Here is a 59000-nt window from a genome sequence, read left to right on the forward strand (position 1 = left end):
AAAACTCCAGTTTTACCCAAGTTGTTACTCAGATTTTAAGTTTGAAGGCGACCGTCGATACTCGCACAGAGTGCACGAATATCGAGGCGCAACTGGGTGGTTACAAGGGGACATGGTATAACAATTAACAAAGGAAGGATCAAATGTAACAAATTAGGTAGGTCTGCCAATCTGCCTTGCAGACGGGACAACAGATTAAGTGTGATCCTATCAATGCATAATATTTCGCAAGCAATATAATTAAATTTCAAATATAGGCTCAAGATGTTCAAAGGTGGCTTGCCTTGCTCGAGATCCGGAGCTTGATCCTCGAAATCCTCGCACTGCGGGTCTTCGGGCTCCGAAACTACACGCGAAACGGGACAACTCAACAAACGGCAAAAATAAAGCCCTATTAATGACCTCTAAGCGTGCCATTAGATAGATCTCGAGATTTGAGGAATTTTGGAAGTTGAACGGAGTCAATCGGATTTACGGTTGGGAAGATATTGAATTTCTAAGATTATTGGATTTTTGGTCTAAAGGAAAAAGTATTTATTTAAATCCTTTTTGGAAAAGAAAAAGAAAAGAAGGGAGGGAGGGAATATAGACTTTTCTCGGACGGCTAGGGCGCGGCCCAAGAGAAATGGAGCAGTCTGGCCGAGCTAAATGGGCCGGCCGGCCCAAGGCGGCCCAAACTCGCGCGCGCGCGGGAGGGAGGACAGAGAGAGCCGGTGGACCGGGCTCACCACGCGCGGTCCCGGGTGGGACCCGCTTGTCAGCGGCTCGGCTCACCGTGCGGAGGGAGCACGCGACGCACGCGCGCGGGCGGGGAAGGGACGCGGTGCATGCGCGCGGTCCGCGGTGGACGCAGGTGCGGCGGGCCCACGCGCAGCTTCACGGCTCGCGGTGGAACGCGCGCACGGGGAGGGACTGACCGGGGTCGGCTCGATCCGGTCCAGGCTGAGCTGGCGCCGACGTGGCGCCTACGTGGCTGCCACGCGGGCCGGCGGGAGGTAGACGACGACCCGGCCGCGAATGGACGGCGGGCGGCGGTGGCGAGCGGCGGAGCGAACCACGGTGATACGGGCAAAAGCGTGCACACCGGGCGGTTGCACGTGACAAGGGGAGACGAGCCAACGGCTCGGATTCGCCGGAGGTTGCTCGACGGCGGCGGATTGCGGCGGCGGCAACCGGCGGCGGGAGAAGAGGGAAACGGCGACGAGGTCACGAGAGACCGATTCCCGGCGGTGAGAGCATCCACGCGACCACGGGAATCCGATGCTAGCGTCAGATTGGACGGAACTACGCCGAGCGAGGCCGGCGACGAGCGGGTGCTACGGAGCTCGGGCGGCGACGGCGGCGAGCACACGGCGAGCGACGGCAACGGTCGGGGCGGCACCGGCTAGCTACGGGGAGGCTACTCGTGCTACCACCGAAAACTAAGGGGGGGGAGATGGAGCGAGGAGGAAGAACGGAGAGAGGCACTACCGTGCGGGTCGGGGCGCTGTGACGAGAGGCCGACGGCGCGGGAGTAATCTCTCCGGCCTCGGGCCGGGGAAGAGGAAGGAGAGGGCGCGGCCGGAGTCCTCTTCCGCGTCCTTGCTCGTGCCGGCTCCTCCGACACGCGCAACGACGTTCGGCGACGGCGAAACAGAGGGCGGCAATGGCGCGGAGGCGAAAATGAGGGAGTTTGGAGGGGAAGGAGGTGGGGTTTAAAGGGGGCGGCAATGTCGGTTTGGGAACCGACTTAGGGCGGTCAAGGCGCGAGCTGGCGCTCGGCGGTCGCGGCCAAAGCGGTGACAGGGAGGATGACGCCGGCGGGGGAAAAAGGGGAAAAAAGGAGGGGGAGAAAGGGGCTTGCCCTTTTGCCGATTCGGGAAAAAGGAGGAGGGGAGCGGGGGCGACGCGGCAGAGGGAGGAGGGGCGCTGCCTCCGTCCCTTGGCGGCTTGCGCGCGGAGGGGCGGGGGCCGGGCGATGACGACGGCGATGACGGCGGGGCGGTTTGGAGCGGAGCGGCGACACTGGCGACAGGCGCGTGCAGAGGTTGACGGCGGCGGCGACCGGGCGGTCGGCCACCACGGCACGCGCGCGCGGGAAGCAACGGGCGGCGTCCGCGCGGGCGCGCACACGCTGGCTCGCGAGGACGAGCGGCTGCGCGGCTGCAGGCGCGGCAGAGCGAGGGGAAAGGGAGGGGGCGCTCGGCGCGGCGGCTTACGCGCACGCGCGCGCGGCGTGCGGGCGAGGCTGAGCGGGGGAGCGGGGAAAGAGGCGCTCGGGGCGGCTCTCGCACGCGCGAGCAGCGTACGGGCGAGGCCGAGCGGGGGGGGAGAGATGGGAGAGCGCGCGAGAGAGAGAGAGAGAGAGAGAGAGAGCGCCCGGGGAGAGAGGGGGCCGGGGAAGAGGGGAAGATGGGCCGAGCGAGATTCGGCCCATCGACCTCGGGGGAGGCAAAATAGACTTTTGCGGAGGAATTTGATTGGAAGGATTTGGATTCGGAATTGAACTCGACGATAGATCGGGGATTGAGATCTTGAGATGGCACGGACACTAGACAACAAGCAAAGAAACAAATTTCGCAGTTAGGGTTTTTAAGAGATAATTTTCCCGCTAGGCGCCACGACGGAACGGGCGCTACATACTTGAAGGTGACGTGGCACTAGAAGCAAAATATAAAAAATAAAAAATAAAAAATATGGAGCCCACATGTTAGTCAGCCAGAAGATAACAAAAATAGTGGAACCCTCCTCTCTATCTCCACGGACGGCAGTGTGGCGACGCCTCCTTCTCCCCTCTCCCTCCTAGCCATCCCTCCTCCCTCCTCAAGCTCCCTCACCGCCGGGTTGCCGCCTTCCTGCAGTTGTTGTCACCTTCCCGCAGTCACCACTGACGATAAGCACAGAGGCCGACGGGAGCGCTGGAGGCTGGAGCGCTCCTACTCGCTTCTTTTGCCATGGCCGACAATGCCTCATTCCCCTTCTCCTCTCTCCCTCCCGTCTTTCCTTCCTCCCTCCTCGAGCTCCCTCGTTGGACGGCCACCGCTGCTACCATCGCAGACTACCATGGAGACTGAGCACTAGTCGAAATACTCCTTACCTCTTTCACCCTGCCTATCGCCACAAGATGCAGTGGGTAGCACCTCCTTCCCTTTCAACCCTTACCCAACCAGACGTGGCCAACGACGTCTTCTCCCCCCTTCTTTGCTCTCCTTCCACAGATGCAGTGGTGGCCGGCGATATTGGAGGGGTCTAGAGGCCAACAAGACGGAGGCTAATATCCATGGCAGCTACGCACCTCACATGGAGGACGAGCGGCATGGTGAGCTCGCTGGCCTTCCCTCCTCCCTCCTCAACTCCCCGCCGATGCCCACGGCCACCCTGCCTTCATCTTCCTCCACGGCACAACGAGTGGCATGGTGGTGGCGATGGCCACGACAGAAGAAATGAGTGAGGGGAGTTTCCACCAACACTCGCCCTCTATGCCGTTGGTGTGGTGGTGCTTGGCCTCCATGCTCAGCCGCTATGGTCATCAACGGTGGCAACCCACCGGCGAGAGAGCTCGAGGAGGGAGGAGGGATGGTCAGGAGGGAGAAGAGAGAAGGAGGCGCCGCTGTCCGTGGAGATAGAGGGGAGGGTGAGACCCATTGACATATGGATCCCGCTATTTTTTATCTATTGACTAACATGTGGACTCCACGTTTTAATTTTTTTAATATTTATATTTTGCTTCCAGTGCCACGTCACTACCACGTAGGATAAAGTCTAAGTCAAACTAGCCACGTAGGTGTCACATCAACCAAAATCGTCATCCAAACCACCGCCTTGAGGGCTTATTTGCACTAGTTTTAGGAGTTGAGGGACGCGTCATATCTAGTGTTACGGTTCAGGGATGAATTTCAGACTTGGCGACAAAATGAAGGACCTGAAGTGAACTTATTCCTTCTCGGTGCTTCATCCCCATCGATGTATGGCACTTGGGCCTGAAATATCCAGCTGAAAATATCAATCCTTACTGATCTGGATACTGCGTTACTGCTCTTGTCAATAACTCAATACTATACAGGAAACCAGCCCGGAGGGATTACCCAAGAAAAAAAAGCTGAGCGCTTATTTATGGCTGCCAGCATTACATCAAAATTTCATTTTAGCAGTTTCTTTCTTCCCTAGAAAAAGTATAGAAACTACAATTGCAGATGGTGGAGTTGCTTTGCTTCTGGGCTAGGAGTGCCGAATTGTTACTTTGTTAGGGCCAATGGGTGCATCTTCAGAAAACTTTGATTAGTCTGAACTCACAGACCCAAAAGCTCACCTCCTGCTTTCAATTGTTATCGGTAACATCTAAGAAAATACACCTCCGTTCCGTTTCATATTATAAATTATTTAAGTTTTTTCTTAATTAATGTTTTTAAGTTTGATTAAGGTTATAAAAAACATAAAAATATTTTCAACACAAAATAAACATATTATTAAAACATATTCAATGTTTTAATGAAAGTTATTTGGTGTTGTAGATGTAGCTAATTTGTTTTTTATAAATAATTGACTGAAAAAAATTAGAAGAAACTTACAATATGAAACGGGGGAGTACCAAATCTAAGAAGAATACTACACAGGTTCAGGTTCGTTTTTATCGATCCGTTTAGGGACTCTGTTCATCCAGCCAGCTATTCTGTACATTTCGTGTTTAGCATCAGTATTGGAATCGTTCGTGTATACCATCAGTATTGGAAGACATATATAATAGTTTGACATATAATTTTTAGATTATAGGGACTTCATCCATTAAGCAAATGAAAACACACTTTCGATCGAATCCAAACTATGAATGTAATACAAAAATACTAATATATTTGCAATATAATTGTTTGCCTAGTAAAATTATTTTATACGGCAATGAAAAAAAAAAGGAACTCTAGATAGTTAGTGAAACAGGAGCTAGCTAGCTTAGCAGCCGCCAGCCGGACTAAACTAAAGCTCATCGTGGTCATCCTCGTCGTCGACGTTGCCATCTTCCGGTGCGCCGCCGCCGCCGCCGGACCTCTGGTACACCGCCGACATGACGGGGTTGCACACGTCCTCCAGCTCCCGCAGCTTCTCCTCGTACTCCTCCTTGCCGGCGTCCGGGTTGCCGTCCAGCCACTCGTGCGCCTCCCTCACCGCCTCCTCCACCTTCTCCTTCTCCTCCCCCTCCATGGCGTCCGCCATCTTGCCGCCGAGCGTGCTCTTGACGTTGTAGACGTACGCCTCCAGGCTGTTCCGGGCGTCCACCTGCTCCCTGTGCCGGCGGTCCTCGTCGGCGAACTCCTCCGCCTCGCGCACCATCCGGTCGATCTCCTCCTGGCTGATCTTGCGGTCGTCGCCGGAGATGGTGATCTTCTCCGACCTGCCGGTGGCCTTGTCGGCGGCCAGCACGCTGAGGATGCCGTTGGCGTCCACCTCGAACGTCACCGCGATCTGCGGCGCCCCCCTCGGCGCCGGCGCGATGCCGGTGAGGTCGAACTTGCCGAGCAGCCGGTTGTCCCTCGTCATGCTCCGCTCGCCCTCGAACACCTGGATGGTCACCGTCGTCTGCCTGTCCTTGTACGTGGTGAACACCTGCGTCTTCTTCGTCGGCACCACCGTGTTGCGCGGGATCAGCTTGGTCATCACGCCGCCGGCCGTCTCCAGGCCGAGGGTGAGCGGCGCGACGTCGAGGAGGATCATGCTCTCCGTGTTCTCGTCGACGTGGCCGCTGATGATGCTGGCCTGCACGGCGGCGCCGTACGCCACGGCCTCGTCGGGGTTGACGCCGCGGTTGGGCTCCTTGCCACCGAAGTAGTCCTTGAGCAGCTGCTGCACCTTGGGGATCCTGGTGCTGCCGCCGACGAGGACGATCTCGTCGATGTCGCCCTTGCCCAGCCCGGCGTCCGCCATGGCCTTCCTCACCGGCACCATCGTCTTCTTGAAGAGGTCGCCGTTGAGCTCCTCGAACCGCGCCCGGGAGAGCGGCTCCGAGAAGTCGACGCCGTCGAACAGGGACTCGATCTCGACGCGCACCTGGTGCTGGTTGCTGAGCGCGCGCTTGGCGCGCTCGCACTCGCGGCGGAGCTTGCCCAGCGCGCGCGCGTCGCCGGCGATGTCGCGCCCGTGCTTCCGGCGGATGACCTTGACGAAGTGGTCCATGAGGCGTTGGTCGAAGTCCTCGCCGCCGAGGTGGGTGTCGCCGTTGGTGGCAAGGACCTCGAACACGCCGTTGTCGATGGCGAGGATGCTGACGTCGAACGTGCCGCCGCCGAGGTCGAAGACGAGGACGTTCTTCTCCGCGCCCTTCTTGTCGATGCCGTAGGCGATGGCGGCGGCGGTCGGCTCGTTGATGATGCGGTCGACGGTGAGCCCGGCGATGACGCCGGCGTCCTTGGTGGCCTGCCGCTGCGCGTCGTTGAAGTAGGCCGGGACGGTGACGACGGCGCGCGTGACCTTCTCGCCGAGGTAGGCCTCGGCCGTCTCCTTCATCCGGGTGAGCACCATGGCGCTCACCTCCTCCGGGCTGAACACGCGCACGTCGCCGTCCTTCACCTCGACGCGCACGTGCGGCTTGCCGTTCCGGTCGACGACGGCGAACGGCAGCAGCTTCATGTCGCGCTGCACCTCGGCGTCGGAGAACTGCCGGCCGATGAGCCGCTTGGCGTCGTAGATGGTCCGCTCCGGGTTGGCCGCCGCCTGGTTCTTGGCTGCCTCGCCGATGAGCCGCTCGCCGCCGTCGGTGAAGGCGACCCACGAGGGCGTGATCCGGTTCCCCTGGTCGTTGGCGATGATCTCGACACGGTCGTTCCGGTAGACGCCGACGCACGAGTACGTCGTGCCGAGGTCGATCCCGATCACGGTGCCGCCGCCGCCGCCGCTCTTGGCACCACCACCCTTGGCCCCCGCCGGCGGCGGCGGTGCGGCCGCCGCCACAGAGCCGGCCAGCGACGACGTGAAGAGGAGAAGCGCGGCGAGGAGAAGCCCCAGCTGCATTGTCGTTGCCGTCGAAGCGCGCCGCGGCCGCGCCATGATCGTCGTCTTCGCTTTTGGTTTTGTGTCGATATACGAGGCGGGGGAGCGTCGCGATATATATATAGCGTGCGGCGGCCGAGGCCGAGGCCGACTCCGATCTGGTGTGTGCGCTGTGCCGCCCAATCGGAGGCGCTCACGGCAGGGCGTACACGTCAGTGGCGTGATCTGGGCCGTTGGTTGATCCGATCGGACGGTCAGGGTAGGGTGTGAGACGTGGTAATGACGTGTGCCGGTGGCCGTGCGCGCGTAGCGTATCGGTGCCGAATCGGTTTCATCTTCGTACACGGATCGGTACGGACTCAACGGTTTACAGAGTTGGATCGTGTGTCATTGAGGTTTACACTAACAAAATACTACTCCAATTAGTACTAAACGCAGAGTCCCATATGGTGTCTTTTTTTATTAAAAACTAGTCCCATATGGCTTCAACTTTATAGTCCCTCCTCTCGCGAAAAAAAAACTTTATAGTCCCTTCATCTATTTTTGATAGTAATATTTCATCTTGCCACACTGAATAAGGATAAGTAATTCTACTTATCATCCATTTAAACATGCCACTAGTTATTCCTCGTAAACAAGTGGTTCATTAATATTTACATTTCTCAATGCCCATGTAGCCAATGAAAGAATGGAGAGTTACGCATTAAATCCGAGAAAGTCATTAAGATGATAGGTGGTTAGATTGAAATATGTTATTAAAAATAATTTTTTCAGATTTAGATATATATCTATCAAAAATAGATGGAATGAGTACTTACTCAATAGGTGTGGATTGGATCTCGAAATTACGTTTTAAATACTAATAAGAACTAAGATAAAAAGTCTAGTTTGTTACGAACTTGTATTAACCATATCCCACTTAATACATCCTTCATTCAAAAATATTAGGCATCTGTTTTTTTTTTCAAAAGAGATAGTCATATTTTTAGTGTTCAGATTGCTAAATTAATTGTTGACCGAAACTTAAGGAGTCATCTTAATACTTGTATGCGTGCATATACTTCCTTGATTTGTTACATGAGAGATGAGTTAATTCCTTTTTGGTTTTGGGTGATAAAATATGTTACATGAGAGATGAGTTAATTGCTTCTTGTTCTTGGTGACACAAGAAATGTCTTACATCTTTGGATGAAGGGAGTATATCGAAAGACATGTGTAACAACTACTACTATACAAAATCTTGTAGCATCATAGCGAAACAAAGAAAAGTAAATGTCAATGATCAGCTTCTCTGTTGATTGTTAATCCCTCTATTTCATATTATATGCCACTTTGATTATTTTTGAAATCAAACTTTAGATCAAACTAGCTGAGTGGCCCGCGTAATTGCGCGGCTAGCACCCGAACAAAATCATATTTTTTATATGATTTTACTTAAAATTTATTAAATAGCTATCTTATTGTCTTAAGACTTTGAAAGACCAAACCTTATCATCCTCGTGTTTCTAATTATAGAGTTTTTAAAAGTCATACCAGTTGCTACCCCTTATGTCATCTCCTTCTTTATTTGCTTGCTTGATCTACCACTATTTCTTTTCATTTTTCTTGGAACCTTTAAAAACTGGATTTTATAGTTTTTAGAGTTTATTGTCATGTTGGGTTTTATTTTTATAATTTCTAAATGTCCCGTCAAACGTTGACATTATACTCCTCTATGGCCTGTCCACTGTCTCTTCTCTTTATTGACATTGAGATTTTAAAAATCGAACATAATTATTGTCTAGGTTCATTTTTTACTTTCTAGAAGTCCCACCAAACCGTCATTGGCTTTGCCATTGTACTCCTCTACGGCTTGCCCGCTGTCTCCCTTCTTTATTGTCTTTGAGATTTTAAAATCGAACATGATTATCATTATTTTTTTTACTTTTTAGAAATTTTGAACCTTGAAAAATTGGACTTGTAGTTTCATTTTTTATAATTTTTAGAAGTCCCATCAAACAATGCCACTATGCCCCTCTGTAGCCCGTCCGCCGCCTACTCTTTAATTGTCATTGTGATTCTAAATATCGAACATAACTATCGTTGGAATTTATTTTTTATTTTCTAGAAGTCCCGTCAGCCGTCGGCGGCTCTGCAACAATACTCTTATGCACCCCGTCTGCTGCTTCTCCTTTTTATTGTCATTAAGATTTTAACAATCGAATATGATTATCAATGAGGTTTTTTTTTTTACTTTCTAGAAGTCCCGGCAACCACCTTACTCATTTGTTTCACGGCCTGCCTGATGTCCCTCCTTTTAATCGTTATTAGGATTCTATTTTATGTTTTATTAACAATTTTCATATGTCGTATCAACCACTACCGCTCTACTCCTTTATAGGCATGTTACATAATTTATCTCGTCATGTGTTTTAGATGGTCTTTTCTTTCAATAATCTTTATTTGTATAAAAAAATTTAGTTATTTATAAATTGTATTCCTAATTGAAATCTTATTTTTTTTTCTAATTTCAATTTTTTTAAAAAAATAGTTAATGTCGTATTGTGTTCTTTTTATGTTTTTATTTTTTATCAGTTGTTTCAAAATTATATTCCTACTTGAACTCTCTTTTAAATTTTCTAATTTTGGATATTATTTTATATTTTATTCTAAATTTTAATTAATTTCGTATTGGGTTCTTATATGGATTCTTCTTTCCATATTGCTTATTTTTAATTCTGAATGTCAGCTAATTTTAAATTGTATTCCTACTTAGACTCTCATTTCCTTTTCTAATTTTAGATTTTATTTTTTTATTTTGAATTTTGATTAATCTCGTATTGGGTTCTTATATGGAAACTTCTCAATATTACTTATTTTTAATTCCAAATTTCAGCTATTTTTAAATTGTATTTCTACTTGGACTCTCCTTTCCTTTTCTAATTTTGGATTTTATTTTATTTTTATTTCAAATTTTGATTAATCTCGTATTTGGTTCTTATATGACTCTTCTTTTAATATTCCTTATTTTTAATTTCGAATTTCAGCTATTTTTAAATTATATTCCTACTTAGACTATCATTTCCTTTTCTAATTTTGGATTTTATTTTATTTTTATTTCGAAATTTGATTAATCTCGTATTGGGTTCTTATATGGAAACTTATTTCAATATTGCTTATTTTTAATTCCGAATTTCAGCTATTTTAAAATTGTACTTCTACTTGGACTCTCCTTTTCTTTTTTTTCTTTTTTTCCGATTAATGTGAGAATTTCTAGCCCCACAGCGAACGTGGTGCTTCCTTTCAAAGCTGTTTTAATAATATAATAGATAGATTTATAGAGAAATGTATCAACTCTAATAGCACTAAATTAGTTCTATTGAATCTAAAATTGAATATATTTCGACAACATATTTGTTTGGTGTTGAAAATGTTGCTGTATTTTTTATAAACATGAACAAATTTAAAAAAGTTTGACTTAAAAAAAATCAAAACGTTTTATAATATAAAATAGATGGAGTACAATTTTTGAAACGGAGGTAGTAGCAATTTGTGAATCTTGTTTATGGCATATCTATCTCCTAATCCAATACACTACAAAACCATTAATCACTTCAATTATATTGGCACTTCTCACATTTGTTGGATTGTCGCCAATAGAAAACTTGATTAGGCTTTGTTCGGTTAATCCTAAAAGGAACAGATTGGGGAGACTAGTTTTACACCTATTGTGATGCAAAAACATTCCCACTCAAATCCCTCCAAGCTGGACAAGGCCTTATTCAGCAAACTCGAATATGCTATGATCCAGACACCGAGTCCATCGATGCTACTGCTGTCATATGCTCCTCGGTCACTATGAACAGCTTATCGTTGTCCCGGATCACGTCGATCGAGTCAATCTCCGCTCCTTCGTCGTTCATGATCAGCGTCTTCCTCGCGTCGACTTTCAGTTTCTCCTCTGAAAAGAAAAAGGAGCAGAAATCATCGGTTAGTTTGAACTGCACGATCTTGCAATTGCAGCAAGATTCAGATAGCTACTTCTACATGGTTTCTGAATTTTACCTATGATGATTCTGAATTCTTCCATGGTGCCGGGCAGGTTGATCAGCTTGCCGGCTTCTGAGCTACGGTTTCTGACGAATGGATGGCCCCTGTATATGCTCACCCGTGGCCAGTGCGCGCCGTCTGATCTCGCGCTCTGGCGCCGCCCATTCCGGCTGTCCCCCGACGAGCCGACCTCCCGGATGACGGCTGCGGCGGCCGGCGACGGCGAGTCGACGACGATGGTGACCGGGTGCGCGAGCTCGCGCGTCTTCATGAGCTCCCGCAGCTCGTCGACCGACACCGCCGCCGCCGCCTGCTGCTCGTTGTGGCTGGCCGCCCTGTCGACGCTGGCGCCGTTGAGGACGAGGAGCCTGGCGACGTCGGCGTGGCCCTCGGCGAGCGCGACGCGGAGCGCCGTGGCGCCGTCCCGGTCCTCCGAGTCGACGGCGAGGCCGTGCTTGAGGAGCTCCCGGAGCGTGTCGAGGTCGCCCCGGCGCGCGGCGAGGCAGAGGAGGTCGCCGGCGGCGTGGTGCGGGCTCGAGACGCGCGCGAAGTGGTACAGGATGTTGAAGATCTTGTGGTGCCTCGCGGCGATGGCGTTCCACAGCGCCGTGTTGCCCTGCGCGTCTGCAGAAATCACATCACAGGATCAAACCTGTCACCGTCCTAAAATACAAGAATTTAAAATTGGATATGACGTTTATCCAAATTCGTAGTATTAGGAAACGTCTCATCCAATCTTTTGTTCTTATATTTTAGGCAAAGGGAGTACGAGATACGCTAATTACGAGATTTGGGATGTTTTTTACCTTTGATGTTTACGTTGCACGCTTGCTTGAGGAGAACCAGCACGCAGTCCTCGTACCCCTTCGATGCCGCTATATGCTGACAAGAACAGGGCCCAAATTAGTAAATTCGATTCAAATTTCGGATTCAAGTCTAAATTTGAGAGTTTGAATGTATTCTTTTGGTCGAGAGGGCCCAGTACTAGCCTTACCAGTGCAGTTCTTCCCTTGGAGTCACCGACGTCAGGATCCATTCCAACTTTCAGGAGATCCTCAAGGAAGCTGCTGTTCCCGGTGGCTGCCACCGTCAGCAGATTGCACGGTATGTTGCCGTGGTCGTACTCGCCGGCGGCGTCCTCCCCGAGCAAGTCCTCCACCTTCATGTCGTGCATCTCGATCTGATGCTGCACACCACAAACCACACATCTCAGTTCAGTAGTTTGCTCGGAATCCAATCCATGGATGAGTCTGATCACCGTGGGACGACGGTGTACATTTGTGTAACTAAAACTTTTTTTCTTCTAATATATTAATGTGTATTCGTACAATTCTTTTGCGTGTTCGTGAAAAAAAAAAGACGACGGTGTACATGTTCACCGACCTTGAGGAAGTTCTTGATGATGACGACGCTGTCCTCGGGCTTGCTCTGCATGGCCTCCTTGAGCGCGGCCTGGCGCAGGCGCAGCAGCTGGCACAGCGTCCGCGTCCGCAGCGTGAAGCTCTGCGGGCGGTCGCTGAGCGCGCTCACCTCGCCGAACACGCCCCTCGTCCCCAGCGTCGCCACCACCCGCTCCTCGGCTTCGCCGTCGGAGTAGATCACCTCCACCTCGCCGGACACCACGATGTAGACGTCGTCCGGCGCCTCGTTCTGCACGATCACGTCCTCCTTCGGCGGTATGTACTCCGGCTTCATCTTCGTAACCTACACACGAATTAAATCCATCCTCATTGTTGTTTGTCTAATCTTCTTCTCTTCGGGGGTGTTTAGATCAGGGTGTAAAATTTTGATGTGTCACATCGGTTGTTATATAGGGTGTTGCATGGGGTGTTTGGGCACTAACAAAAAAAATAATTACAGTATCCGTCATTAAACTGCGAGATAAATTTATTAAGCCTAATTAATCCGTCATTAGCGCATGTTTACTGTAGCACCACATTGTCAAATCATGGAGTAATTAGGATTAAAAGATTCGTCTCGCAAAGTAATTGCAATCTGTGCGATTAATTTTTTTTAACCTATATTTGATACTTCATGCAGGTGTTTAAACGTTCAATGTGATATGGTGTAAAATTTTGAGGTGGGATCTAAACAGATCCATTGTTTGTCTGAATAAAATTGAGTATGGTTAATGTGTGTGGTTACCATGAGAAGGAGCACTTCTCTTGAGACACCCTTGAAGAGGTAGACGTCCTTGACGACGGGGAGGAAGAGGTACTCGCAGATGCCCTTGCAGATGGATTTGGGGAGCTGATCCATCAGCTGCTGCTGGTTCAGGCTCTCTGCCCTGAACTTGAGGCACATGTAGGCCAGTATCTGCTGCTTCAGCCTAGGCGGCAGGTGGTTCCGGCCCACGAAATTGGAGGCAGCACGAATGCTGTTCCTCTACAAGTTAAAAAAAAAGAGTAATTAAACTGGTCGGTACATGCAACTCAACAAACACATGCAGGTTAGTAATAAGAATTCTTACGAATTCCATGGTACGGCGGGTGCCCTCAACGACGAGGTTGGTCATGTTGCCGATGAGGTAGGCGGTGAGGCCGAGGTTGAAGAGCATGTAGAAGATGTTGAAGATCATCTCGACGGTGTTCTGGGCGTGCATGTCGCCGTAGCCGACGGTGGTCATGGTGGTGATGGACCAGTAGACGGAGGAGGTGTAGCGGATCCACAGGCTCGCCTCCTGGAAGTCCGGGATCACCGCGCCGATCCACGTCTTCTCCCTGTGCGGGTACCTGTCCGCGATCAGGTAGTACAGGCACCCCGCGCAGTGCACCAGGAACAGCGTCACCTGCAAAAGTTTCACACAATCTTCAGACAACAAAAAAAATGTCATCCTAATTTTGCTGAAAGATTTCATTTTCCCTGAGAGATCAAAATGGCGTTTACCGCGATGAGCCGGGCGCAGCGGATCCAGAAGTAGTTGAACCTGATGTCCTTCTCCAGCCTGATGGATCGATCAACTACGTGTTGTCAGTTAGATTTCGTTTGTGTATTTCTGTGCCATTGGCACGCATATGATAGCTTTTAACTCTGTTTATTTTACCTTGTGAAGAACTGCTTGACCTTCCTGAGACGCCATAGCCGGAGGATGCCGAGGAGGCTGAACGCCGGGCTCTCCCTGACCTCGCCGGTGACGATGTAGGCAAGGCCTTGGAACGGGATAGTCGACGCCACATCCATGATGAAGAACGTCGACAGATATCTGTGAATGCACAACAAGTCTGCATCACTTAAGTGTTCAAATAATCAAAACGACCAATATTTTTTTCTTTTTCAAAACCAAAAAAAAACTTATTGCTTGGGTGACTGTCGGCAGAGAGGCTGAAGATGAGATCCATTTTCATTAGTTAATTAAATCAAAACGACCAAACATAGCAAGAAACAAAAAAGAAAAGAAAAAGAAAAGAAAAGAAAAGAAAATGAACATCTCTAATCATTTCAAACTTCAGTGGAACAGAAATTCTAAAGCTGTGGGCATGTCAATGATGCTATCTTGGGCACATCTCTCTGATGGACCATTATCGTTGATCTGTAAAGATAATGTAGCTAACAAGAATCTCTAATAATCCACCCAAAGGAAACAGAACCCGCTACAGATTTGATCACGACATTATCCATTTTGGCGTATGCTGAAGCTTGCACACACATGACACACGACTTCTCAGCACCTACTGCTACAGCTGCTCGTGTTTTGCATAAAAAACTTCAGAAATCTCAGTCAGTACGATGTAGGGCCCAGTTGCACTATTATCAAATCAATAATGCAGTCATAAAAAATAAAAGAAATTGTTATTAATGATGCAGTTTGGTTTTGGGTCCCGTTCTGATTTGAAGACCTTTTCTTGGTGATAATAGTATACTGACATGTCCTGTAGCAGATGTTTAATTCCATGATCAAAGTGTTGCCACGTTAGGTATGCCATGAAACTTCTCTAGCATACAGTCACGACTAGGAAATTAAACCACAGCATTCGTCATAAATACTTGATGTATAGCGACCAGTGAGTCAGCGACCAGCTAGTATGGAACTTCACATGAACAAGATCAGCCGGATGGCTTTGCCTTAACGGCACGAGCTATCCCCATCAGGCAGTAAATGATCAGAATAGAAAATCAGCAGCTCGACTAAGACTAGACTCGTATTAAACACCACGTAATGCAGTTGCCATTTTTCTCACCAAAAAGGATAATGGACGAGCAAAACCATTTTTAGACAAAAATATGATCATGCCATGTTTTCTGAAACAAGCATAGCAAGAGTAATTAACATGGCACTCTACCAAATGTTGCGAGCTAAGCTTATATTAGGTGATGAAATTTGAGATGAGATCGACAGTGAGACGTGCGTGAATTACCTGGTGGCAATCCTCCGCCTGTCGCGGACGAGGAGCTGAGTCCTGGAGTCGATGTAGGCGACGAAGAAGGTGAGGACGATGTCGACGGCGAAGAAGAGGTCGACGACGATGTCGGCCACCTCGAGGCCGCCCTTGGGCGACGCGTTCATGAACGCCACCTCGAACGGGTACACCCACGCCGAGTACGCCACCAGCACCACCATGAACGTGTCCCAGCACCTACAAAACCTCCTCTCAAGCTAGCTGAGATCCATGGCGCCATGGCGAAGCATGCGCGAAGAGTGAGAGATGGTGTGTCACCCTCACTGACCTGTATCTGGAGTCGAGAGGCGAGATGACACGCCTGTCGTTGGGGCCGGCATGGCCGGACTGGGCGTGGCCGCCGGCCGGCACGCCGAGAGGCGGCAGGATGAGCTTGGATAGGTTCCGGAGGTTGAACGAGCCGGAGCCCTCGCCGCCACCGCCGCCACCGCCACCGCCGCTGCCGCCGCTGCTACTAGCGCTCTCGAAGCTCGAGGTCTTCATTGCTACCAGAAGACGTTGCACACCGTGCAGCTAGCAAGAAGCTAGCCCGGGGAGAAGAAATGAACCAGATATATACACCGGTATGGAGCCAAAGAAGAAGGCAAAAAGGCAAAGCGAGAACCAGGGCATGTTTAGATCCCGACAAAATTTTTCATCCTATCACATCAAATATTCGAACACATGCATAAAGTATTAAATATGGGTAAAAAAACTAATTACATAGATTGTGTGTAAATTGCGAGACGAATCTTTAAAAACTAATTGCTACATGATCTGACATGTAGTGCTAAAGTAAACATTTGCTAATGCCGAATTAATTAGGCTTCATAAATTCGTCTCGCTGTTTACAGACGGAATCTATAATTTATTTTGTTATTAGTCTACATTTAATACTTTAAATATGTGTCCGTATATTCGATATGACACGTCAAAACTTTTCACCCTGAATCTAAACACAGCCTCAGATCAAGCTAGGCGCATCTCCAAGCAAATAATGGAGCTGAGGCGCGACATGAAAGCATAGAGCATCTATCCATCCATTATTCATCAGTAATGGGGAGGGAAGGTAAAGCGGGGGAGGGTCCAGTGGGTCATTGTCCGGGAAGACAGTGACCAGGCTAAGCTATATAGCTCAGGGGCCGGCCGGTCACCGGTGCGTATATATCTCCAGCGAGCGCGTGCGTTGGTGAATGCACCGTGCAACAACTGGTGGCGGTGCGCGCGTAGAGAGGCAATCCCTGTCCAAAGCGACCAGGGTTTTGGTTGACCGGTTGTGGGCTAGCTGGGCTTGTGGCCAGAGAGGATTCAGAATTCGCCTGTGTGTCGGTATCGTTTCTGCAAAACTAATATTTTTAAATTTTTTATCAGCGTGAAATTAAAATTGATACTAAATAGATAAATTCATAGATATGGAAATTTTCCGACCGTTTTTGTTCGTTTTCGAAAAGATAATAAAATAATGATATCGTTTTCAACCATTTCTAACCGTTTTCATCCCTTCGGATGCTGCAGTGAGCGAGTGAGCTGAGCTCGCTGCCGTACGTAGCAGCCGTGACCGTGTACACGGAATGTTCGCCGATGTGGAGTGATATATGCTTCAAGTCGGGGTGTCCGTGTACACCTGTAGTTATCAATCCTCTCTCAGGTATTCTTTTTCCCAATAGGAGTTTTTGCGTGTACACATGTAGGTATCAGTTCTCTCTCAGGCCTTCTTTTCCATTTGGAGTTTTGCGGATGAGGAATTGATTACTGATAGTGGAGTCTCGTGGACTACGATACAGGTACAACTTCAGGTGTAGGAGCTCCCCCCACGTTTATCACGATCCACAAATGATGGCACAGCGATCGTCAGCAGATCGATCGAGAGCTGCTTGTTTCCAGGGAATAAAACTCTACCTCTTCTGGTAATCTGTGTCCCGCACTATGGCCGTAAAGGCCGGAAATGTAAACCATTTCCATTATCTAAAACTATCATGAATTTTCCGTGCTTTCTGCAGTATCAACCTACGATTGAAAAGTTTTCCACTTTGGATGCATTCCGGGTTAGCTTTATGGCCATCAGGTTAGCTTTGTGCAGTATCAACCGACGATTGAAAAGTTCTCCACTTTGGATGCATTTCGGGTTAGCTTTGTGACAGAGCAAGACTGCGAGAGAGATTGCTTGTTCAGATCCCTGGCTGTCTGCCTGTCTGGCATGGTAGGTGATGAGGTGGTGGTTTCTCCTTATGCAAAAGAAGTTGAACAACGTTGCTGTTTTGCATTGTCAGGATTATCGACGACGATTAGGACGGTTTACCATGACCTCCAAACATTAGAATGTGACGGTTCAGCCAACATTAGCCAAGAGCCCAAGACGATGATGCAGCCAAAAGGCTCGGTACACTGGAAAAAGCTCACATGCTGGCCACAGGAGTGACTGAATTTGCTCATGATAGCACTCCGAGTATGAGATTCCTAGTACTGCCTTCAATACGGGTCACATGATTCACACTGTACACTTAGCTCACTTTCAGTGACGCTGGTGATGACACTTCTGTCGGCGACGCGCCAATTATTGCTGGGTTTGCCTGAAGTTCATCGCCATTTTCTTGACCCGACTTGTTATTCAGCTATTCAAGGATTCAACCAAGGTAGTACAGTAGATAGTATGAAGGCATTTTTTTGAAAGAAGAAAAAAGAATGCCTTCAACCATGGTCGATAGTATGAAGGCATAAACCCAATTCTATCAGGATTGCGTGGAGCAGGTTTTGCCAGAACTCAGAAGTCCAGATAGCAGTTAAAACAGTTTTGTGCAATACTCTGTTTTTGAGTTCATTGGAGCAATTTCACTAAACTACAATTTCACTGCCAAAACTGTAAGAAACTGCAAACAGAGTAAAAACTGATTGGACTCGAAGTTGCAGTTCCAAGATAGTTTCGCGACAAATTTACTCTTGGAATTGGTAGCCTGGGATTCGGTTTGTAAGCCCAAAGAGCAAGGAGGCCTAGGTATTAGGAATCTGAAATTTCAGAACGAGGCTCTTCTAATTCGACGCCTATTTCAACTGCACAACTCCACCTCGACCTGGGCAAGCTGGATTTGGGAAGTATATTCTGAAAAGGAATAAGTTCAATTTGGGTCCCTCTATTTGTCGCACAATCCGATTTTCATCCCTCGACCGCAAAACCGGGTACGACCCGTCCCCCAACTTTCGAAAACCGGGCAAACAAAGTCCCTCGGCGGTTTTGGATGACGTGGCGCCTACGTGACTTGTTTGACTAGTTCTCCATCCCACGTGGCATTGATGTGGCGCTGACATGGCAATTATATCTTAAAAAATAATAAAAATCATGGGCCCACATGTCAGCCATAGAAAAAATAATTTAAAAATGGTGGGTCCCACATGTCAGCTACACTGGTGTGGCCCACGTGGGCCACACATGTCATTCTCAGATAACCAAATCCAATCCTCTTCTTCCTCCTCTCCGGCTCTCCCCATCTCTCTGCTCCCTCCTCTCGCCGGGTGGCGTCCAGCACGGCGGGCGACGGCGGACCGCGCGGCGGCGGCGGGCGGCGCGACGACGGACAGCGCATGGCTGGCGGCGGGCGATGGCGCGCGAGGCGCGTGGGGCAGCGGCGGCCATCTCTCTCTTGCGCCGCTCGCCTAGCTGTCTGCCGCTCTTCTCCCCGGTGGCCGGCGCTCCGGCCCATGAGCTTGGTGAGGCCTACGCCGTTCGCCGCGCTCTCGGCCTCCACGTGCCCGGTGGCGATGGCCTGCTGCGCCGCCTCCACCGTCGTGTGGAACCTGAACGAGCCGCCGTGTCCCCGCCCTCGCCGCTTGGAGATGAAAAAGCCCATGATCTTGATATCTTGCCTGTACAATTTGTCAAGCTGAGTGCAAAGTTAAGTTCTCCACTAATTAAAGAATTAGACGTTCCACGGTATCAAATTGATAAATAACGAAGAAAAAAAATGAAAAAAAATCAGGATTAGAATTTTCCCCACCGTTCGGCCTTTGCAAACAAAAATCATTTTATTCCAAGGATTTTGTAGTTGTAGGTGTACATCCTGAGATGCTTCAGTTCAATCCATGTAAGATCTCAATTGCTGAATGAATCCGTCGATGTACCTCTCATGGCAGGCCATGTCCGCGACGATCTCCTGCAGCTTCTTGGTATTGGCTTGAAACGCTTTGCTGCTTTCTTCCTCCAGGACCTCCACCGCGACTGCACGAATCGCTGCCGCGACGCCTTCTCGGCGTGCGCCAGTATGCTCATCTGAGGAACCCATCTCGTCTCCACGACGCCGCGGCCGCACGAGCGCTCCTCGAAGCCAGCGGGGAGGAGGTCGGTGTCGGAGACGCCAGTGGGCTTCCTCAGAGCCCACAGGAAGCGCGTCCCGGCGACGTCCAGCCCGAGCGCGAGCTCGTGGACCTTATCCACGCGCAGTGGCACCTCGCTGCCTAGCGCGATGTACACGACGGACGACGGACGGTGGCATATCCTCGCCGTCCTCGCGGTGCCCAAGAACTCCGAGAAGGGCGTGCAGGAAGACGACGACGATGAGGCTGGTGCCCCTTCGGCTTCGCGCCGCTGCTCTACCCGCCCCGCCCCGCCACTCCGTCCGCCGCGCTCCGCTCTGCCCGCCGCCGCCCCGTTCATCTGGCCGCCCAGCGCTCCCGCCGCCGCCCGCGCCGGCTACCGGACCTCCCCGGACCTGCCTTCATGCGGACCGGCAGCGCTCCGGTCGGGGGGCGGCGCCGACCACGCCCGCCGCCGCCGCCGGAGCTCGCCTGTTCCGCCACCCACTCGCTCCGTTCGCTGCCCGGGAAGGCGAGAGAGAGAGAGGGGGGAAAGGGAAGTAGAGAGGAGTGAGGCTGACATGTGGGGCCTACGTGGGCCCCACCATTTTAAATTTTTTTTTGCAGCTGACATGTGGGGCCACACTTTTTATTATTTTTCCGAGATATAATTGTCACGTGAGTGTCACGTCAATGCCACGTGGAACGAAGATCTAGTCAAACAAGCCACGTAGACGCCACATCAGCCAAAACCGCCTTCAAAACCGCCGAGTAAACTATGTTTACCCGGTTTTTGTAAGTTGGGGGACGGGTTATACCCGGTTTTACGATCAAGGGACGAAAATCGGACTGGGCGACAAATAGAGGGACACAAAGTGAACTTATTCCTTCTGAAAACTATCTTATGAAACAAAGGCCTCTTGGCCCTCATTGGGCCTCCCTACAAAAACTGCTGCCCTGCCTGCACGAGCTAACTACAGTGGAAGTTGGAAATGGAGCTGGAACCACCTTCTGGCATGACAGGTGGCTGGAGGGAATCATCCTTGCTGAACAGTTTGCAACACTTTTTTCGCACATAAAAAACAAGCAGACCACAGTCCAACATGTCATGCAGAGGTATCTCACAGGAGATTGTTCCACGAATATCTGAAGCCGCTCGACTTCAATTGATTGAACTAGAGGAACTACTTCAGCATTTTACTCGTACTGATGAACTGGACATTCGAAGAAATTCGAAAAGCCTGGGGACAAACTTGACATCTAAGGAGATCTATCAAGCCAGGCTGCCTCCTGGAACAGCTTCTCCGAACTGGATTTGGATTTGGGATTGCAAAGCGCCTATGAAAGTTAAACTGTTTGCTTGGCTTCTTGCCAGAGATCGCCTATCCACAAAGCACAATCTCCTGAAGAAGAAGATTGTTCAATCAGACACTTGCAGCATCTGTAATAGCGGGCCAGAAACGGGTTCACATCTCTTCTTCTCTTGCACATTTGCGACAAGTTTCTGGCACAAAATTGCAGTGCTTCCTTCAGTTCAGGATGTGGCGCAATTGCATCGAATAAAGACAACCCAAGCGATGCCGGAGCTACATTTCAAAGTGTTTTACCTGCTATGTTTCTGGGCAATCTGGAATCACCGACATGATGTTGTATTCAGAGGGATGGAGCCGTCGCTCCAATCATGCCTGCAATGCTGTGTAAGCGAGGCTGCCCTTTGGGCAGATATTTTGAAGCCAGAAGATAGATTTGTAATATCTGCTTGGAAGGCTATTTTTTCTACCCCCCCCCCCCCCCTTCAAACTCTCAATGCTTTGTAATAGAATCAAACTGTGTAACCATTCTTCAATGCAATGACAAATTCAGGTGGGGAATCTCTCCCCCCGGTGAGTTAGTCAAAAAAAAAATTACTCTTGGAATTGAGATGTCAGCTCCAATCAAAAGTACCACGGAAGTAGCCACTACCACCTAGTATTTGATTGCCGTAAAGAATCTACAAATCTATGGTAGGCTAAATTAAAGATGCAACCATGCAAGAAAGTTAATTTTTACCTTTGGTTCAGGAGTCATGATAACTTCACTCACAAAGATTATATACCTTCTTGAAATGGAAAAGATGAGACAAATCTACAGGTAAACATTTCCATCAGAACAAGGCCCTACTAAACACATTCTGCCACATGATAAAGTTCTGCAGCTAAAATATTTAAAGCTCATATGGAACGGAAAATTGTAAGGTACCTAAGCAGAAAAGGCAATGAGAGATGACATCAACTTCGAAACATTATCTCACGTAGCAATCTATATAATGAAGAGCAATAAATAAATACAATAACATAAGCAACATGCCTGTACAAAATTGCTCGAGAGAGGAGATTGAGATCAACTTCCAACGAAAAAATGGCTTTCCTAACTTGATGCTATGATAACTCGGCATTTTACACATAAACTCACTTGTTCAAACATGTGTCAAGTTGCAAATGATATCTGAACCATCCTAGGGCTGCAAATATATATAGGGCTCTCATATATTATACATCAAATCCCGGCATGGCAAATTGTAAGGCAAATGTCTCCACCTGATTCCGGAGTTCAATAATGTCATTATTGTTCTCCAGACCTTTCAGAAAATCCTTCTGAAGCCTTCCATGCTCCTTCAAAACAATACTTGCTATATGTGCTGCCCTCAAAAGGAATTCTGCCATTATCTCAAAGTCACTCTCCAAGCAACCTCTAGTTGTCATGGCAGGAGTTCCTGCAGCATGGTGATGAGCACAAAAGAAATCTACTGTTATGTACATGTCATAAAACAGCATTGAATGATCAACCAGTGTAAGGAGAACTAACCAATCCGCACACCTCCAGGAGAAATCGAACCATTATCTCCATATATTGGTGTTTTATTAAGAGAGATATGACATGCCTCACAGACCTTCTCAAAGTTCTTCCCTGTGCATATTTTAAGGAGCATGGCTAGGTTAGAATTATGGAGACAAGCAAATACGCACTCCCCCTACCCCAGGCAGCAGGTTCTTTTCAGCTTATTTACCGGATTATTGCCACAGATTACTTTCTCCATGTTTCTAAAAATATGTTTTCTCAACAAAAAAAAAAGTTCCTGCAATAATCCATGGATTACTGCATTGTTTAGACTATTTGTTCTAAGCTACTCCCTCTGTCCCAAAATAAGTTCAGTTTTCATCTTTCCCATACATACCAATACAAAACCAAAAAGACTAGAATACCTCCACTTTATCAAATCTCAATACAATTATTCTCCACTTTATCTACTACCAATACATTTATCCCTACTTTCATAAACTCTGATGCAATGATTACTAAAAAAATAAACTTATTTTGGGACATACCGGAGGAGCCAAAATGAACTTATTCTGGGACAAAGGAAGTATTTGTTAAGTTTATTTCTCAAAAATTACTTTATCCATATAACCAAGTAGATAATCCATGGCAACAATCCGGTGAATAATTTGTTTCAAAGCTAAAACATTGCATATAATTGTTACAAACAATTTGTTGATTTGAGGTATCTGATGAATTTTGTCTGTTTACCAAGCACAAGCAATTCTAACAACATAAAAAGGTGGCACTGACACTTAATCTCACTCTCTCAGGCTAAACACTTATTCTGATATTATAACTTAAACAGGTGATGTTTTCTAATCATTTGTAATGCTAATATCTAAAGAGCATAAGTAATTAACGACCTTAACAAGCAATTTGAAAACATGATATTAATTGCTTTTAGTCACACATGCTCATCTCCAGTAGTTTTTTCCCTACAAAAAAATGGTTCTTTACAAAGTTCAATAGCTAGTGCGACATTTTCCTTAAATGTTGTTGAGATGTTCTAAGCATTGATGGCCATAATGCTTTCAGGCTTTCAGCAAATAGCACATGCATGATGTAATGCTTTCAGCCATAATGATGTCCTAAGGTCCTAATGCAGTGTCATGGAGATAATTAATACCTGTCAAGCCAAATGTTCTTAGGTCCCAGAGCATCAAATGATTATCTGTGCCACCAGTAACCAGTCTGCATTTCCTCCTGAGCAAGGCCATCGCCAAAGCTTGGGCATTTTTCTTGACTTGTTGAATGTATGCTTTGAATTCTGGCATGGCTACTTGTTTTAGAGCTATAGCCAGAGCAGCAATATGGTTATTGTGGGGTCCACCTTGCATTGAAGGGAAAACAGCAAAATTTATACGGTCCTCAAAATCATACTGATCATTTTCAACCACTTGAGTTAAAGATCCGACCCGTTTCCTTAGATTTTTCCCTTTCCTGAAAAATATTATACCACCTCTAGGACCCCTCAAGCTCTTGTGTGTGGTTGAAGTAACAATATCGCAGTAGTCAAAGGGATTTCGACATTCCTGCAAACGATACAAGTAACAAAAATACGATCATCAATACAGATTTATATCTCACTACCTACGCACTATAACTCAATAGCATAACTAAGAATGACAATTCTTCAGAAATAGCTGTACAGTATCATTTGTTAAATACACTCTTACTTCTTCACCTTAGGAATTTATACTGTGCTACTTGAAGTAATCAAAACCTGATATCTCTTTAAGCCTTTCCTATGCATATGAATGAATTGTTTAACAATCAGGAATTTACTGTGCTCTTGAAGTAATCAAAACCTGATATTCCCTTCCTATATGCATATGCATTCTTGAACAATTAGGAATTTACTATGCTACTCTCAGCAATCAAAACACCTGATATTCCTTTCCTATGCATATGCATTGTAGTAACTCTTGTTCAGAGATAGGACATACACAGCATTCCACTTCAATGCTGAGCAAAACCAGCCACACTAACAATGTGATAAATGAGTTTTACCTTCGCTGCCACAAGACCACTGATTTGTGCCATGTCACACATGAGTACTGCGCCGCACTTATCAGCAACAAGCCGCATCCGTGCATAGTCCCAATCCCTTGGATACGAGCTCGCGCCGCAGATGAGAATCTTGGGGTGGAAATCCACGGCCTTCTCCTCTACCTTATCGTAATCGATGTACCCGGTGTGCGGGTTCACCCTGTAGGAGAGGTTCTCGAAGAAGATGGAGGCGCCGGAGACCTTCTTGCCGCTGGGCGTGTAGTACCCGTGGCTGACGTGGCCGCCGGACGGCGAGTCGAGGCCCATGATCCTGTCGTTGGGGAGGAGGAGCCCCGTGTAGACGGCGAAGTTGGCGGAGGTGCAGGAGTAGGGCTGCACGTTGACGCCCCAGCGCGACGGGTCGAGGCCGAAGGCGGCGAGCGCGCGGTCGCAGCAGAGGCGCTCGATGGCGTCGATGTGCTGGTTGCCGCAGTAGTAGCGCGCGCCGGGGAGGCCCTCGGAGTACTTGTTGGTGAGGTGGCTGCCGAGCGCGTCGAGCACCGCGCGGCAGGCGTAGTTCTCGGAGGCGATGAGCTCGACCCCGCCCGCCTGCCGGCGCCGCTCCCGCTCCATCAGCTCGTGCACGTCCGGGTCCGCCTCCGTGAGCGGCTGGCATCCCCACGCGCGCACGGCCGCGCGGCGCGCCTCGAGTCCTCCCGCCGCCGCCCGCCGCTTCGCCGCGGGCGAGAGGCAGGAGGAGGAGCAGCACGGGGATGAGTCGTCGTCGACGTCGACGTCGACGTCGTCCCCCACCCCGCGCGCGCGGGGCGGGCGCGGGGGCCGCGGCCGCGGCCGCTTGAGGAAGAGCGGCTGGCCCATGAGGGAGAACCGCCCCTCGCCGCCTTCGGCCTCCTCCTCCCCCACCTCCTCGGCGGCGGCGGCGGACGAGCCCTCGGGCGGCGGCGGCGGGTGGAGGGCGAGGGACAGGTCGGGCCGATGGTCCATCCCTTCGCCCGCGGCGCGGCGCCGCCCCCCCGTCGCGCGATCGAGCATCAGCAGCAACAGCGGCGGGGTCGCGGCATTCGATTCGGACGACGACGTCGCGTGATTTCGTGGGCTCGGTTCGCGTCGCGACTCGCGATGCGATGCGCGATTTTGGAGTTGGGTGGCCTGGGCCAAATTGCGGCGTATTGGTGGGTGGCTACGGCGGGGTGATGACTTCAGTGATGAGGTGGCGAGGGGGGTTTTGGTCTTGGCGGCGACGGGGTCCCGGTCCGTTGCGGGGATCGTATGCGGGCGGCGGCGGTGTGGGCGTGGACTGACTGGAGTGGGGAAGGAAGGGGAAAAGTTCGATTTGACGAGGATGGCGATGGATTCGTGATCAGATCGAGCGTAGCCTGTCTCTTGGATATGGCCGAGAGGCATTGTCCTTTTGTGTGGAATATGCTAAAGAGCATGTCAACCTCTGTTCCAGCTACGATCGAGCGTTTTATAATAGACTTCTCCGAGCTCAAGTGCTCAACATCTCGTGGTAGAGGAATTCTATTTAACACAGTTTTAGACTTACCATAAACACATGCGTATAGCTTACCATCATAAGCGTATTTGAAGAATAAACCAGCATATTTTAAAATTGACAAAAACAATATAATTGTCTTTCTATCAACGAATAGATCACCTGTATGAGAGGAAAAAATGCTTAGTCTCGTGAGCTCAGGTCAAGCTTAGCTCAGGCTCGTGAACCCGAACTAGCTAGCTAGCAAGAACTTGATGTCTCATTTTACTCGGTCAAACTGGGCTAGGCACTAACAAAATAGGGCGTACTAAGCCATTAAAGCGACGCCCGGTTGCTCTGCCTCGGGGGCGACGCGGGCGGCGAAACAAGCCGCGCCGCCCCCGTCCCTCTCCTCCCCTCCCACGCCGAGCCGCCGCCGGCAAAGCCGGGCGGCTGCAAGGACAGCGGCGGCGGGGCTCTCTCTCTCTCTCTCCACCGCTCGCAGTGGAGCTGGACGGGGCGCCGGCAAGACGGAGCGGCAAGGCGCCGACGACGACGACCAGATCCAGCGCCAGGATGCACGGATCCGGTACCCCTATGGCCGGATCTGCTGCTTCCGGGCGGCGGCGACCCGGGTCGGCAAGTCGCGGCGTCGGCGGCGTGGAGGTGGCGGTGTCAGCGGCCGGAGGGCGGCGTCGACAACTGGAGGGCGGCCTCGGCGGCGTGGAGTTGGCAGCGAGGCGGAGGACACGGCGGCATGACCGTGGCTGCGGTGACAAACGGCGAGCGTGACCAGTTCTGGCCGGACGGCTAGCGGCGGTGCTTGCGGCCGTGGTGCAGCTGCGGCGGAGGTGGATGGCGACGGTGGCGGCGGAGGCTGGTGAGGGCGACGACGGCTGAGGCAGCCGCTGCGGTGGCTGGCGATGGTGGCGACGGCTGAGGCAGCCGTGGTGGCGGCAACGGCTGAGGCAGCTGCGACAGCGAGGTGGCGGCGGCGGTTGAGGCAGCCGCAGCTGTGGTGGTGGCTACACGCAGTGTCGACCGTGGATGAGGGGGAGGAGGCACGGCGGCCTCGGACGGCTAGCTGAGGGCGTGGTAGACGGCTGCATCTGGCCGGCGCAGTAGCGTTTGGAGGAGGGGTCGGAGGCCGGCTTGGTACAGAGAGGCGCAGCGGATGGCAGTGGAGGTCGGCTCAGCGCGAGAGGCGCGGGCGGCGGAGATGGAGGCCGGCTTGGCGCGAGAGGCGCGGCCGATGGAGGGAGGCCAGATTGGCGCGAGAGACGCGTCCGGTGGAGGAGGCCGGCTCGGCGCGAGAGGCGCGGCCGGCGGTGGAGGAGGCGACCTTGGTGAGTGGAGGAGCTGCTGGTGGGTGTGGTGCGGTCTTCGGCGCACGAAGGCTAGCCGATGGAGGGCGCCGGTGCAGGGGTCCCACATGTCGGCAGAGGTTGATTGGCGGTGGAGCATCGGTGTGTCAGCCGTGGTTTCGCAGGTGGTGAGCGGCAGGTGAAAACCCAGCCCGGCCTTGGCTGGACCGACAACGATGGTTAATTCCCCCTCCTGAGGGCGTTGTCGTGCTGTCTCGCCCCTTAAGGGTGGTTGCCGGGCAAAAGCCTAGTCCTGGCTCCTTTGAGCCTTGACGGATGGCTGCGGCGGTTTTCCGTCGCTTCTCTTCTTGAAGACGTCGTTTTGGCACCCTCTTGCTGTGTGGCGATCTCGTCTGTGTTCCTTTGTTGGTCTAGCGGCGGTCGGTCCGGTGCTAGCCTTCTCCCGGACTTGTGTTTAGGCGCTGTCGGTGTGTGGGTGGTGGTATTTTTTTTCTTTTTCCTGGTTACGACCCTCCAGGGTTGTAATCTTGTAATTTTTTCCTGCTATGTCAATAGAACTTCGCACCGTCTTGTGCGAGTTGTTAAAAAAAAAGCCATTAAAGCAAGTACTATAAAAACTCATGTGTTACTTCTGAAGTGTCACATATCGGTAAACACATGCCATTCTTTCTTTTCCTTCTTGGCCCCTATCCTACATTTCTTGTTTCTCTGGTTCACGAAGGTGGTAGACAACGAGCTCGACCTCGTCGACGGAAGGCAGGAGTGCAGTGGTGCTTGGAAAGGAGGTGATGGTGGCAGAGAAATAGCAGTAGTAGCAAAGCTCATTGGAGAGAGAGGTCGGAATCGCTACCCTCGTCGCCACTAGGGAGTCATCGGATTGAGCGACGCTGCCGCCGCCGCTTCCTGCCATCGGAGCAAGCCCGTGAGGCGCGCAGAGGAAGGTGGCCTCATCGGTGGTACGGAGGGGTTCCAGCCGGCCACGGAGGGGGTTCTCAGGTTCCCGACTTTGTCGTTGCTGCCATGGGAGAGATCGTGGTGGCGGTCCTAATGTGGCGTCGTTGCCGCACGGGGTAGATCAGCACGGCGGAGGTGGCGGCGAGGAAGCGGACGAGCTCGGCAGAGCGACGTCGATGGAGGCTGAGCTCAGCCACAGGCTAGCCGCCATACCATTTGCCGCGCTAGCCGAAGGAGGATCAGGTTGCCACGGAGACTCGTCGCCACCCCATCCCCATCCCCGTCCCCTGTGCTCCGCCGCCCCTACCTTGGTTGAGCTCCCCCATTTTCATCCCCTTCGCTCCATCGCCGCTGTGTGGAGGGGATGCGGCCATCGGCGTCACAGGAAGCTGTGGAGACCCACTACCGTCCGTCCTAATTCCCTCTGCTTCGCTGCCTTTAACACGGTCGAGCTTCCTGTTTCCATCCCCTCCGCTCCGTCGCCGCTGCCCATCCCCATCCCCTCCGCTCCACCGCCTACGCCGTGGTCAAGCTCCCCCCGTTTCCATCCCCACACCCCGCTCCGTCCCCATCATGTGAAAGAGGATGTTGTCGCTAGCATGGCTCTTCCTCTCCTCTCCTCTCTCCATTGGCGAGCTCGTGCGACCAACTCATGCTGAAGGGGGAGAGCTGTCACCGGAGAGATGAAGAAAAAGAGGAGATAGATGAGGAGAGAGGAGAGAAGATGATATGGACCCATATAAATGCCACTCACCAAAATTACCAGGTCCTACTGCTATGTAGGTGTTACATTAGTCAAAACCGCTTTGTATACTGTTGAGAGATTCGATTTACACCAGTTTTTTTTAACGAATCGGCAAGCTGCCAATTTCATTTAATAGAAGAGGATTAAACTTTACAAGTGTGAAACCAAAAAACAAAGCTCAGTACCTTCGGTCCGAGCAATTAAAAAAAAAAGCCAGGACCAGGCTTAGAGACCTTCGGTGAGAGATTCGATTTACACCTGTTTGGAAGATGAAGGATGCATTGTATATGGTACTGTGGTTGAGGGATGAAATCTAAACTCGGCTCTTACATGAGGGAAGTAAAGTGAACTTGTCCTAACTTGTATTACGGGCTTAAAGCCCAGGTCCTAGTAGGCAATCCATTGGATCTGCTTGGGATATAGACGGGCCGTAATTGCTACCACCCACCACTCTGGTAGCCCAACCGATCACACACACACATATGGACGAAAATGTTTGATCAGTGCTCGACGCGAAGCCCTTTGCGTTCGTCTATGATTGCACAACTGAACAAGGGCTAATGCAGATGGCAAACTCACTTCAGGGATGCTACATCGTTTTCTTGTTAGTTTATCCACCGCAGCCAAAATTTAAAATTTGAAGTTGATTTTAAGTGTTTTCTTACTATAATTTATTTACCAGCTTGATTGTTAAAGTGCTGAGAACACAAATATATAAGTTTTACCCATAATTTTTTACACTGTTTATTTTTTTTCACTGTAGCGAAACCGTTTCAGCATTCAACCCATCCGTTGCCGCTGTCACAACAGAGGGTTGTTGAAGATCACGTCAACCAAAGAGCACGCGCAAATTCGACCACCAGCTTTCCAAAATTCAACATAGCTTTTGTACGCGAGACACTCGGAACGGGGCGCTTGCAAAAAGCAGCAAAAATTGGGCGAAAGGCGCAAGATTCTCTCTTTTGTCACCCTCTTGTTCTGTGTTTGATTGTTTCGGCATTTTTTTCTCTCTGTACATTTTGTTACAAGGCAATTTCATCAGCTTTTCTCTAACCCACCTGCTTAGAACAAATTACTGGCTAGCCGTGTGAATCTAAAATCACTCTTGTACTTCTCTGAACTACTGTCCAGTACACTATGATTTACTTCTTCAGTTGTTCCAACAACCAAATGTGACCTCGATGTCCATTTTGCCTGTACACATTCATCTTTACAGTTCCATCAGGCCCAAGAAACGAAAATTTTGCGACGGAACGGCATCATGTCGTGCTACCTCAAGACCCAAGGCCTGAATCCTGGAGCTTTTGATCGTTTTCGGATGCGCGTTTTCACATGCGTCCAGTGATTGAACAGAGAAAACTTCGCAAGGTCCAGCCTTTTTGTTTAGTCAGACAGCAGAAACGAGAAACAAATTAGTAGCAATTTCATCTTCAGAACATGCTCCCAGAACCAAGTTTTCATTCAACAATGAATAGCCCATATGTATGGCATGGCAGTATGCCAATCTTAAGCTAGTAATTAATTTTTGATCGATGTCTGACAGATAAAATTACAAAGATTTGATCACTGTCAGTATTTGCTCGTAGAGCCGTTTGGCAAAAGAGAATACTAGCAGCAACTGTAGCTTTTCCTGTTCCCAAAACGAGCTTGCTTTTGAGTTTTCCTTTTTCTTTCCCGTTACCAATCATTTCGATTAGTTGTATTTCTCCCTTCCTTTTGCCCCATCTCTCTTTCTCGTCTCCTTTTATCAGGTTTTGACAAAGAAAAAAAAAGCGAGAAGCTACAACAAAGAATTGCTCTGCTCAACGATAGGTTGGCAATGACTGTCAACTACTACTAGTCCTGATAGAAAGAACTTCAGCGTATTTTACCCATCGAAATGATTAGCCGAGTAGAGTCAGATACTTATGTCGACTTATCATCATGAGTTGTGATACTTATGTTTCTACTTTAACCATCACGCATTCACGCTAAAGCCAGTGGTACATATTTCACCTCTAAGGGCACCCACAATGGTTATCTATAGGCTCTCTACAAGAGATCCATGTCAGCATATTTTCCTACTTGGAAGGTATTAAATGAAGAGAGAGAGCAAAGCTATCTACTAACTTAGAGATAGTCTATAGAGAAAAACGAGGCAATACATGAGAGAGTTATAGATACCAATGTAGACATACTATTAAGGTGGTTTACTATTAATCGAGTCTATTGCTGAGATGTACATGTTTTATAGATAGCACCTTACTTTACCATTGCGGGTGCTCTAAGAGCAAGTATAATAGTAGGCTATAAGCCAACTATAAGCTTATGTGGAGGAAAGAGAATTTGAAAAATAGAGAGGGTTGGCTCTCATGCAAGAGCTAGCTATTCACATATTTTAAGATAGATACATTAAATACATAGGTAAGAGATAGAGAGAGGAGGAGAAAAAAAAGAGGTAACCTTATAGTCCATTTACTATACATGTTAACTCTAAGATAAGCTATAAGTTCATTGTTGGCTCTATTATTAAACTTGCTCTAATATTACCCTTTCTAGTTTTTTGGATCGCATGTTTAGTTAAAAAGTTTTTTTATGTACTACTTTCGTTAAAAAAGACTTCATTTTCATCGTTTAGATTTTGTTAAAAAGAGTGGATTTCTCCCTCTTACCTAACGCAATTCACTAATCGTGAAGTTTTATCACTCCAATAACCTGTATCTACTTCTTACCTTGTTATTTTTTTAAAAAAATGACTTCTTACCTCCACTTAGAAATATGGAGTATTACTTTCTTGTGAATGAAGGACACTCCTCATCCCTAATTTATCAACCAAAGACTAAAAATTTCAGACAGTTCTAAGTCTTTTTAGTACAAAGGGAGTACTAAACAATTTCAGTAAGCTTGATTTTTGCTGAGCTGAAACCATTTTCATCCCAAAACCCCAAAACATGAACTGAAAAAAACTGAAAAACAGTTAGAGCCAACAAACACCATTTTCACCAAGTCCTATGCTAATCAAATATTCCGGAATTCATTTCAGTAAAAGCTAACTTACAAGAAGTTTTAAGATCAGCTGCTAGCACACTTCATGATCCAAACAACCACTTCAGTGTTAACGCATGGTTGATCAGTTATTAGAGCATGGCCAAATTTAATCCCTAAATCTTCATTTAGGACATGAAAATATTCTTTCCTCCAACCAATAACCTATATTTGAATTCTTAAAAAAAGGGGTCATTTTTAAAAACTACCAACAAAATGGTATTCTCATCTCTCCTCATGGATGTTTGATCTCCTACAGTGTGGAGTGTGACACGCGACGTGATCTTGACAAAAACCAACTTTTAAAATTGTAATATTGTGCCAAACAATATAAGGTGCGTAATATTTGAATAGGAACTATAAAACACGTAATATTCGACATGGTAAAGTTTGACAACAACTTTACATCTCCCCCATAAAACTCGAATTCGTCTCAGGAAAAAAAAAAGAAGAGAAGTAAATAGACGTGGCACATCTCTAAATTTGAGAAAAAAAGTTTTTTAGGGTATGCTTGGTCCGGTCGAGCTCAAGTCAACACACGTTCGTGGCACATGCCACTATAGGCCCGGTTTAGATTATACTCTCTCCATCCCTAAATATTTGACGCCGTTGACTTTTTTAAACATGTTTGACCGTTCGTCTTATTCAAAAAATTTAAGTAATTATTTTTTTTTCTATCATTTGATTCATTGTTAAATATACTTTTATGTATACATATAGTTTTACATATTTTACAAAAGTTTTGAATAAGACGAATGGTCAAACATGTTTAAAAAAATCAACGGCGTCAAACATTTAGGGAAGGAGGGAGTAACTTTTTTCTTCAAACTTTCAACTTTTCCATCACATCAAACTTTTCTAGACACATAAATTTTTAACTTTTCCGTCACATCGTTCCAATTTTCAATTTTAGAGTGGAACGGGTTGTGTTTAGTTCACACTGAAATTTAGAAGTTTGGTTGAAATTGGTACGATGTGATAGAAAAGTTGTGTGTGTATGAAAGATTCGATCTGATGGAAAGTTGGAAGTTTGAAAAAAAAAACTTTGGAACTAAAAACAGGGCCAAACAGTCATAATGTGCAGCTTGTCCTGTCACTAGTGCGCAGTTAATTCATCTGGACAAATTGCTCTCCATTTCGCTCAGATCCCCACCAAGACACGCACAAAAACACGGAGCACCTGCAATACAAGAAGGACCAGGAGTTTTGCGAGAGAAGGATCCAAGGCACGGACATTGGACAGTGGACAGGCCGAAGGACCACAGAAACGTGCCGGTTTCCACCTGCGCCAACGAACCAAGGCCATTAACTCCCCTACCCACCGGCCACCGCCACACGCCGCCGCCGCCGCCCGACGGCCAACCTGAGCTACCTGGTATATCCACCGGACGGAAAGCCTTCCAGATTAATTTCAGGTCTCATTTGGAACGAACGGAATTTACATAAAGGGATTAAACTGATCCCATACAAATATGAGTGAATAGCAAGCCAGCTTGGCTCGTTTGAACTTGTTACCTTAACGAATCACGGCTCGTTAATCTTAACAGGCTAAAAATCCTAGCTTGGCTCGGCTAATGAGCTGGCTCTTTTACAGGTTTTGTCTCATTTATACCACCTTTATGCTTTTAAATTTACCAGTTCATCATATATTAACATAATAATTACCACTAACTAAAAATATATCACTAAATATAAATAATTTTGTTGTAACTAAAAGACTACGCATAATAACAAAGTATATAAAAATATAATGATCTTTTATACTAAACAAGCAGCTCATGAGTTGGCTTGTTAAGCTCAAAGTTAAAAGTCCGACTCGGTTCGACTAATTATGATATGAGTTAAAAGATCATCCAAGTCAAGATTTTGATGGGCTTTTTTTGGTTAATTGGATTCACGCCATTTGCAAATTTACCTATTCAAAAAAGGCATTACAATTCGTATATTCGTAGCTGTGTTATTGTCATCACGTTTTCCATCTCCTCCATTTTCCGTCTTCTTCCTTCTTTCTCCTATCTTCTTCCCAGAGTCAAGCTGGCGAACCAATCCTTAGAATCCTTGGAGCTTGGAGGAGGAGACCTCGCTGCTGCAGGACACGCTATCTCCGACCTCGACACTGCTGAATCTGCTTGCGCCGTCACCGGACCAGCGGCTCGTCGTCATCCCCAACCTCTCCACGTCGTTGCGGCCGATCTGCTGGCGTTGTCGTCGCACCCGCACCTCGTCGCCACTCCAGACCTCACCGTTGCTGGATCTGCTTGCGCCGCTGTCGGACCCGTGCCTCATCGCCATTCTCAACCGCGTCGATGCCTGATCTACGCCTCATCGTCGTCCTCAACCTTGCCGATGCCAGATCTACTCGCGATGCCCCGAGCTTGTCACCGCCACCACCAGGCCGTACCTCTCCTTCCGAACCTGTAGACCACATGCACCAGCCTTCACCTCCACTGTCGTTACTCTAGCTCTGCCGCCGCCACTCGCACTGCTATGGGCGGTCTCTCTCTCTCTCACTCTCTCTCTTAGAATGAGCTATGCTGGATCGGCATGCGACGCCTCTGGCCCACCTCTCGACCTGGCCTGCCCGTACGTCACGAAGACCCGTGTTGCCAATCCTTAGAGCTCGGAGGAGGAGAGGCAGCTCCCGTACCAGGGGTTCGGAGAGGGAGCACTCGAGCACCTCCAAGGCATGCGATGCTGTCGCCCCACCTCCCAACCCCGCCCGCTTGTACACTGCAAAGACCCGCGTCGCCTTCTCCTCCTAGCGGATCCACGCCGTGCACTCCACCTTTTCCTCGTCACCGCCTCTTGCCATGGTTTGGGGTTCATTCACCCCGCCGACGGCTAGTTGCGCACCTCGTCTGCTTGGGAGCTGGTTTGGTTGCTGTTGACTGGATTAGGTAATTTAGAGAAAAAGACGGGAGAAAGAAGAAAGAAGACGAAAAAGAAAGGAGAATTATGGAAAATGTGACGGCAGTGGCATGGTTCTAATTTTGTAAAATTTTATTGGCATGGGTACGAATAGACGAATTATGATGACATTTTTCTGAATAGGCAAATTTACAATGCATGCATCCAATTAATCTTTTTTGTTCCTCTCCCCGAAACCCAGGGTTTAAATTACCATTGGTAACCGCGCGGTTACCGGCCTTACCGCGAGAGTACGTAATAGAAAAACCGCGGTAACCTCCTTAAATTCAAATAAATTTAAAAAATAATTTGAATTTTTGATAAATTTTACATGGTTTCGTACGGTTTTTCACGGTTACCGCGATTACTGCGCGGTAACCGTGCTTACGCCAAGGCACGGTAACCCCGGCCCCTACGGTTTAGGAAACCCTGCAGAAACCTCACATCGATAAAAGAAATAGGCAGAAACAAACGATAAAAAATGGCTGAGATGCCCAATTGAAAACAACCCATTAAGATACCTCTCAACTTGCTGTGCACCTGTTCTCAGTTGAAGTTGTTACTTCTCTGAAACATTTATGGAAGAGACACCCTATATGAATGGCAAGATAGGATACACCTAGATCCTTTCTGATCGCAAACCGTACCCCGACCACGCCACATGGCTGAAACCCTACTACTACAAGTGGATGTCACCCACAGACAGGCATGGCAAGTGAGTGAAAATGGGGCTTGTCCATGCAATGAATGATGAGGTTTCCTCCTCCTCCTCTCCCTGATCATTAACACGCCATTGGATAAAGATGTGGCAACAACACACAGGTTGTCCCTGGAAAGACCACAGTAACAAATGTCCCCAAACCTCTCATCACATCACTTTGCTACTTACCAGCCTCCATTAGTCATTCAGATGGTGGAAAGGATTCTCTTCTTCCAGGTACAGAGGGAGATCATGGCCAAGCTGGACATGCACAATAATGTGGCGGCTTGCCCTTTTGGTTTTTATATGGCCTAGTCAAAAGGAAAGTTCTTGCACTGGCTGGCTGGCTGGCAGGCACACATTCTCTCATCTCCTTTGGATTTTGGATTGCCTTCTTTAATTGTATGTCTATCTATCTACAGCTTGCTTACTTTGCCAAATGCCATGCCTTTGCTTTAGTTTGTTCGGTGGCCTTTTGCTAACTGCCTGCGCCAGAGAAGCAGCATGGTTTATGCCCATCATTAGCAGCATAAACACTTGGTAGTACTTGTCTGCTTTTGGTTTGGCCTGCCGCCAGCAGCCATGCAAATGAGATGTAAAGATGAGTTCTTATGCCTAATTAGGTATAGCATCAGTGTCTCAGTAAAAATGGGCAAGCAAATGGCTATGGGAGGTGAAAAATTTGTCCCGACACAGCGCCGCGTGACCATTAACCAAATGCAGAGTACTATCAAGAGCAACGACAAAACGGAAGGAGCAGATGAACATGAAGAGTAACATGGTTGCCAATGATGACGACAAAAACGAAATGCTTCTCTTCTAAAAATTAACATGTTGCTGAAAGAGAATCCATGGATGCAATGTACAGACAGATATACAGATCAGCAACAGCTAGTCTTCAGTTCTTCCTTCCACAGTTCCCTCCCTCCTGTCCTGACCTCAAGAAGACAAGAAACATCACCATCTCATACTCCTCCCCCCACCTTCTCCCACCTATCTCTCATAGAACAAGCTCACTTTGGTTTTAAGTAAACACATACAAATGTGAACCCCCCAGAAGAACAGCAAGCCAACAAATTAAAGAACAAAACCACAAAAGACCACCTAAAAATCTTATTGTTCTCTTCTATGATGCAACATGTTCAAATGGTGGTGGTATGGACCTGTGGACCTTGGTTGGTGATCATATCTATAGAGCCAAATATCTCGAACCTTAGGCAGATTCAGAGGAGCTCTTGACCTTGAATCGGTAAAGAAGCTGCTTCTTCTTCTTGGATGCTGCGTTGTCGACTGTGAGGACGATCTTGCCAGGCTCGCCAACCTTGAAGCTGCCCTTCATGATCGGCTCTTCATTGGCGGGCACCTTCCTTGTCTTCTGCACAATGACAGTGTAGCCACCCTCTGCATCAGGGGTGAACTCTGCACCGTAGCTCACCTCCCACCCAAGCACCCGAAGCTCCCACACAACCGTGGAGTTCTGCAATTATAGCACATTTCATACAGACCAAATGATTAGTATTTATTCTCTCATTGCATTGTGAATAGTGTAAGAATCAGGAAACAGGAACAAAGGTCAACCTCAGTAGCAGGAATCTCAACAGTTTCTTTGGATGAAGGTTTGATCGGAAGCTCTGTGACAGCATCTGAGGTGGAGAACTCGGTGTCATCCTCTTTGTAGAGGCCTCCGAATTGGACAGGGACTTGCTCAGGAGCAATGTATCTGTATCAAATAAGATGAATCAAGCAACACAGTGTAAGAAGATGGCATTTGGAAGTATGATGACATGAAAATTCAATTGCCTGTCATGCCAACCTGAAAAGGGTCTCTGCAGACTTGGCTGCGGTGCAAAAGATGATCTTGCTCTTGGTGCGTTGTGTGAGGAACGGACTCACCATTTTGTTAGCCGCAATGTACCACCATGGCACGTTGATGAAAATCTGCATGTCATCCACAATTCAGTTCATTCAATTCTACAAACATTTGAAAGGTCACTCCAATATCACCACAAATGTACCCTTGCGTGTCATTTCTAAACCTAGGAGCAAAAGGAGGAAGGGGTTGAAGGGAAAAGATCCCTATCTTGATTGCACATTTGCACAACCATATCTAGTCTAGTTATCGCAAGACAGGCACTAGTCAACTTCCACCCATTAATCGTCCAATCATACTGATCAGAAAGAAACATCAACAGCATATACAGCTAAAGATCCTACTAGTATCTTTAACCAAAGTACGTACATTGAGAAAACTGATCAGGTACAAACATAAAAACCTTCAAGTATTGAGCAAAGTGATTCTAATTTTGCGCTGATAATGATGAAACAATTCAGGAATGTAAAGATTGAGAAGTTATAGAGAATTAACCTTCTTGGCGATGAACTCGGGGTAGTTGTCCTGGAGCAGGGCGAGCGCCTGGCGGGTGACGGTGCGGTGCTTGCCGAGCATGGGCGGCGAGTTCTTGAGGTCGGTGACCTGCACCATGGAGCAGATGCCGCTGGGGGAGAAGTCGAGCTGGTCGAGGATGCCGCGCTCGAGGAGCTGGATGCGCCACTTGAGGAATCGCTCCCGCTTCTCCTCGTCGCCGAAGGCCTTCTCGTAGAGGTCCTTGTCCTGGAACTCGCCGTAGACGTTGTAGCAGACGGGGTGGCCCTCGCGGTCGGCGCCGCGGTAGAACACCACGTTCTCGAGCTCCGGCAGGCCGAGGTCGGCGGCCAGGACGGCGTCGATGCCGAAGCGCTTGCGCCACAGCACCGCCGCCTTGAGCATCGCCATGGCCTCCTTCACCTTGAACTCCCTGGCGCGGAGGAACTTGAGCAGCACGGTGTCCGTGCGCTCGTCGTCGCCGGTCAGCGGCACGCCCCATATCAGCTCCTCCTTCGGCGCCGCAGCCTCGGCTTCCGCGGCCGCGGCCGGGGCGGCGACGACGACGGTCTCCTCGATGGCCTCCACCGTCTTGCTGGTGCCTTCATCCTCGGTGACCACGACGGTCTTCTCCTCCGTTTCCGGCTCGGCCGGCTTGGCCTCCTCCGCCGCCGCCTCCGCCTTGGGCTCCTCGGCCGCAGCCGCCGCCGCCGCCTTGGGCTCCTCCTCCTTGGCGGGCTCCTCGGTCTTGGGCTCCTCGGTCTTGGGCTCCTCCGTGGCGGCGGCCTCAGCCTCAGCCTCGGCCTCGGCCTTGGGCTCCTCGGCGGCGGGGGCCTCGGCGGCCTTGGGTTCCTCCTCCTTGGCCGGCTCCTCCGCCTTGGCCGGTGGAGGCGGCGGCGGCGGGGGAAGGTCAAACTCGCCGGCGGCAAGCGCGGCGGCGACGAGCTCCTTGAGCTGGGCGAGCGCCGTGCGCTCCGGGTCGGGGAGCTCGGAGACGAGGTTGCTCTCCTCCTTGAACGACCCCGTCCCCTCGATCACCGCCGCCTCATCGCCCCCAGCGGCCTCCTCCGCCTCCTCCGCCTTCTTCTCCTCCTCCTCCTCCTGCTCCGCCAACTTCTTCTCCTCCGCCTCCACCTCCACGGCCTTCTCCACCGCCACCACCTCGTCGGCCTTCTCCACCACCACCACCTCGGCGGCGGCGGGGGTCTCTTGCTTCGCCTCCTCAGCCATCGCTGACAGCTACACGGATCGAGCGGCGCGCGTGGGAAGGCGACAGGAGAGAGGAGAGAGGAGAGAGGAGAGAGAGAGAGAGATGGACGTGGAGGTGGAGAGGCAGAGAGAAACGGGGAGAGATTTGTAGAGAGAGAGAGGTGGAAGGCGGCGAGGCAGCAGCTGGCTAGCTGGTTTGGTTTGCTGGATGGAAGCGTGAGCTAAGCAAAGGCAGCTGTATGTAGTAGTAGTAGTACTAGGAGGGAGAGACAGACAGGTCGTGTGGGAGACTGGGAGGTGGGGCCCACATCCTGCATGGGATTAGCATAGCATTTGACACTACTTTTGAGTTTTGCCCTCTCACTCTCTCAATACTGTTTATAGTGTTTACTATTAGTACTTCTCTCTCTCTAGTCCCTTTGCCTTTGCCCTAACGTTATCATTAGCATTGACAAGCAGGCCAGTAGCTGATTAACAAGTTTAACAACACCACCAGATCGTGTAGAAGCTGGAGAAAGATAGAGAGAGAGAGGATGTCTTGGAGATTAGAGGCGATTCAGATGGAAGCTAAAATAAACCTTATCAAATTTTATCAATATTAAAATTTTGATAAGTTCATAATATTATCAAAATTTTAGTAAGATTTCTTATATATTTATCAAAGTTTGACCATAAATTAAATATAAGTACTTTTCTAATTTTACTTAAAAAAATAGTATGATTAAAATAGCATCAATAATCTTAACAGCACCTTAGTCACCGCTTTGCTAGGGTCACATCGGCAAAGTATGTGGTTGAGCACTGTCAAATTGCCAATCTCTTGTAGTAGTAGTATTAAAAAATCACTGTCGCGGTTGTCATCAACCACTCATGGGCCATGACTCATCTCATCTCATCTTCATTATCCAAGCTGCAGGAGCAGGACTGCAGGAGGCGATCTAGACGACAACCCAGCTGGTCCAGCGTGCTTTATTTGTTTGCAGTGTTTATGATTAGCGTCTTTCTTAAACAAGTCCGGATCAATTGCAGCTTTGAAAACTGGCGATCAGAGATTGATCGAGGCATGAGTATAGTACAAATTAAGTACGGATGACTGTTGTTAATCGATGGATCAGTCTCGCCGACAGAAGAAGAAAGAAAATCCGGCGAATTTGGGCGGGGTGAAAACTCCGCTTCTTTTCCGTGTCACGTCTTATTATGGATTAATGGAAGAAGTTGCAGTTTCATTTTCTGTCATTTCCCACCATTTTTTTCTCTGAAGAACAGAAAATGGTCAGAAACTCTCTCTCTTCTCTTTCTTTTCTGCGTTTCTTGGCTCTGTGTTGTCACCAAAGACACTAACATTTCTACGAAATTACTCGAAGATGGCAAGTGTTTGGTCCGGTGTTACACAAGAAATTTGTCAAAAATGTTCCTCACTGCTCAAAAAGTTGTGCTGAGGCTGAGCAATCAAAATTTGGGGCCAAGCACAATTAATTACCCCCGAAAATGACGCAGAATGCCCAAGAAAACTGAACCAGACTTTTAAAGAAGAGTTTTGGTACTAAATGCGGACAGGGGTTTGACAAGTTCAGCAAGATCGAAGCCAACAAAACACTAGTCCGATTGACAAGTTCTTATTTTAACCCTGCTCTAATCAGTCTAGCTACAGTACGATGCCCAACCGAACTGATTCTACGTCTGATTGGCAGATTAAAAAAATGGTCACGTAATTAATTAAGAAGAGTCATCAGGGAGACTGATTAAAGCAGGGTTAAAATAAGAACAGGAGGACCCTCGCTTCGCTGTAATGTCTACTGCTGCGGGTGATCACCACAAGGCTGAGGCTCTCTCTCGCTTTGACCCAACTGTGGAATCCAAAGGCCCGCCGCACCTTGGTCGGCGCCGGAAACTGCGCCTCGAGTGTAGTAGGCTGTGTTTAACTTTTGGGAAAGTTGTTAGTTTAAAAAAAATTGGGAATTTATGTGTGTAAGTTTTGGATGTGTTATGATGGAAAGTTAGAAGTTGAGGGAAAGTTGGGTGTGAACTAAACAAAGTCCTAGTACTGACAGTAATCGTAACTCGTAATGTCTTGTTTAACTTCTATTTTTTTAAAAAAACATCACATCGAATTTTTGATATATGCATAGAACATCAAATATAGATAAAATAAAAGACTAATTGCGCAATTGGCATGAAAATCGTGAGACAAATCTTTTAAGTCTAATTAGTCTATGATTAGCCATAAGTGCTACTAATGACGGATTAATTAGGCTTAACAAATTCGTCTCGTGTTTTCCAGGCGAGTTATGAAATTATTTTTTTCATTTGTGTCCAAAAACCCCTTCCAACATCCGGTCAAATATCCGACCTAAGTCGTAATCTGGGCTTCTAGCTGGTGCTGTGACCATAAGACCTGATCACCTAAAACCTCACCAAGTGTTTTTAGTAAAAAATTATCATCTAAATTTTTACATAATTTTTTTATTTTAGTAGATAACGTTTAATAGATAAGGTTGTTAAGTTTTGGGCACACGTTTTATTTAAAAGTTTTATGCAGATACAAAAGATATAAATCATGTTTAAAGTGCTAATAACTCACAACAAAATAAATAGTATTTATATAATTTTTAATAAGATGGATGATTAAACGTGTGTTACATAATTGTCTTGGATTTTCTCTACTTTCAAAGACGGTGTAGTAAAAAATTTGTCCTGTTTTCACTAGGCTACTACTAGTACATTTCCACGAGTCCATCTCATTTCGGCCATTGCTGATCGTCGTGTGTTGTTTTGTTCGGTAGCAATAGGAGAAACATGTTGTGCCACGTTCCAGTTGGTGAAGATTGATACATTTTCCTTTTTGTCTTGCTTGTTTCACGTCATGCTTTCCGTTCAGAGGTCAGCCAGACGTTCATGTGGCATGGCTCTCTCTCTACCGTTGTAGTACCACAGTACTAGTTGGCTGGTTGCGTATTATATTGGTTTATTTATTGCTAGTCCTCCAATACTCTGAGGCAGGAAGGAATAGTATGGGCATGTGGAATTAAGTGTTGGGATACAAACAAAAATTTGAGCAATTTTATTTGTACTTGCTGGTTCTGCTTCCTCTCCGTTATACTCCCTCCGTCTACCGTTATACTCCCTCCATCTACTTTCTATTTTTGATAGTTATATTTTAAATTGAAAATTTTATTTTTTATAGTCATATTTCAATCCAGTAACCTATCTTCTTAATGTCTTTCTTGGATTTAATGCGTGACTCTCTATTCTTCCACACAAAATTGGTTGCATGGGCATCGAGAAATGTAAATATTAATGAATCGCTTATTTACGAGGAATAACTAGTAGCATGTTTAAATGAATGATAAGTATAATTACTTATACTTGGTCTCTGTGCCAAGATGAAATTTGATGATCAAAAGTAGATGAAGAGAGTACTACCTCCGTCTCAAAATAAGTGCAGCCGTGAATATCCGTGCCCAACGTTTGACCGTCCATCTTATTTGAAAAATTTGTGAAAAAATTGAAAATATTTAGTCACACATAAAGTACTATTCATGTCTTATCATCTAATAGCAATAAAAATACTAATCATAAAAAATTTTCAAATAAGACAAACGGTCAAACGTTGAACGTGAATAGCGTAAAAACTGCATTTATTTTGGGACGGAGGGAGTATTTATTTTGTCTATATTATTGAGCTACAAGCTTACACCAATTTGGTAGTAGAAGTTATTAGGTATACGGAGGCTCGATCGATTTCCTGGGATCGAGAGCTTCGATTCGTTTTCTTGATTGATGATTGATCACTTCGCCACTCGACCGCCTGTTATCATGTTGCATGAAATAATTTGGTACAATTTTTTTCATGTTGCATGAAATAAGTTATGGAATTATATAAATTGTTATTACTTAATTGAAAAATGCTACAGGACGGTATTTCATTCGGATAAGATGATACCTTTAAAGCATCACCTAGTACCTCTGATAGGTATCGGCTGATATACCGTTCGGACGGGATAATATCTCTGAGATATCAGCTGATATCTGGTAGATGATACCACTGTCTTATTTTATCGGTTATTAATGCTCAGTGATTATGATTTAGTACACGGCTTCTAATTAAATTTCACGGGCACCCGGTAGCCTACCTGTATTTTTCGAACAGTTTATCATCATTTCTTTGTTTTTCTCTAGACGAGACATGGCTCTGCTGCTGCTTGCAGAATGCAGAATTGCAGATCCTAACGGTAGTGTGCTCGCGCGAGCTGTTGCAGCCTTTGGCACCGGGGCCATCGGTTAGATATCCCCGTCCGACTCTGGCAACGGTCGTGGCTTGTGCATGCAAGCTGGGGTTAATTTTGGTCCAATGGCATTTTTTTTTCTCCTACCAGAAAACGATCGGTAAAAGCTATAGCAAGAAAGAAAAGAAAACAGGGGTAAAGACCGGCAGTACCACTAGCTGGTACGAAACGGTGACATATGCGTGTGCTTAATTACTACCTCTCTCCCAAAATAAATGCAGCCATGGATATTCGTGTCCAACGTTTTGACCGTCCGTCTTATTTGAAAATTTTGTGAAAAATTTAAAAATATTTAGTCACATAAAAAATATTATTCATGTTTTATCATCTAATAGCAATAAAAATACAAATCATAAAAAAAAATTAAATAAAACGAACGGTCAAACGTTGAACGTGAATAGTGTAAAACTGTACTTATTTTGGGACGGAGGGAGTAATTATTTCAGGATCACTATGACGATGACTGAAATGTGAGGATTTTGTAATCGCGAAAAAAAAACTTTTCTTCTTCTTCTTCTTCTGCTTCTTCTTAGAAAAGGGCTGAAGTACTCATGAGGAATTTACCATCCAGATTTTGTAATCGAAAAAATTAAATATGATGAACTTTTAAGGAACTTACCATCCATTATTGATAGAGAAGAAAATGATGAGATAACATTTTCGTGCATTGCTCTTGGCAGCTCTCTACCAGCCGAGATAGTTACCATTCTTAAAATTTGAATCCAGACTGGTGTATTGCTCCTGGTAGCTCTATGTCAGTCGAGCTAGTTACTGTTCTTAAAAATTGTTGAAGTAATAAGAAGAAACTTAGCATCCATTATTTAAAGAGAAGAAAATGGTGAGGTAACCTGCGACAGAGAGGATTTGTACCCATACTATCGAGTTGCTCTTGGCAACTCTCTGCCAGTCAAGCTAGCTAACATTCTCTTTTTTTAGACTGAAATGTAAGAAAAAAATAAATGTGAGGATTTTTAGTCATCTTTATTCTCTAGATTTGGGGAGGAAAGAAGAGGGGACAGGCAGTCAGATGGCTACTTAGCGGCGACGGGAACGATGATGTCCTCAAGAAGCCTAAGGGCCGGCAACACCAAAACTTCAACGAAGGATCTCCTGGTTACGAGTTTAGGGTTGGGATTGATGGTGGAGAGAGATAGGAAGACAATGAGAAAGATTTTAGAGGGATGGGCGACGGTTAATGACAGGGTGAAGATAATGACAGTAGTTAGTAAGCAAGGGCGACAAAGATGGATATGACGGCACAAAATAATGAAGATGAGGAAGGACCGGCAAGGAAAGGGCCTCATGTCATCATAGTTGGAGAAGAAGGGCAACGGAGGTAGGAGGGGGGGGGGGAGAAGAGGATGGCGTTCATCACTTGGGACGCAAGGGCAAAAGCAATGGGAGTCAAGCAGTGGTGGCCGAAGTTGAGTCGTGCTCGTACGTGCGAACGTGACTGACTCGAGGAGAGGAAGGAAAGAGATTACCGGGGGTGGTGGGGTGTGGGGGTGGGGGTGGAGGGGGGCAATGCATATTGATACAATTCTAGAGAACTGCAAACACTACAACATAAACTCATGAGACATTTTTGTACTACGACATTTTTCAAATACTTTAAAATACTATAGAGGCATTTTATAAAATATTTGTATACCTAGCAACATTTTAGAGGCTTTTTTTTGTTTGTAAGAGGCTAGGTAGAGGCATTAGATTGTGCTACAACCATAGTAAACTAATGAAAAAAAATATTTTCTCATGCTATTACCTCGTGAAAAAATCATTCTATTCTTCGTTACATTGGCTATCCCAACCTCATCATGTCATTATTGAAACATACATGCCTTGTGTATTTATAATAGGCAAGCATATATTGGCATTCTAAAAGTGTCTTTATTGATGTTAAAATGTCTCTACATATGAGGTTATAAAATTTAAAGTGCCAAAACGATATCTTTACTAGATAAATTTTTATAAAATGTGTTCAAAATGTCTATAACGTGCATCTACAATGAAAATATTCTGTGCAATTTTAAGCTACCTCTAAGAAAAGAAAAGTGCCTCTACAACCCGTCGTAGACCTGGCCTATGCGCATGCAGCTTCTTCTTCCCTTGCCAAAGTTGAAAAGGAGCTAGAGAGAAGAAAACAATATACTACTACCAAACTAGCTAAGCTGCTGTAAACCGCCGATCCAATGAGGAGCTGTTTCCAAACTGGATCGAGCAGCTAGAAGTTGGCAAGATCCTCGGACCAGTTCAACCATTTCACTCCATCAGATGCCTTGCAATCAGCTTGTACGACACATTGCTTTTATATTAATTAAGTAAACCAAGTGGCTGCCACATTATAATTCCCAGGTCCTACCTGCGCATTATCATCTTGCAATTATCCCATAAACCAAGTATTTTAAGCGAAAAGCATCCAAACAAATGTGATCACTGATCGGTACGTAGCTCCCAGCTCCTAAAGTGAGGTGGAGCAATGATTGATCGGGGCATAAAAAGAAGGCCGGAATTGAGACAAAGGGCCTGTTTGGCACAGCTCCAACTCTTAAATATAACTCCAGAAGTTGAGACTGGAGTGGAGTTGTGGAGCTGCCTAAACCCAGCTCCACAACTCTAGTACATTTTGTGAGAGAGCTCCACCCAACTCCACTCCTAGTTTTGGTGGAGCTAAAACTGTTTGGCTGAGCTCCAGCTCCAGGAGGGATGGAGTTGGAGCTGGAGCTGTGCCAAACAGGCCCTTTGTAGATCACCTCGGATTGTGACAGGTGACAACGAATTAATTAACAACGGGATTAAGCTAGCTAATCATGCTAGGTATCACCTGTTGGGGAAGAAGAATAAAGCAGTGGTATACCAATTACACGCAGGTTGCTAGCTTAGCTGTTCTATGCCAGAGAGCAAACCCCAGCTGCTGCATTTTCTTTCTCCAAAGTGATTTCCAACATGGTACCGTATTTTGGTTTTAGATAATCTAGTCCAGCTACATGCTAGCTAGCGCATACAGCATTACAACCTTAACCTTGTTGATTAGTTAGCAATTAGCAGCACATTATTACATTATTTCTTCATGTGTATATGTATATGATGTGAACTCCACTACTGATGAAAGTCTGAAACCCTGAATAATCATGCAATGCATGGGCTGGCCTGCCTGGCCCCAAGACATGTATATTGCTCCTATCTACTACAAGTGCTAATGATCCCTAGCTAACGTCTAAATGTCTAATGCGTTGTGCCGGCCATGAACACAACCACCGAGCCCACATGATTCATATCTCCAGCTCTGGATTCCATGCGTTTTTCTTTTCTCTCTCTCGCCCCAACTACGCCATTGCAAGAAGCAGCTGGCTGCTGGGGCAGCTAGAGCAATAGGATTATATGCTAGCCAGCCTGTGAGGCTGTGACCAGATAGCCCTGTTTCAAACATACTCCTATACAGTTCTCAGAGCCTCTAGATATTTAATCTAATCGCTATCAGTGCATACAAGTTAGTATTTATTATGTTAAGGCAGATGATTAAGTCATTAAGCACTGTGAGTAGCACAGATACAGCATCAGCGACGACTTGTTTATGTATGACAGTGATCCCCGTGGATTTAGGTAGGTCACACACCGTCACACACATTGGCGAAATGAGTCTGATGAAGTGAACCGCTGCCTGCAGTCAGAATTGCAGATGGAAGCAGATAAATATATATGTATTATCCGTTTAACTCACTGGGGTCAGTGTTTAGTCGTCACTCCGAGGTTGATGTCAATGGCGGTTTTGAAGAAGCCCCATCCCGGTTAGGTTTAGACGTTACGCAACATCTGGGTGGAAATTAAACTGACGGCGATATACTAGTTTCAGATAAGAAAAAGATGGACAACGATGTTTATAATTGTGCTATTGCTCCTGGATTTGTCTGACCTACACTGCAGGCTGCAGATTTTTCTCTCACAGGGGTTGGTCAGTTGGCGGCATCAACGACTACTCGAAAATCAGCAGAGCTTAATTTGGTACAGAAATGCGGCAGCCGGCTCGCAGGCAGGCCGAGAATTCGTTTTGTTCCTGTACTTGCTGGAAGGAACGATGTAGGTAGTTGGGCCATATGGGCCGTACGGCCCGTGAATTCTTTGTACAAGCACCAGCTGCTGGAGTAGCTCACATGGCCTGTAAAGTCTGTTTCTTTCAAGTCAGAACGGCCCGTGAATTCTTCCTCCACCTTTAAAGGAATAAGTCTACTTGGCCTCCCTTATCTCTTACCCTGGGTCAAATCATATCCATCAACCATAAAACCGGGTATATCCCTCATCTCTTACCCTTGGTTAAGGGATGCGACTCGATCGATGACAAGAGTTGAGAGAGATATGTGACGAACTCTTTCTCGATATGTGACGAACTCTGAACAAGCTCCATCGAACTCCCTTCCACGAACTCTGTGGTGTTTTCCTATTTGGAAGGATGGTCAGGGCAGCGGTAGTCCGTCAATGACCCATGGCTATGAGAGGGCGAGGCAGTGATGACGTCGTCTCGGCTATGGGCACGGGAGAGAGAGGGGAAGTGGGCCAGTATATCTGACGGTAAAAGCTTGTCTTTGGAGTGGTTGCATAGGTGACAACAAATCTGGCCATGGGAACTAACGGAGACAGAGGAGGATGGTGACATGAAGGCACTGGAGTTGGGGAAGATGAAGAAAACACATGGTACATTAGGGTTACAAGGATGCCCCATGTATAGTTGCATGTGCTAGAGGTGACATCGTCGAGGCGATGTGTAGTGTAGCACGACACAGCAGAGGTGCAGGTATGATGTTGCTTCAAGCTTGTAGCACTACAGCCTAGGGCTTCACTGCATCGAATAAAATGAAGGGGATAATAAGGAGACGAATGGTAATCTGGACGTTTCGATTTAGATCAACTGGTTAAAAAGATCGAAATTGCTAATTGTCATTCGATAGAAAATTGAGGCTAAAATCTTGCAAATTTCTAACCTTCAGATTTAATTTTTGATTCGTACTTCGACAACCCTTGTTCCTTCTCCGGCTCTGGTGACCTCTTCTCCTCTAGCTCTAGCGAAGCTTCGGTGATCGACGATAGCCCAAATAATTACGGTTTAGGGTCTCAGGTTAGGATAGGGGTGGGGGGAGATCGCCAAGCTTAGAGAGATGGCAGTGGGAAGCGGCGGCCTGACGGTAGGGAGCTATAGGAATGGATGTGAGCGGTGGACAAGCGTTGGTGGTGGGGACAAAGCGAGGAAGTGGTTAGGAGGAGGGGGCTGGCGGCGGAGAACCACCGAAGACAGGGAAGATGGCGTTGATGGGGCCCCCTGTTTGGCACCCCTTGAGGAGGAGAGAGGGAGGGGAAGGAGAATGGCAGGGGTGTCGCCGGTATCGTGGAGATCGAGAGAGTGACTGGTAGAATGAGTGAACGATGCCATGATGGGGGTGGGAAGAGGATAAGGTAGAATTATTGTAGCAGCATAAATCTTAAAGCAATCGAATGATCTAAAATTTACAAGATTCTAGAAAGTTTTTCTAATAAACTTGTAACACGTCTCTACGTTGTAATAGGCTAGCCCTATATAAATAAGGATATGTATAAGTGTGATTGGAGGATAAAAGATCATATGTGGTGTATGGACGTGTTGCGGGAATGCGGGTGATCGCAGGAGGGGAACGGAAGGATGACGATTCCGCTTTTTTTTAATATATACTCCCTCCATTTCGAAATGTTTGACGCCGTTGACTTTTTAGCACATGTTTGACCGTTCGTCTTATTAAAAAAATTAAGTAATTATTAATTCTTTTCCTATCATTTGATTCATTGATAAATATATTTTCATGTAGGTATATAATTTTACATATTTCACAAAAGTTTTTGAATAAGACGAACGATCAAACATGTGCTAAAAAGTCAACGGTGTCAAATATTTCCAAATGGAGGGAGTAGTAGAGAAATCACATGGACAACTAAAAAGGTTTCGTGTTATTTTTGGAGAGAAATATGCCACAGCCAGAGTGACACATTGAAAGCTCCGACTCCAAAACATGAAACGAAACTATTGAACTTACAATACTCAACTACTCATTTCTCAAGTGCAATGCAATGCCCATGTGCATTACACATTTACACAAGCAGTAACATAGTCAATAGTATAAATAGAACCCTGTCCAATGTCTACGAGCGAACAGTTTGAAACGGAACAAGGATGATCAGGCGAGAAGGTGGTCGTGCAGCCACCCCCGCATCAGCGCGAACGCGTCCTCGGCGTCGCCGTCGTCCTCCAGCGACTGCGGCCGGTGCGCGAACCCGTGCCCCCTGCCGGCGTACACGGCGGCCCTGGCGCCCCTCGCGCGTGCCTCCAGCGCCCGCACCGTCTCCACCCCGCACAGCGGGTCGCCGTCGCCGCACACGAACAGCACGGGCGCGGCGAGCCGCGGCGCCAGCGACGCGTCCATCCTGGACCCGTAGAAGCAGACCCCCGCGCTGTAGGCGCCGCCGCCGCCGCCGCCGTCGCGCGCCAGCGTCTCCACCAGCCGGCCGCCCCCGTAGCAGAACCCGATTATCCCGAGCTTCCTCGACACCCCCGCCGCCGTGAACTCGTCCACCAGCCAGTTCGTGCACGCGTCGATGTCGCCCGACACCCGCTCCGGCGCGTGCCCGGCGAGCCACGCGTCGAAGCCGTCCTTCTCCGCCTTCTTCCACGGGCTCCCCCGGAACAAGTCCGGCACAAGAACACTGCGTGCAACGATCGAGCAACGAGAGTTGAAAGAAGCGAGAGAGAGAGAGAGGCGGCGCGGCGTGATTTACTTGTAGCCGTGGCACGCGACGCGGTAGGCGAAGTCCCGGGTGGCGGAGTCCTCGAAGCCGAAGACGTCGGAGAGGAGGAGCACGCCGGTGCCGTTGTTGTTCTTGACGGCCTTGAGGAGGTAGGCGCGGACGCCGTCGCCCTCGTCGACGTCGCCACCGATGACGAGGTCCGCGCCGCTCACCAGCTCGCACGCCTCGTCGTCGTCGACGCTCGCCACCTCGGTCCGGCCGCTGCGGCGCCTGGCGACGTCCTCCCAGCTGCCGCGGCGAGGTCCCTGCACGGGAGCTGGGAAACCGTTACCGTCAGAGCGCGACACGACAACCGCGAGCTCGTCCACCCGTCGCACAGAGAGTGGATAAGAAGAAGAAACGGAGAGCTCGTGGTGCTGTGCTGCTACTCCTCACCGTCACAGAGGACGACGACGTGCGTGCGGCCGGCGCGAGCGCGAGCGCGGCGCCGCGGCCCAGCGGACGAGCGGCGAGAAGCCGGCGGCGCGGCGCCCCCGCCGCGTACGGTGGCGCGGTGACCGCGGCCGCCATCGCCTATCCGAGGAGTTCTCCGTGAGGAAGCTGGAAGCCTGGAACGGATAGGCCGCCCTGTCTCGGCACAGCCACGCGTCCAGATATTTTTCTTCCCTCGCGAGTCGCGATCACTCCCACGCCGCGCGCGCTCTGGAGCTCGTCGTGTCGTGGTCGTGGTCGTGGTCGCGGACGAGCGCTCGCGTTGCGACGGCGAAGCGGATGGGAGTGGGGCCGGCGGGAAATCCGACGGCCACGGCGCCGCGCCGTGGATTTTCCCCGCCGGATGGCGAGGATTCCGCGCGTTCTAATCGAAGGGAAAATCTGGCCCAAGATAGTTGTTGGGCTTGCACTGGCCTAATTGTGGAACACGGCCCATGTAAGATATCTTGGGCTTGGGAGTTGTCACAGGCCAGTTCAGAGCTGTACGGGGGATGCATCATTGTACCATGACTACAGTCTACTGAACAGACAGACAGTTAGTGCGATCGATCGATGCACGTTGCAATGGTCTTGGGTCAGTGTACCTGTGCACGACCACTCACGAGTATTTGGTGAACTAACATAGGAGAAAGGATCTTACTCGAGAAACATAGGAGAAAGGAGACCCCTATAATGAAATTATTTGGTTGTTGCCTTGTTGGTAAAAAGAAAAAAAAAGATAAATAAACCGGGGGCGTCAGAATTCTACAGCTCTAAGATTATCATTTTCTCATCACCGATGCATTCGAGGTCGATCGCTTTATGGATGGGAACGCACTCTTGCATTGGCAGTTCAGGCCCGTAAGTCAGAGGGTTACCGAGCAAATTGAAACTAACTGGTTTACCCGCGGTAAGCCAGAGTCAGGCAGGACTCATCCTGCCATTAGGTAGGCAAGTAGACAACCAAATCCACATGGCTCATGCAGAACAGAAAAGCGACCTTCTCTCACACCTGTTTTTTCCAACACCTTCTTGGCAAATTCAATTGGGTCTCAATCTCATGGACCAGCATTCTTTTCGTACCAATAGCTGGTCCTCGGTCAATAGCTGTCCAATTCCTTTCTTGCAGTCGGTTGCGTCGCGTACGAAACAGACACTACATTTCTGCAGCGGACCACGGCGACGAAGAAGGCCACAACATCACACTGGAATATGGCAAGAGTAAATGTAGCAAAATCAATCTGTTGCAAAGCCAAAACGACAATAAAGTTTCATGATAATAAACACCCGCACCAACTTCAGCAACAACAAACATCGCAAGCCTGAGAAGTACAACTTCAGCAAGAACAGCATGAGTGCATGACCACTGAAAAAGAAGGCCGAGTGCTTCAAGAGGAATAAGCACACAGAAATGCAAAACATCATCATCCAACAGGTAGTACATGATTACATGAAGAAAATAACAAAATTGGCACAAATCCATAAACAAAATACACTGAAGATTAGCTTGCGCCTGCCTATTGTTCTTACCCCAAGAAACACGACATTAACAAACTCTGCCCCCCCAAACTCGAAGGGGTCCAGTCAATCCCTTCTTTCTGCCTATCTGAGCAAATAACATTCGAATGAACACATTATTCCCTGGCCGCTAACTTGCCTCTAATTTACCAACTCCTTAAGTATATTCACATCTGATCTGATGCTAATCAGTAGGGAACTGAATGGAAGAGAGAAACAAAGTTACAGGGTTTCCTCCATTTTCTCTTGTTCTCAATGCATTGGGCTCAAAGGAGCATATCAGACTTGGCAGGCAATCTCCTGTAGAAGTTGAAAGGCACAGAGGGCATCCTGCTGCGGAACCGGGGGTGGCGCAACAGGTATAGCATTGCAATAACCAGCAGAACCTGGAATGGTGTCACATACAGCACAATGGCAACAACCAGGGACAAGAATATGAAGATGGCGGTGGCCCGAGGGTCTCTCCAGCTAAGCAAAGCATGGGCTCTCTCACCTTGTGTCGCCAGGTCACCAACGACTGTCTGCACACGACCTCCAACACTCCTTAGTCTATCGTAGCGCATTCTTACAATGTCCGCTGGCCTGCTGCTAGGGAATGAATCAAACTCCTCATCAAGCTCATCTGGGTTTGTAAACTCAGCATGGCATAGCTTAGTGTCCATGTAAGGTGGATGCCTTGGCTTGTAACGGTAGTTCCATAATCCAATCATGAACATGTAGAGGAAGATGGTAGGCAGGATGAGCTCTGGGTAGCAGATCAGTATTAGAAACAACATATGCACCAACACGGTTGTAATTGGGTTTCGCCAGCTTCTGATGCCATCATACCACTTGGCCGTCGCTGCAAAACCACAGAACAGCGAGGTGATACGGTAGAAGTTGGCCTTGCTGCGGCGGAGACTGAACATGTGCGATCCCACATCGAGCATGTACTCCACAACCTCCCTGCGAAGTGGAGGCTCGGCACGGCTAAGCCTCGCCGCGACAATCTGCATTGCCTGGTGCCTCAGGTAATCCAACTGCATCACTGAGATTGGCTGTGTGTAGTGCATCTTTGGCAGCAATGGACGGCCATACAGCGCAATCATGTTCACCCATGCCGTACATGTAAATCGCACAGCCAAATGCAACTCTCCAGTCTTCTTAAGGCCACTGGGCTTGAGAGCCAACAAAGGGTAGAAATGGGTGTACACCCTGTCAGTCTCCAGGGTAGAGAGCCGGATTCTCACCTTGCCGATACTCTCATCCCGGGCATCGCCATTCTTGCCAATCTGGTTATTGTCAAACACCACCACTGTAATCACCGTGCAAGGATCAAACACCTCCCAAGTATACTGCTCATTCCACTGAGGATTCAGAGTGTTGAGAATGGTTCTCGTGCGCACCCACTTCGGTCCATACTTGGCAACACAGTAAGCATCGGTGGTGCGCCCATCTTTCCCCTTCATTGGTATCAAGTTTCGTGCTCCAAGAATCCCCAGCTCAAGGATCCCAATGCTTGGCTTCCGTGTGTGCTTCGATGATGGCTGGAGATCACTACTGTAGTAGGTGGACTCATCAAGAACATGGTACCCAAAGTCCAGCGACATCCGAAGCTGTATCTTGCTCGCGAACTTGCCTTCCTTCTTGTCAGGATCGTCGCTGGGGCGCGCGAGGCTGTACCACCGCGGCTCCACCGGCTTGCCGAAGTGGTCATGGCGCGGCATTGCGGCGTTGAGGGGCAGCATGATGCGGCCGAGAGGCTCGTCGCGGCCAGGCCCGACGCGGTCCTCGACGGTGACGAACAGCGGCTCGTCGAAGGGCTCGGACACGACGAACATGAACTCCTCGTTCCAAATCGGGTTCAACGTGCCGGGCGGCGCGCCGGGGCGCGTGCGCCGCACCTGCCCGGCGAGCTGCAGCTTGACGCAGAAGTTCGCGGGGCGCGACGCGTCCAGCGGCACGAGGTCCTGCGCTCCGATGGCGGCGACGCGGAGGTAAACGAGCTTGGGGGAGAAGTATACCTTGGCGCGCGTGGAGGCGACGGCCCCCGGGCCGGCCGCCGCATGGGCGTCGGAATGCCAGGCGTCGGGGAAGGCCTCGTCGGCCTGGGTCCCCAGCCACACGGAGAGCATGATCTCGCCGCGGGTCTTCTCGCCACGCTTGTTCTCGAGCCGGTACCACTGGGGAGCCAGCGGGGAGTCCGGCGGCACACGGATCGGCACCTCGGAGAGGTCGAACCCCACGCGGCCGATGAGGTCGTCGCCGCCGGCGAGATCTTTGGCCTTGACGGCCACCTCGAGCACGTGCGCCTGGAGGTGCGTCGCGGAGAAGGCGAAGACCTGCTTCCACGACGGGTTGTGGTTGCCGCCGAGGACCGGCGTGGTGCCCTTGAAGTTGCCGAGCTTCACCTCCACGAAGGGGTCGATGGTGCCGGCGGCGGAGACAGCGGGGAGGTCCTTGGCCTTCACCACGTGCACGTAGAGGAACCGCATCGACTCGACAAGGTCGTAGGTGGACGCGATCTTGCCCGCCGCGGAGGCCGCGGCGGCGGAGGGGTGGAGGCCCGGGATGTTGAACCGCGGCCGCAGCACGGCGGCCAGCGGCGGGCGCGTCTCCACCAGGCCGAACTGCTGCGGCGGGGGCATCGGGCCCCCAGGCCCCGGCATCATGAACGGCCGCGGCGGCATTGCTCCCTTCATCTCGGCGGCGGCGGCGGCGGCGCTTTGTTTGCGGCGTGGGGAGCGTGTCCTTGGGTCTCGCCTCTAGTGTGGCATTCCGCCGAACAGTTGCTTGGTGGTGGCGTGGGGGGAGCGCCGCAGCGTGGGTTACTGCTGCGGGGGGGTTGAAGCGTACGGCGGAGAGATCTGTACCACCGTCACCAACCAACCCTACCCGTCGGATCCCCATCCAACGCCCCGCACCCAACCCTACGTTTCCAAAACCCGACCCTAACCCACCCACCCCACCGCTCCACCGCTCTTCCCACCGACATGTGGGCCACCACAACGGTGGGGCCGAGCCGTCAGTGGGTGTTAGGTACGCAGCTGCTGGTACATACGTGTCGGTGTAAGGGGGTGGTGGGGCCCACGAGCCTCGGTTCGCAGCAGCAGGGGCAGGGGCGGCGATGTGGTGGACAGCTTGATGCGTTGGATCCTCTGTGTCTGCGCGCTGCGATCCATCGGGAATTTGGGCTTCTCCCCCCTCCGCAGTGGTGGTGGGGCGGCGGGTGGCCCGCAACGTGAGCGTGCTGTTTCGCTTTCCGCGCGGCTCGGCTCGGACGGACGGACGGGGGCTAGAACGTGTAGAGCGTGCATGCGGTGGTCTGCCCTGCCTGCCCTAACCATCCGAGCTGCTAGTGGCTAATTTTTGGTGATTTCGTTTCTACTACTGTACTACTATCTCGTGTTACTGCCGGAATGTGGAAACGGGGGCCACCTGAGAGATGATTGGTGATTTGACATTCCCTGTGGCAGGTCGTAGAATCCCGGGTAATCATGGTTCATGCGAATTTAATGGCCGCATTGTTTGTTCATGGGTTTTTGTGTGTGGTTCTGAAGGGAGTCCTTTTGTTGGGTGATGAGTGTATAATTCGAAAATCCTCTTACTATCTTACTACTGTCATTGAAACAAATCCGTTTTGTCTCTGTTTTCTTTTCGGAGGTAGTATAATATGTAGATAAAAAATGATTAAGGATATTTATGCTGAAATTTTGGTTTTTATTATAAATTATCTTATGACTGTATTACACTGTAAACTTTTGGTCTACTACAAGTTTATCTACTACTAATATTTACAACATCTTTTAACACAGTTTCACTGTTGGTTCTCCTAAAATTTTAAAATCACCTACTTTTTCAATAAAAAATCATAAGAGTACTGTTCAAATTAAATATGTGCTTAATTGACTTAATAAATTAGAAACTTAATTTATTTTATGTAACGCACGGGCTCTTCGCTAGTAGTTAATAAATTAGATAGTTATAACTTATAATTTGGTCAAGTTAGATCAGTGGTCATTGATTATTTCACCTATTCGTGCCTAAATATTCTATAATTCATATTGATAACTTGACTTGTTATTATTGATGTCACCTATATGTATAAATATAAATATTCACCTAAAATAGACCTAATATATCTATGTGTGGTATGGATATGGATTGTCTCGATAAATACGTAGCCAGAATAAACATATGCATATTTTCTAATCACTGTATTATACTTTTATTTTAACAGACGTGATTGATGGCTTGTTTTGTTTATAGCACAAACAAACCACACACAAAAACGACGACGACAATACAAATAGTTATGCATTTTGTTTGTTGTCAAAATATTGATGTTGCCAATATATTTTGGCAAGGATAAATAATAAGTCACAAGTAACACTGCTAAAAATTTTATTACAAATTCCCAAAATTTAGTGAAAATTTGGCAATTTAACCCTTTTAGAGAACTTATTTGAAGAAATGAACCATGCCCAAAAAATTATTTTAAAATAAATCATGATCTCGACACCAACGGAATTGGCGCTAAGATTCAACGGCTCTTCGCTAGCTAGGGATAAAAAAAGGAGTAGATACGGACGGATATTACTCACACCATATTCGTTTTGCATATTTTTTTCGCCGCACATGAAAACGAATACGAATAACTCGGACACTGAAACAAGGACCGAATATGATCGGACACGAATACGAAAACATTTTTTTCTCAGAACACAAAAACCACCTCAACTTCTCATAGAAATAAATATCATCATATATAATTAGCTCATTTTATATAAAATATAGTATAATTTGTAAAAAAAATATTTAAAAGTTTAAATAATATTAATAGTGCGGACTAGTATTAAGAGATGGGTTACTATTAAAATCTAAAAAAGTATCTTGAAGGTTGTAGAGTTATATAAGAAGTGGGGTATGTCTCATAGTCGCAACGGGTATCCGAAGAGCATTGTTCATGGATATCCATATCCGTCAGAGATCCTGATACCATATCCGTATTCGTCCGGGAGAAAATATCCGTATATGTATCCGAACCACTAAGAATTATCAACTCTGAAAGCTATCCGTATTGCTTTTTATCCATAGAAACTATCCACTCCGATTTCCTCCAGCAAGCAATCCGAACAGGCTCACCCAGTAAACAGTTCTACAAGCTTTTCGGTGCGCAAAGATGAGGGCCACAGATGATCCCGCACGTCGCAAACCAAAGATACGGGGTTGTTGACATGATGTTAGGCTCTGTCCTTGTCATTCCCAGAAATTTTTGTTTGTTGATAGCTTCACGCCATCATCCGTGTAGTTCGGACTTTGCCACAAGTAGCCGTTGTTGATTCATTCAAATTTCATTCACCAATCACCGTGACGCAAAATTGAAATTTTGCACCCATGTACTCCTCCAAGGCTTTATTACTCACTGCTTTTAATTTGTTTCCTCTTTGATGCTCGCTTCCGTCATTACATGTGCAGCCACACCGTCTGTGTCCATCAAGCAAGCAGCAATTGTACCATGCGTTGCTTTGAATTCTCAATTTAAATGGCGCTTTTTGTGATGTGCAACAGTGTACTATAAAACATTTTGATGGAAGTACTTTTTCGAAAGCACCTTTTCCTTTTCTTAATAAATAAGCAAAAGCCCTTCTGATGTGTTTCTGCGAAAGTTGCCAGGAAGATTTCTCGTTTTGGGGCATAGCTCCAAACCGGGGTGAGTCAGCCGTGTAGTGCCCAATTTCGGAAAAAAGAGAATCTAACGGTAGTACTGAAAGGTACGTGCGTTTCAAATTCTTTCACCTGGTCTTTGCGATAATTCGGTAGGCACAAACTGGCGTTTGGATTGTGAAATAAGTACTTTGGGAGGAGATTTATGTGCATTCAAATTCTTTCACCCGGTCTTTGCTGAACAGGATACTATAGGTGTTTGAAAGGTGATCGCTATATAAAGAAAGTTAACTCGCTAAGGCTGTAGTGAAAAGGTAATGGTCTTCCGAATGATCCTTTTTGCGTGTTTTTATAACTCTCTTGTCATTATTAGGAATTAGTAGTGCATAAATACGTGCTGTAAAATGAATAATAATGGTCGTAGCTTTTGTAAAGGATGCGACTATAAAATGAGCGATAGTGCTTTAGTTCTAAGCAGCAACGCAATGTTAGAAGCATTGCATTTTTCCCTCAGGTACAACTTTGTTTAAAAAAAAGAACGTGTCACAGTACACTTCGACTTTTAATACCATGTAGCCATATGCTTTGTCATGTTTGGAGGAGCTTCTAACAACCATAGTTTCTGACAGAATTTTTAGCTTCCCCAAAGAGTTCAGATTGTCACCCAAATTCTAAAAATCTGTAGTTGTAGAATCTATAAAATAACTAGGACCAAAAGCTAGACTGGAAAAAGCTGCAGCAGCTAGAAGTTCTCCCAAAGAGGCCCAATTCAAAAGCTGAAAAACCCACTTCTCTAGATTCTCAAAAGCTGGTTACCAACCAGTAGAATTTTAGAATCTTAGTCTAGCACCATCGCACTAGTATTTTTAAAATCTTTGGTGGCTTATATCTTTTAAAATATATATTGCTTTTAAGATCATATTGAACCATCGTACTCTATTGGAAATATATCATAATACAAGACCAATATTGAATGTATATATTCAGATCATTTACTTTTGTAGCAATGTTGTTACATGGAATACTATTAAGAGTTACTTCTCTATAGCAGTATAGTTACTTTAATACCATGAAGAGTTACTTCCCTTAAACAGTGTTTTTTCAG

General features: G+C 47.9%; 7 protein-coding genes across 17 annotated transcripts; all 7 read right to left on the reverse strand.

The window, feature by feature from the left end:
• Window positions 1-4771: 4771 nt before the first annotated feature.
• LOC4338866 (heat shock 70 kDa protein BIP4-like) lies at window positions 4772-7044 on the reverse strand. The gene has a single exon (NM_001420436.1). It carries the CDS (start codon window positions 7009-7011, stop codon window positions 4948-4950), a length of 2064 nt encoding a protein of 687 aa, NP_001407365.1. The 5' UTR covers window positions 7012-7044; the 3' UTR covers window positions 4772-4947.
• A 3361-nt stretch (window positions 7045-10405) lies between these two features.
• On the reverse strand, window positions 10406-15936 carry LOC4338867 (potassium channel AKT2-like). 3 transcript variants are annotated; one of them, XR_001545791.3, is made up of 11 exons: window positions 15649-15936; window positions 15339-15557; window positions 14027-14185; window positions 13870-13927; window positions 13454-13771; window positions 13129-13368; window positions 12367-12687; window positions 11978-12169; window positions 11790-11865; window positions 10999-11599; window positions 10406-10894 (listed from the first exon to the last, which is right to left on the reverse strand). XR_001545791.3 is itself a non-coding variant. In NM_001420419.1 (11 exons), exons 1-11 carry the CDS (start codon window positions 15861-15863, stop codon window positions 10734-10736), a joined length of 2568 nt encoding a protein of 855 aa, NP_001407348.1. In that variant the 5' UTR covers window positions 15864-15895; the 3' UTR covers window positions 10475-10733. The 3 variants fall into 3 exon arrangements, 2 of the variants coding, with proteins under 2 accessions (XP_066166345.1, NP_001407348.1); NM_001420419.1 differs by having other exon boundaries at window positions 10475-10894; window positions 10999-11607; window positions 15649-15895; XM_066310248.1 differs by lacking the exon at window positions 15649-15936 and having other exon boundaries at window positions 10999-11607; window positions 13870-13943; window positions 15339-15483.
• Window positions 15937-18635: 2699 nt separating this feature from the next.
• Window positions 18636-20517, reverse strand: LOC107281116 (uncharacterized). Of its 4 annotated transcripts, none has more exons than XR_010741467.1 (2): window positions 19349-20163; window positions 18636-19217 (listed from the first exon to the last, which is right to left on the reverse strand). XR_010741467.1 is itself a non-coding variant. In XM_015784478.3 (2 exons), the coding sequence occupies exons 1-2, from the start codon at window positions 20002-20004 to the stop codon at window positions 19069-19071; spliced, it is 681 nt and encodes a 226-aa protein (XP_015639964.2). In that variant the 5' UTR covers window positions 20005-20517; the 3' UTR covers window positions 18636-19068. The 4 variants fall into 4 exon arrangements, 3 of the variants coding, with proteins under 3 accessions (XP_015639964.2, XP_066166738.1, XP_066166737.1); XM_015784478.3 differs by having other exon boundaries at window positions 19473-20517; XM_066310641.1 differs by having other exon boundaries at window positions 18636-19234; window positions 19473-20163.
• On the reverse strand, window positions 20507-25654 carry LOC4338868 (serine hydroxymethyltransferase 7). Of its 6 annotated transcripts, none has more exons than XM_066310635.1 (7): window positions 24513-25654; window positions 23629-24034; window positions 22488-22589; window positions 22220-22395; window positions 21693-21767; window positions 21251-21355; window positions 20507-21147 (listed from the first exon to the last, which is right to left on the reverse strand). In XM_066310635.1, the coding sequence occupies exons 1-6, from the start codon at window positions 25542-25544 to the stop codon at window positions 21323-21325; spliced, it is 1824 nt and encodes a 607-aa protein (XP_066166732.1). In that variant the 5' UTR covers window positions 25545-25654; the 3' UTR covers window positions 20507-21147; window positions 21251-21322. The 6 variants fall into 6 exon arrangements, with proteins under 6 accessions (XP_066166732.1, XP_066166733.1, XP_066166734.1 ...); XM_066310636.1 differs by having other exon boundaries at window positions 20951-21046; XM_066310637.1 differs by having other exon boundaries at window positions 21006-21147; window positions 21251-21328.
• Window positions 25655-36433: 10779 nt separating this feature from the next.
• LOC4338870 (patellin-3) lies at window positions 36434-39422 on the reverse strand. Its single transcript, XM_015784751.3, has 4 exons — window positions 38007-39422; window positions 37455-37579; window positions 37220-37361; window positions 36434-37118 (listed from the first exon to the last, which is right to left on the reverse strand). Exons 1-4 carry the CDS (start codon window positions 39231-39233, stop codon window positions 36855-36857), a joined length of 1758 nt encoding a protein of 585 aa, XP_015640237.1. The 5' UTR covers window positions 39234-39422; the 3' UTR covers window positions 36434-36854.
• A 10020-nt stretch (window positions 39423-49442) lies between these two features.
• LOC9268627 (uncharacterized) lies at window positions 49443-51007 on the reverse strand. Its single transcript, XM_015782489.3, has 3 exons — window positions 50696-51007; window positions 50291-50565; window positions 49443-50218 (listed from the first exon to the last, which is right to left on the reverse strand). Exons 1-3 carry the CDS (start codon window positions 50828-50830, stop codon window positions 49693-49695), a joined length of 936 nt encoding a protein of 311 aa, XP_015637975.1. The 5' UTR covers window positions 50831-51007; the 3' UTR covers window positions 49443-49692.
• A 1111-nt stretch (window positions 51008-52118) lies between these two features.
• Window positions 52119-55066, reverse strand: LOC4338873 (multiple C2 domain and transmembrane region protein 6). Its single transcript, XM_015782218.3, has one exon. The coding sequence runs from the start codon at window positions 54928-54930 to the stop codon at window positions 52516-52518; it is 2415 nt and encodes an 804-aa protein (XP_015637704.1). The 5' UTR covers window positions 54931-55066; the 3' UTR covers window positions 52119-52515.
• Between the last annotated feature and the right edge of the window lie 3934 nt (window positions 55067-59000).

Source organism: Oryza sativa, chromosome 5 (genome assembly GCF_034140825.1).
Source record: "Oryza sativa Japonica Group chromosome 5, ASM3414082v1".
NCBI classification, from domain to species: domain Eukaryota; kingdom Viridiplantae; phylum Streptophyta; class Magnoliopsida; order Poales; family Poaceae; genus Oryza; species Oryza sativa.

Excerpts from the sequence above, each read along its gene's own strand:
- LOC4338866 (NM_001420436.1), bottom strand. The coding sequence starts at position 7,011 with ATGGCGCGGCCGCGGCGCGCTTCGACGGCAACGACAATGCAGCTGGGG.
- LOC4338867 (NM_001420419.1), bottom strand. The coding sequence starts at position 15,863 with ATGAAGACCTCGAGCTTCGAGAGCGCTAGTAGCAGCGGCGGCAGCGGC. Across the intron at positions 11,866-11,977 it reads CCAAGGGAAGAACTGCACTG|CATATAGCGGCATCGAAGGG; the intron begins GTAAGGCTAGTA and ends TGTTCTTGTCAG. Across the intron at positions 10,895-10,998 it reads AGAATTCAGAATCATCATAG|AGGAGAAACTGAAAGTCGAC; the intron begins GTAAAATTCAGA and ends TTTTCTTTTCAG.
- LOC107281116 (XM_015784478.3), bottom strand. The coding sequence starts at position 20,004 with ATGAACGGGGCGGCGGCGGGCAGAGCGGAGCGCGGCGGACGGAGTGGC. Across the intron at positions 19,218-19,472 it reads GACATGGCCTGCCATGAGAG|GCAAGATATCAAGATCATGG; the intron begins GTACATCGACGG and ends CAAATTGTACAG.
- LOC4338868 (XM_066310634.1), bottom strand. The coding sequence starts at position 25,544 with ATGCTCGATCGCGCGACGGGGGGGCGGCGCCGCGCCGCGGGCGAAGGG. Across the intron at positions 22,590-23,628 it reads AAGAACATTTGGCTTGACAG|GGAAGAACTTTGAGAAGGTC; the intron begins GTATTAATTATC and ends AAATATGCACAG. Across the intron at positions 21,768-22,219 it reads TTATTGAACTCCGGAATCAG|ATTTGTCTCATCTTTTCCAT; the intron begins GTGGAGACATTT and ends GTTTACCTGTAG.
- LOC4338870 (XM_015784751.3), bottom strand. The coding sequence starts at position 39,233 with ATGGCTGAGGAGGCGAAGCAAGAGACCCCCGCCGCCGCCGAGGTGGTG. Across the intron at positions 37,580-38,006 it reads CCGAGTTCATCGCCAAGAAG|ATTTTCATCAACGTGCCATG; the intron begins GTTAATTCTCTA and ends GATGACATGCAG. Across the intron at positions 37,362-37,454 it reads TCTGCAGAGACCCTTTTCAG|ATACATTGCTCCTGAGCAAG; the intron begins GTTGGCATGACA and ends TATTTGATACAG.
- LOC9268627 (XM_015782489.3), bottom strand. The coding sequence starts at position 50,830 with ATGGCGGCCGCGGTCACCGCGCCACCGTACGCGGCGGGGGCGCCGCGC. Across the intron at positions 50,566-50,695 it reads CGTCGTCGTCCTCTGTGACG|GGACCTCGCCGCGGCAGCTG; the intron begins GTGAGGAGTAGC and ends GCTCCCGTGCAG. Across the intron at positions 50,219-50,290 it reads GTCGCGTGCCACGGCTACAA|TGTTCTTGTGCCGGACTTGT; the intron begins GTAAATCACGCC and ends CGTTGCACGCAG.
- LOC4338873 (XM_015782218.3), bottom strand. The coding sequence starts at position 54,930 with ATGAAGGGAGCAATGCCGCCGCGGCCGTTCATGATGCCGGGGCCTGGG.